Raw genomic sequence first — 72089 nt, 5'->3', positions numbered from 1 at the left:
CCACCCAGGCTGCTTCAGCCTTTCCACAACTGTCTGGGGAAATTAATCCTGCATTACCTGAGGAAACAGCAGTGGCCACCCCTGAGAAAGTTGCCAGGCGAGACAATGCTGATTCTCCTCAGGACCCACCCCCACCACTCTCTTTGCTTCTAGACTTGTAACTAGACTTGAGTCCTAGCAGGTCTCTAGAAGAGAGATAAAGAAAGTGACCCATGAAGAGGTGTGCCACACTCCAAAATAACTACTTGAGTTTTCTAATTTATGTAAGCAGAAATCTGTAGAAAGTTATGGCAATGAATATTAATGGTGGGGATAATGGTGGTAGAAATATAAAGTTGAATCAGGCTGAATTTATTGATATGTGCCCACTAAGCAGAGATTCTGCATTAATGTTGCAGTTTGGGGAGTTATAAAGAAAGGTTCTAATAGTTTATTTGCTTGGTTAGCTGATACGTGGATCAAAAGATAGTTCACTATGAGCAAGCTGAAAATGCCTGATCTCCCTTGGTTTAATGTAGAGGAAGGGTGGCCGGGTGCGGTGGCTCAAGCCTGTAATCCCAGCACTTTGGGAGGCCGAGGCGGGCGGATCACAAGGTCAGGAGATCGAGACCACAGTGAAACCCCGTCTCTACTAAAAATACAAAAAAATTAGCCGGGCGCGGTGGCGGGCGCCTGTAGTCCCAGCTACTCAGGAGGCTGAGGCAGGAGAATGGCGGGAACCCGGGAGGCGGAGCTTGCAGTGAGCCGAGATCGCGCCACTGCACTCCAGCCTGGACAACAGCCTGAGACTCCGTCTCAAAAAAAAAAAAAAAAAAAAAAAAAAAAAAAATGTAGAGGAAGGGACTCAAAGGCTTAGGGAGATTGGAATGCTGGAGTGAATCTGTCACCTTAGACCTACTCATTCTAACTGGGAGGATCCAGAAGACATATCCTTCACCAAAACCTTGTGAAATAGATTTGCGAGGGGAGCACCAGCATCCTTGAAGAGATCTGTGACTGCTCTTCCCTGTACACCAGATCTTACAGTGGGAACCACAGTCATGCAATTGGAAAACTCAAATGGAATGGGAATAATTGGATGCCAAGGTGGCAGGGACCAAGTGGTGGCACTCAATCACAAAAGGCAATTTGGGCATAGTTACCATAAGGGACAGCAGAGGCAAAGGAGCAATTAAAATAATCTGACTCATGTAGAATTCTGGCATTGGCTAATCATGTTGTTCCTAGAAGTGAAATTGTCAAGAAGTCTACTACATATTTACTTGATTTGCATAAGCAGAAAACTTCCAGATCAAGTGGATAAAAGTCTAATCTGAATTATGAAAACAGAGAATCATGGCCCCTCAATCAATTTCCAGATGAGCCAGTTTACAGACCCAGAATTCCTTTAATGAAGGGAAAGCCAGATTCCCTTGAGGAAGGACCCCAGTATACCACCAAAAATATATACTGTTAATCTTTCTGCAATCCTTCTCCAAGGAGACCTCTGGCCTTTTACCAGAGTAACTGTGCATTGGGGAAAGGGAATTATCAGACCTTGGAGAACAACTGGACACTGGCTCTTTTTCATCTTCACTTGCTGGCCATTTACTTCCACTGATCCTGCCCTCGGACATCAGACTTCAGGTTCTTCACCCTTTTAGACTCTGGCTTCCCAGACGCTCTCAGGCCTTCTGGCACAAACTGAAGGCTGCACTGTTGGCTTCCCTGGTTGTGAAGCTTTTGGACTGGGACTGAGCCCACTACTGGCTTCTCTCTTCCTCAGCTTGCAGATGGTCTATCATGGGACTTTGCCTTGTAATCATGTGAGCCAGTTCTCCCTAATAAACTCCCTTTTATATATACATATATCCTATTGGTTCTGTCTCTCTGGAGAACCCTGATTAGCACAGATTTTGGTATGTTATATAATGTGTTTTTGTGATGGTTGGTAATGGTCTTCTGGTTCCATGTTTAGCACATCCTTAGTTACCTCTTGTAAGGTAGGCCTGGTGGTAATGAATTCCCTTAGCATTTGCCTGTCTGAAAAGATTTTTTTTTCTTCTTTGATTATGAAGCTTAGTTTGGCTGGATATGAAATTTTTGGTTGGAAATTTTTTCTTTAAGGATGCTGAATGTAGGCCCTTAATCTCTTCTGGCTTGTAGGATTTCTACTGAAAGGTCCCCTGTTACCCTGATGGAGTACCCTTTGTAAGTTACGTGCCCCTTCTCTCTAGATGCCTAAAATGTTTTTTTTTTTTTCTTTCACTTTGACATTGGAGAGTATCTTGATGGTGTGTCTTGGAGATGGTCATCTCTTAATGTATCTCACAGATGTTGTCTGAATATGTTGAATTTGTACGTTAACCTCTCTAATGAAATTGAGGAATTTTCATGTATAATATCCTCAAAAATGTTTTCCAAGTTGCTTGCTCTCCCTCTCTTTCAGGGACACCAATGAGTCAGAATTGGTCTATTTACATTATCCCATATTTCTCAAAGGTTTTGTTCACTAAAAAAAGTTTTCTTTATTTTATTCTCACCAAATTAGTTTAAATAACCAGTCTTCGAGCACTGAGAGCCTTTCCTCAGCTTGCTCATTTTGCTGTTAGTACTTCCGATTGTGTTATGAAATTATTGTAGTGAGGTTTTCAGTTCTATCAGCTTGGTTTAGTTCTTTCTTAAAATGGCTATTTCATCTTCTATCTCTTGAATAGTTTTGCTGGATATTTTGGAATGGGTTTCAATTTTCCCCTGAATCTCACTGATCTTTGTTGCTATCCAGATTCTGAATTTTATCTCTGTCATTTCAGCCATTTCCTTCCGGTGAAGAACCCCTTGCTGGGGAACTAGTGTGGTCATTTGGAGATAATGAGACACTCTGGTTTTTAGAATTGTCAGAATTCTTGCACTGGTTCTTTCTTATCTGTGTGGAGTGATGTTCCATTAAGTGTGGTGTAATTGGAGTATAATCATTGACTTTGATTGTAGATATTTTCACAGGGCCAAGGCTTTGTCCAAGACCTTTATCTGTGGTTAACTTCTTGTTCTTGGTTTCACAGAAGGTATATTAGCAAACCATTTTTGGTGTTGAAGCTTGGGCTGTGATCTAGTACACAGCACTTGAGCATAATGGCTGGTAGGTAGGTTCTTGTTTAGCTGTGTGGTTCCTCTGTATTTCTTTGCATTTGTAGCCATGCCCCCTCTCAGTATTCTGAGAGTTTGGGCTCCTTTCCCACTTGAGTGCTGGAAGATCTTGGCTTAGGACTTTCTGGCATGAGCTAAGGCTCTTTGATCCCTCCCCAGCTTGGGGCCAGCAGGGACAAGAACCTTGACAGTTATAATAGCAGAGGACCTTTCACTTTTCTCTTGGAACTCCACTTCAGAGAAACACTGAGCTGCTGTTAATTGGAAAGATAAGCCTGAGATGGGGCAATTGTTGTGGGCCCAAGCCTGGGGGCTCCACCTGGTGATAAGCCAAGAGGATGGGGGATTCACAGGGAAGAAAGACCAGCCTTTTCTTTCTAGGGTGGCTGTGGAATGCTGGAGATGTGAGTATAGCACTTAGGGTCTTTGTTGCTTTCCAGGTCTGAGGTCAATAAGTGCAATACCACTGCAGTGACAATTACAGAAGGGCTTTCAGTTGCCTGTGGGAGCACCACACCAGAGAAGTGCAGAGCTGCTGCCAATGTGAATGTTAATCTGGGTGGGGAGTACTGCAGGCCTGAACCAGGGATTCTTTCTGGTGAAGAGCAGGGCCCTAGGGACTCACAGAGAAGAGTGACTGGGGTCCTTTCTGTTTGGCAGCTGCAGCATGCCAGAGGTCCCAGTGAAGCAACGAGGCCCTTCCTTCCCCAGTCTGAAGACTGTAAGGACCGTATTGCTGCAGCTCCAATGGCAGAGGAGCTGTGGGTTGTCTACGGGATTTCCTTCCCAGAGAAATGCATAGCTGCCAGTGACTAAACTAATCTGATGGCGGCAGGGTAGTTGTGCTGGAGGCCCAGGTCAACAGGCCCTGTCCAGTGAGTAGCAACGTCCAGGGTCCCATATGGAAAACAGTCTGGCCACTTTTCCATAAGGCAGCTACAGATATCTTTTTCCACCCCTTTACTTTCAGTCTATATGTGTCTTTTCAGGTAAGGTGAATTTGTTGTAGGCAGTATATAGTGGGATTATATTTTTTTATTCATTCTACCAGTCTGTATCTTTTAAGTGGAGCATTTAATCCATCTACATTCAAGACTAATATTGATATTGAGGTCTTGTTCCTGCCATATTGTTAATTGTTTTCGAGTTATTTCACAAATTCTTTGTTCCTTTCTTTTTCTCTTTTTGTCTTTGTGGTTTGATGAGACTTTGTTGTGTTGCCATTTGATTCCTTTCTCTATGTCCTTTGTGTGATTGTTCTTTATAAGAACTGTGAGTTTATATTTCTCTGTGTTTTCATGGTGGCAAATATCAGCCTTTCTTTTCATGTTGAAGACTCCTTTGAGCATTCTTGTAGAGTCAGTCTGGAGGTGACAAAGTCCCTCAGTGTTTGCTTGTCTGGGAAAGACTTTATTTCTCCTTCATTGATGAAGCTTATTCTGGCAGAATATAAAATTCTTGTCTGACAGCATTTTTTTTTTCTTTTAACATTTTGAAAATCGCATCTCATCCTCTTCGGGCCTGTAAGGTTTCTGCTAAAAAGTCCACTGTTAGTCTGATGGGATTTCCTTTATAGGTGACTAGATCCTTTTCTCTTGCTAATTTTAAATTCTTTTTTTACTTTGACTTTAGACATTCTGAATATAATATGCTGTGGTGGAGTCTTTTTTGCAGTGTATTTATTTTACTGGGAATTGCTGGGTCTCTGTATCTGGATGTCTGACTCTCCTGCTAGTCTTGGGGAAGTTTTCATGAATTATTTTCTTAAATAGGTTTTCTTAACATCGTGATCTCTCTTCATCCCCAGCAATACTGATTATTCATATATTCTGTTGCTTTATGTGATACCAGACATCTGAAAGGCTTTTTAATTCCCTTATCTTATTTTTGTCTGGCTAGATTATATCAAAAGATCTGTTTTCAACTTCTGACATTCTTTTGTCTATTATTGAAGCTTTTGAATGTATTTTGGTTTTCCTTCAATGAACTTTTTTTAATTCCAGAATTTCTGCTTGTTTTTTAAAAATATCTGTTTCCTTGGTAAATTTCTCATTTATTTTCTGAATTGATTTTCTGACTTTCTTGTATTTGTTTTCAGATTTCTCTTTCATCTCATTGGGCTTATTGAAAATCAATATTTTGAATTATTTATCTGGCATTTCAAGGAATTTTTTTGATTGGGATCTATTTCTGGACAATTGTGGTCTTTTGGTGGTGTCATATTTCCCTGCTTTTTTGTGTTTTCTATGTTTTTCTGTTGATATCTGTGCATCAGTTGTAGCAGTCACTTGTTCCAATTTTTTGAAATTGCTTTTGTAGGGGAGAATTTTTCTTGAAAATATATGTGAGTTGGTTGAGTAGAATATTTTGACTTTGATTTGGTTGCTTGCAATAGTGTGATCTTTGTATGACTTCTTTGCTAATACACAGGTCAGTGGTATCTTGGTATCTGTAATTTCCTTGGTGGCTTAGGGTTAGCTGAGATTGTGGTAAGTTTTGCTGGGAACTTGGATGCCAATGGTGCCAACCTTTGGGCCCAATAGTGGAAGCAATGGGATGAATATGCCTGTTTTTAAGCCACAGAGCAGCTTACACTGGCTCCATTTAGTGGATCCTAGAGGGCTTATTCTTGAGTTTCTAGATGGCTTGCTTAGAAGGTAGTACAGGGATTGGTGGGCCAAGTGTGTAGGTAGGTTCTGAGGCTGCTGGACAACTGTTGTGGCAGCAGTAGTGGTGGGGAAACCCATGGGTATCCAAGTGGTACATGTTGGTGTTCCTCATAGCTGCAATGGGTTGGGCAGGCTAGTCCCCTGTTCCAAAGCTGCTCATAGTAGGGTGGTGAGTATTGTCCTAAGTGTGCTTAGGAGTATTTCATGCCCTCTGTCCTTGAACTGGCTAAGTGATGGCTGCAGCTGCATCAGCTTGAACTTGGTCCATGGGTGTGACAGAGCCCAGCATTAAACTCTCAAAATGGTGCCCACTGTGGGCTTGTGACCAGAAGGGGCAGAGCCCCCCTTATATGAGCAGCATGGGCAAGAGGCTGTGGGGATTGTGGTTGCTCAAGACTCACAGCAGCTTGTGGTAGGGCAGTGGGTATTGTCCTAGATATGTAAAGAAGAGCTTGATTTTTCTTTTCCTTCCTTGGCTGGGTGTGGCTATAGCCATATCAATTCAAACGACCTGAAGATGGGGTGAAGCCCAACCTTAAATTCTCAGATTGGCACCTTGGGCCTGTGACCAGGGAGAGCAGTGTCCTTCTCAGCCAGGCAGCATAGGCAAAAAGCTGTGAGTAGTATGGTCTGCTCATTTTTCATTCTCACAGCAGCCTGTGGCAGGGCAGTGGATATTGTCCTAGATATGCATATGATAGCCTAGTTCCATGTTCCCCTTTGGCCAGGCAGCAGCTCCAGCCACATCAGCCCGAATGCAGCCAAAGTGTGGGGTGCAACCCAGTATTAAACTCTCAAAATGGCAGCTTGGGCCTCAAATCAGGGAGAGTGGGGTCTTTGCCAGGCAAGCATGTGAGCAAGAAACTTTGGGGAGTACAGTCCACTAATGTCTTTCTTTCAACAGGAGCCTACAGCAGGGCAGTAGGGACCCTCTCAGGGATACATGGGAGCCCCCAGTCTCCTCTCTACTTTCTTGGAGCAGTGCATCAGCTGCAGCCATGTCTGTAGATCTTCATTATCTAGGCTCTAAAAATGGCATCTTTTGGAGGCTGGTCTAGTCACAGATGCCTGTAAGATTGTGTGTTGATCCCCTTTCTGAATCAATGCTCTGTTCTGTCTTTAGAAAGCTCTGTATAATCTTTTAAAAGCTCTGTATTTCAGGCCCAAGGCCCAGTGGGCCAAAGGTTTCCCCCAAAGCTGAGATCATATAAGCCAACCCTTGGGGGTTTCTCTCTTACTGTTCCTTTGCATCCAGGAGACTCTCTTGGCTCTCAGTACGTCCATGGTTGGGCAGCCTGCCTTGAACTCTTTCCTTCCTTACTTCTAGTGCTCCCTGTCTCTTTTCTGGTAAATCTTAGTGTTCTCTCCTAGATAATCTGTCCAAAATGTGAGTATTTACTATTCTGGTTCCTCTTTATGGAGGAGGCATATGTACCTGTGTCTAGTCAGCCATATCGATCCTCCTGTGTCTCAGAAATATACACCACAATCAAGTGGGATTTATCCTGGGGATGGAAAGATGTTTCAACATATGCAAATCAATAAGCATGATACATAACATCAACAGAAAAAAAGAACAAAAACCATATGATTATCTCAGTAGATGTAGCAAAGCATTTGATAAAATTCAGCATCCCTTCATAATAAAAACTCTTAATAAATTAGTTATAGAAGGAACATACCTCAACACAAAAAGGGCCATACATGACAAACTCACAGCTAACATGCTACTGAATTGAGAAAAGCTGTAAACTTTTCCTCTAAGAACTAGGACAAGACAAGGACATTCACTTTTATCACCATTATTTAACATAGTACTGAAAGGTCTAGCCAGAGCAATTAAGCAAAAGAAAGAAAAGGGCGTCTAAATTGGAGAAAAGAAAGTCAAATTATCCCCTTTGCAGACTAAATGATCTTATGTATAGAAAAACCTAAAGACGCCATCAAAAAACTCTTAAAACTGGTAAACAAAATCAGTAAGTTGCAGGACATAGAATTGACATACAAAAATTAGTGATGTTTCTATACATCAATAATGAAATAGCTAAAAAAGAAATTAAGAAAACAATCCTACTTATAATAGCTACAAAAAATAAAAATATCAAGGAAAAATGTATCTAAGGAGGCAAAAGATCACTTCAATGAAAACTACAAAAGTACTGATGAAAGAAATTGAAGTGGGCCAGGTGCAGCAGCTCATGCCTGTCCCCATGATTCAGTTACCTCCCACTGGTCCCCTCCCATAACACATGGGGACTTTGGGAGCCATAATTCAAGATGAGATTTGGGTGGGATACAGCCAAACCATATCACTCCTCAAAAAACTAAAAACAGAACCACCATATGATCCAGCAATCCCACTACTAGATATTTAGCCAAAGGAAAAGATATAGGTATGTCAAAGAGATATCTGCACACTTGTGTTTATTTCTCCTCTATTCACAGTAGCAGAAATATGGAATCAGCCTAAATGTCCATCAGTGGATGAATGGATAAAAAGAATGTATATATACACAATGGAATACTATTCAGCAATAAAGAGCAATGAATCCCATCATCCCCAACAGTGTGAATGAGCTGGGAGGACATTATGTTAAGTGAAATAAATCAGGCACATAAATTAAATACTGCATGTTCCCATTCATATGTGGAACCTAAAAACATTGAGCTCATTGAAGTGGAGAATAGGATCGTGGTCATTAGAACTGTGAACCCTGAAAATCTGAGACAGGTCTCAGTTAATTTAGAAAGTTTATTTTGCCAAAGTTGAGGCTGTGCACCTGTGACACAGCCTCAGGAGATTCTGACAAAAAGTGCCCAAGGTGGTTAGGGCAGTTTGGTTTTATACATTTTAGGGAGATGAGGTATCAATCAACATATGCAAGATAAACATTGGTTTGGTTTGGAACGGTGGGACAACTCAAAGCCAAGGCCAGAAGACTTCAAGCAGGGAGGGGGCTTCCAGGTTATAGGTAGATAAGAGACAAATGGTTACATTCTTTTGTATTTCTGATTAGCCTCTCCAAAGGAGGCAATCAGATATGCATTTATCTCAGTGTGCAGAGGGGTGAATTTGAATAGAATAGGAGGCAGGTTGGCCCTAAGCAGTTCCCAGCTTGACTTTTCCTTTTAGCTTAGTGATTTGGGGTGCTAATATTTATTTTCCTTTCACATTTCCCCCCTTTTCTTTTAAACTGTCTTTTGGAGAAAGCATTTTAGAAGAAAATGAGTCTCTGGTTTCATCTGATCTCTCATAGCTAGGATGGTTTATTTCTAGATGAGCAGGTCCTGAGTTATTAGGGAAGCTCATTTTTAGCAGGTTGTGAAGTCTTACGTTCTATACAGAGAAAATAGGAGGATGAAGGGAGAAAAACAATAATGAAGAAAAGAACAATTCTGGAAAATCAATGTAGGTCACATTACTCTGAAGTCCATATATCAGTAGGTAGGTATGAAAGTGGCTTATGTATGTAAATAGGTTGCTGTTATGTTTTTCTGAAGTTTAAGTTGGGTAGCTTTAGTTCACAGGATTTTACAAAAGCACAGCTTAGTTTTTGGTGACTCCAAATTAGGAAAAATGAAGGAAAAGAGAAGGGAAAAAATGGAAAACATTATTTTGCAGACTTGTGGCCAAGAAAAATTAGAATTTGGTCCAAAGTGTAGAAAATAATAAAAATTGAAACACATTAGGCAAATCTAGATCTAACATCAGGTGTACTATAGTTTTTGAAACATAATTTTTCTCTCTCCAGCTTCCCATTTTTACTAAAGACAAGTCATGGTAGGACTGATTTGCCTTACTATACTTGGCCTGATTATTTGTATATAGTGCAGCAAGATTAATTTTTTTAACATAGGCTTTAAAATTGACTATGATCCAACTTTTTTCCGTAGAAGGAATCTCACATAAGACTTTGTAAAAGCTGAACTCAGCCACGGATTTGTACCATCAGATACTTATGAAGGGTTAATCCCTCTTCTCTTTAGGTTTCAAGATAAACTTGGGGGTCCTGGGCCTGTCAGAAAGTGACATTCTTTACTTACAACAGGTCAGGAACCCTGTACGTGGACTGTGTAGAAAAGCTATGAGGCCAGTTTTTCCAAGGGGCTTTTATTGGCTCCATAAGTCAAGTTTGATTCCTTAAAGGAAAACAAACCATTCCAGTCAAAGCCATGGTAAAATAACCAGCTTCTCTAGTTGTGTCCTGTTACAAATTAAAACAGATTCTTATTGCACTTATGCAAATAACTGTATTGCTGTAAGTTAAGAATACTCACAAATAGTTTCCAAAATCTGTAGAAATCAGGAAGAAAGAAAAAAATATGCTCCAACTTTTGTTCATAGGAGTATACTAAATTGTTAAAAGCTGTCAATAGCTCAAAAGAAAGGTTTTCTTGACTTTGAAAAACAAAAGATTAGCAACATTTTAAGCAAAAAGTTAAAAAGATTAGTTCAATCATTTATTAGTTCAGTTCATTCAGTTAATTCCCGTTCTGCCTGATATTCATGAACATTTCAGCTCTCCATGAGTCCTGAAAATTTTTTTCTTTGTTCTGATGTCACAGTCTCCAAAGTTATCAGAAACCTCAATTCAAGAGCATCTGTTGGAGTTTTTATAGCTTATTATAAAACCACCTTCTAAAGAGGACAAAAACAAGACAATTGTCAGTGGATGACAAAAGTTTTAGGGCTGCCATAATTAAAGACACAATTGACAAGGAAATTTATTACTCCTGTGGCACACAATAATTTAACATAGCAATAATAATAATCATAATTTTTTTTTTGAGACAGAGTCTCACTCTGTCACCCAGGCTGGAGTACAGTGGTGCTATCTTGGCTCACTGCAAGTTCCGCCTCCTGGGTTCATGCCATTCTCCTGTCTCAGCCTCCTGAGTAGCTGGGACTACAGGTGCCTGCCACCAAGCCCAGCTATTTTTTGTATTTTTAGTAGAGATGGGGCTTCACTGTGTTATCCAGGATGGTCTCAATCTCCTGACCTCATGATCCACCTGCCTAGGGCCTCCCAAAGTGCTGGGATTACAGACATGAGCCACCGTGCTTGGCCAACAATTATAATTATTACTAATAATGTAAACAAAGTCATATCAGAATTACAGAAGTTTCTCATAGTTTTGGAACACACACCAATAACATATTTGCCCAAATACAGCCACCAAAACCAAATACCATTTCATATTTGACAATGCTTCCTATATAATTGTTGTACCAAATAAGCCAAATTATGTTATTTTTGGACTTTAGGGAACCGAACATCTTAAAGGATTAATTAGGTCAGTAAAAGACATAATTTATAATTTGATTTTGAAAAGTCTGTCAAATATCAAAGGTTTTAAACACTTGATATCACAAAATAGGATCACAGATCACTGTAAAATAAGTCATTCATTTAACCAAAGTGATAACTCAAGGATTTCAAAAAGGTGAAAACTTTCATTTTTTGAGAGAGGAGACTTAAAGTTCCAAATGAGAAGCCCTAGTAAGAACAGTGTGAAACTAATTAAATTTATTCTTCAAAATTTTATAAACAATCTATAAAATTTTAATCTTGACCATAAGATATCACTTCCATAAACCTTTTATAACCTTTATGATCTTTATTAAGGGGTCAGTTAATGCTTCATAAAAACCTTGTTAATCTGACATAGGGGCCTGTATGCTGGTCTTGTATCAGTGTGCCTTTGACATTAATGATTAATTTATAGAGAAACTGAATTTATTTTATTTATCAAAAATTAGCCCTTACAATCTCACATGCCCACCTCTTTGGCAATAGTCCCTGGGCCTTGAAGAGTTAATAGCTTTAATTTCTGGCCCCGTGTCTCAGGAATCCAGTTTATTTTGATTTGCACCTTCTACTGGGCCTGCTTGAAGATGAGGCTTTAATTGCTGTCAGTGTTTAAGATTTAGCAAGACTTGGTGTTCTTTTTAGACTCAAGCAGTCAAAGCCCTGTAACTTAATGTCACAAGTACTTTAAAGGCATACACAGAAAGATACATGGTCATAATAATCTTGATTAAATCCCAGCTACTCAGGAGACTGAGGCAGGAGAATTGCTTGAACCTGGGAGGCAGAGGTTGCAGTGAGCCAATATTGCACCACTGCACTGCAGCCTGGGTGACAAAGTGAGACACCCTCTCAAAAATAAAATTAATCTCAGTTTTTCCCTAAGCAAACCAAAACTCAATAATAATGACATAAGAATTGTTTCGATACCCTGTAAAATCTGTTAGGCCACTTACCAAATGCAAAAGAAAAAACCTTCTGCACTACATAGAATATTATGTTGGAAGAAAACATTTCCTGTAGACCTTTAAGAAAACATTGTTAGCATCAGGCCACAACGAACAGAACTTGAGGAAAAAAACTTGTATGAGCTGAAAATGAGTTAAGGGGAGTGTTACTATTTTGCACCTTTGAAAGGGAGAGAGAAAACTGAAAACACTAAGACACAATAACGGTTGAACTTTGTGTTTAAAAAACAAATCTCTTGGTGACTCATACCTGTAATCTCAGCACTTTGGGAGGCTGAGGTGGGCAGATCACTTGAGGTCGGGAGTTTAAGACCAGCCTGACCAACATGGAGAAATCTCGTCTTTACTAAAAACACAAAATTAGCTGGGAATGGTGGTGCATGCCTGTAATCCCAGCTACTCAGGAGGCTGAGGCAGGAGAATTGCTTGAACCCAGGAGGCAGAGGTTGCAGTGAGCCAAGATCACACCATTGCACTCCAGCACGGGCAACAAGAAAAAAACTGCATCCCAAAAAAAAAAAACAAAAAACAAAACAAAAAAACCCCACAGAAAACAAAAAACAAAACAAAACAAAACAAAAACAACTCTTATAATTTATTAAGAGCAAATCAATCCCTTAAGAAAATTTCATTGTTCTATCCAATTATTTAGCATACAAGTTTGTTTTACATCAAACCCAATCTCTAGAAAGATCTATAATTTCCTTTTAGTTATAGACAACTTGTTTCTTGGTTTTTAAAAAAATATATCCACTTATTGTGACTTACACAGACCATTCATGACATGCTTGGACCTTCTGGTTCCTCCTGAACATCTCTCTTTCTTAAAAAGCCAGTCATTTTATTCCAGGACTAAATCTGTACAAGATTATTTCTCATATAAAATTATTTCTCTTTCAGCTTTCTTAGTAAAAACTCTTTATTTTTATAACTTTTTAAACATCTCTCTTATTTTCTGGTTCCTTGTTTAATACATAACCCTTAATTAAGCTTTGAGGCTGGGTGTGGTGGTACACGCCTGTAATCCCAGCACTTTGGGAGGTTGAGGCAGGCAGATCACATGAGGTCAGGAGTTTGAGACCAGCCTGGCCAACATAGTGAAACCCTGTCTTTATTAAAATACAAAAATTAGCCAAGTGTGGTGGCACACACCTATAATTCCAGCTACACAGGAGGCTGAGGCAGGAGAATCACTTGAACCTGGCAGGCAGAGGTTGCAGTGAGCTGATATTGTGCCACTGCACTCAGCCTAGGGGAGAGAGTGAGAATCTTTTCAGAATAAAAAAAGAGCTTTGAATTAGACAAAAATTGCTCACCTGTTTAAAAAAGGACACAACTTGTTTTTAGAAAGTTTTTCTACAAATATATTTTATTGGAAAATACCCAAATAATGAAATAGTATTGTTTAATTTAATATAACTTTAGTTTCTAAATTATGATGAGTTTTTCTGTAAGTATTTATCCCATTACATTTACCTACTTATTTTATTTTAATCATTTACCTAGATTATTTATGAAAACTGCCATAGTCATTATTTAAAGTTATGAAACTGCCATTGCAAAATTATAACTGAGACAGTGAAAAAGATTTGACATAACTGACTCCATCTTGCTTCTAACCTCCAAGCTGTCCTTGTTGATTTCTGGGCAAATTTGGGAGGAACTTAGTTTATAGTTTAGCTTTGAAACAAAGGTGATAACAGTTCCTTCCCAAAATAAACCTTACTGCCTGCAGACTAGACTGTCTAAAGCCACAAGATTAGCAGTTATGGTAATCCTACTAAATTCATAATGTAGCTATTTTTATTAAATTAATATCAATGTCTTATTTATTAAATATTACACAGCAAAGATCATTCTGTCTTGAGCTGTGTTTATAGTTTTGTATCCCTATGCCAAATTTTGACATCTTATAGTATTTAGCAGGGATAAGTATGAAATAGCTTAATTAATAAATGCAAACAAAAATGTATGCTGGCAATTCTTAAGACATTTTTAAATATTATTATACTTTACCAGTAATCTTAAAGCTAGTTTATTTATTAAAGATTTCAGTTAAGTTGCATAAACTTGAAAAAGCATTTGACCAGTCTTTTCTTTTTCCAACATAAAGTATTTAATTAAGGTGCTTTTATTTTCTTAAACCAATTAATTAGAGCTTTTTAAAGTGGTACTGAAACATTGTGTACACAACACATAAATGCATAGACATATTAGGCATGCCGATAGAAGTACATCTTATAGATTCAGCTTTGCAAGTAGCAGGATACATTCTTGGCTGAGTGAAGCAAAAGCTGATATGTCAAGTCTTCTGACACCTGAATGAGGGGTTGTGGATCAGTTTATTTAGAAGTAAATGGCCCTTCAAAAACCACTGCTGGTTGTCAATCGAGCTAGGTAAAAATATGTTAATGCTCCTGCAGCATTAAAGAAAAGTTAAACTGTGCTTTGAATACTCCATTTAAGATGGCAGAGAGATATCAAAATTTTAGAAGGGTTTTACTCACAAACCTGTTAAAAGATAAGTTTCATTTTCTTACAAATTGCTTGTTTGGAATGTTTTATTTTATTTCTGTATTAAATTAAATTTTTTTCTCACTTTTTTTCATCTCAAGTTAAATTATGCTTTTTATTTGCATGAGCATAGACATATTATGTCCCAAATACTAGGATAGATCTGATAAAATGAGTGCTCACTTTTTGGTCAACTGAATATATACTTTAATTTACTTGAAATTTTCAGTTTTTGGTGTTACCAATGCTCAGTAGGTCTGGAGCCCAATGGAGATAAAGCTACACTATTGTATAGTGATTACAGCTCAAGAACTATTCCCAGCCCAGAAGTGAGATTGTTAGGAATGTTTGCCACATAGCTGGCACATGCTGTGCCCATTTCTCACGAGCATATTATGTCATGTATTCAACTACATCAGCTAATATAGCATTTTGTTGAATTAAGTATGAAAATGTTTCATTTTCAAACCAATAGTGTATATAATTCTAATGTGTACTTTTTTAGTGGAATAAAAGAGCTAAGAGCTTGATATATTCAGATGCAAACAAAAATGACAAGTTACAAATGTATTTTATCAAATATTCAGGTTCAATCCCACTAAGAGCCTTGAGATGAACATCTAATTCTACTAGGAATGAAAAGGCAACACAAATATGCCTTTACTTTGTGAGGCAAACATTATTTTCCTTAATTATGAAACTAATATGTATCTTTAAAGATGATGTTGAAAAATTGTCAAAATTAAAAAACTGACTTATAAGGTCATTATTTATAATTATCTCTCTTCCAAAGGTATTATATATTATCTATTTTAAAATTAAACTAGGGTCAACTTACATTAATATGGTTTTATAAACATATTATGTTCAAAGTCCATTGAAAAGACTGTAATGTCCTCATTTATAAAGCTAAAAAATGATAAGAAAAACTGGACAGATAACTTGAATGCTTAGAAAAATAATTGGTGTGTAAACTATGTCCAGGAAACACAACTGACACTTTTGAAAGCTTTAGTAATCCTTGGTAGACTGCAATCCTTTAAGCATTAGGAGGAATTACGAATAATTCATCCTTGTAACACTTTGATTCCCATGTTTGAGGCTTGAGCTATTGGCGTTTTCCTTGTTTCAGTCTGAAGTTCATTTGCTTTCTTTCTCCCTTTGAAAGAAACCATGCAAGTGTCCACTCCAAGGTACTCACCAAGGGCTATCAACATTTTTGGAGACATTATTCTAGAAGAAAAGCAGAGAAAAAAATTATGATCCTTTGAGAGGAGTCAAATAAACTACTTTGCAAAGAGTAACTGCAAATTATACAAAGTTCAAAGTGTCACTTAATGGGAGGATGGAAGAGAAAAGTGCTGTGTCACCCCCAAGTACCATCACCATCCTCAAGGCCAATGGCTCTTGACTCTGGCTACACCTTGGAATCACTAGAGCCTTGAAAAGCCCCATTGCTCAGGCCACAATTTATCCCTGTATCACACCCCTGAGTTCTGTGGAAAGAGTACATATATCCTTATTTACTAGACTAACAAAAGGTAGCAAAAACTAGAAAAATCTGGACCATTTAAGCAGAATGTCTGGAGGGTAGGACCCAGGAATCTGTAGTTTTAAATGTTCCCTGGGTGATTACAATGTGCACCCAAGATGAAGAACCATTATTTTAGTTCCTTGAGGATAGAGGCTGTATCTTCAGCTCAGTTATGCTCAATTCAGCTCGATGTGGCAAATATTTATGGCATGCTAATTACACATTAGGTATTGTCCTAGGCTGCAGCAAGGAGCAGGAAACAATTCAGACAATATTTTCTGTTCTTAGGGATCATGCAAGGTAGCAAGTAACTACGGGTGTGATGAGCGTGCCAAAAACTAGGGACAGATGTGATGGAATGTACAATGTGGGACTTTGACTTAGCTAAGCAATCAGGTCAGCTAAGGATAAATAGGAAATATGTTGAATAGATATAAATAGTAAAGAAAGTACTGTATTTAAGTACTGTGTTTATCAGTAACATAATTTTGTAATAGTGAATCTCTGCTTGTGCTTTCTACTCTGCTACTACTTACAGCAAAGGAGTAGTATTTCTTGAGGGTAAGACCTTAAGCTCTGTAATCAAATTGGAAACTTCAGTTTGAAACTTAGTTGCGCACATATTATTAGTTGTTTAACCCTGCAAAAATTACTGTCTTTAAACCTCAGATTTCCTAAATTGATAAAACTCACGCAAAGCTATCAGCACAGTAGCTAGCATGTAATAGTCACCACATAAATGCTAAATGTGGACCTGGGTGGAATCCATTAACAAATACCTGGAACTCATAGCATGGGCCTTGCATGAAGTTGCCGGAGCTATGTCGCAAAATAAAATGAAGAAATTGTAAAATGCCCTTAATATTTTTCTGGCAACATACTTGTGGTTTGTTGTCCCTTGTTTTCAAAGTAGAGCTCTACACTAATCAAACTAAATAGTTGACCAAAACCAAAAACATAAAAAACAAACAAAAAACCCTAAATAATTTGTTACTTGTTTGTGTTGAAACAAAAAATGTGTGTTTTGCAAGACCTAAATAATTGTTAAATTTAGTCAGTGTCTGAAGCAACCAAGACACAGCAATAATCCGATAAGTTGTTTCTGCACTATTAAGGTTCTTCCTCTTACCATTAAATAAATATATAAAGTAGCTTCATATGCAAAAGAGGTAGCAGTGATTGGACAATTTGTTCACAATAACCAGAATGATAGTGAGATCATTATTAACTTACTGTTTAAGAATCAATGTGATATATATAAATTTGGGCATCATTAAATAAACTTGTTCCTCTAAAATAGCATTTACAATTTTTTTGGCCACATACTCCTGCTCCAGTATTGGTAACAGAAATGGATACCTGGAATAACAATAACAAATAGTGATATTATCAGACAGGTATTTTTTGCTGTTATCATAGGGCATTGATTATGAAATTTCAGATATGGAACTATAACATACAGCTGTAAACAGTCAAACAAAGGCCAGGTGCAGTGGCTCACACCTGTAATCCCAGCACTTTGGGAGGCTGAGGTGGCTGGATCACCTGAGGTCAGGAGTTCTAGACCAGCCTGGCCAACATGGAGAAACGGCATCTCCACTAAAAGTACAAAGATTAGCCGGGTGTGGTGGTGGGCGCCTATAATCCTAGCTACTCTGGAGGCTGAGGCAGGAGAATCTCTTGAACCTGGGAGGCAGAGTTTGCAGTGAGCCGAAATTGTGCTCCTGCACTCCAGCCTGGGCAACAGGGTGAGACTCCATCTAAAAATAATAATAATAATAATAATAATAATAATAATAATAATAATAATAAAACAAAAACAAACAAACAGAAAAACTAGTCAAACAAAATGCAAATCTTAGGAATTGCCTTGTGTTTTCTCTTATGATCAGTAATAGGACTAATGCCAATATATTTAATTTCCTGCGGTAAACTTTCTGCTTTTGTTGATTTTCTGCTGTGTGATGGTCTAAACATGGAAGTGATTGCTTTTAGATTTTTTTTTTTTTTGAAAGGAGTCTCACTCTGTCACCCAGGCTGGAGTGCAGTGGCACAATCTCAGCTCACTGCAATCTCCGCCTCCCGGGTTCACGCCATTCTCCTGCCTCAGCCTCTTGAGTAACTGAGACTATAGGCGCCTGCCACCACGCCTGGCTAATATATTTTTTTTTTTTTTGTATTTTTAGTAGAGACAGGGTTTCACTGTATTATACAGGGTGGTCTCGATCTCCTGACCTCATGATCCGCCTGCCTTAGTCTCCCAAAGCACTGGGATTAGCTTTTAGATTTTTCACTTCTTTCTTCCCTCTCTGTTCCTCCCAAACATCCCATAGGTGTATACTATTAAGAAGCAAAATTACAGCAAGGCGTGGCCCAATTGCTAATCCCAGCACTTGGGAGCGTGAGGCTGAGGCGGATGGATCACCTGAGGTCAGGAGTTCAAGACCAGCCTGGCCAACATGGTGAAACCTCATCTCTACGAAAAATACAAAAATTAACTGGGTGTGGTGGCCCATACCTGTAATCCCAGCTACTTGGAAGGCTGAGGCAGGAGAATCACTTGAACCCAGGAGGTGGAGGTTGCAGTGAGCAGAGATTGCCTTACTGCACTCCAGACTGGGTGACAGAGCAAGACTCCATCTCAAAAAAAAAAAAAAAAAAAAGCAAAATAGCAAATATTATCTTACCAAAAAAAAAAAAAAAAATCTCTTGAACGTGTGTGATGTATCAGTTTAGATAGGTCAGTTACAACATTAAGCAGAAATAGATGTTTGTAAAATCAATAGTTGAAATGGATCAGAATGTAAATAAATATCACGTAAGTTATTACTTTGACATTTTATACTTTTAAATTATTCTGCTTAATTAGTTGAACCACACTCGCCTCAAAAATTCTGTTTATTTCAGCTGATTTTGGGAATCTGATCAATTTTCCACAATTGAATGTTGACAGTTAGTCTTTATATTTTATTCTCCTAAAAGTTTTCCAGAACTATAGCCTAAAGGGCTCTAATGCTTATTTAAAAATAGAATCTACAGATCATTGTTTAATTCTCTACCATTTTAGGATTGTGAATCTTTCTTTTTCTGGAGAGTTCTTTTTTAGTTTGTTTATCTAAGGACAACAATTTTATAAAAGTTATCACTGAATGTCACTGACTTCTCTGGCTACCATGCCCCCTTATCCTGGCTGGTCATCTTTCTGTGATCTTAACACTCTAGCTTTTAATAAGACTTAGTCACATATTAACAATTCTTACTAATATTGTTTTAATAATAATGTTAGAAACAAACTAAATAGCTTAAAAACACATGTAGAGTATACTTACATTAGCTATGACTACATATGTGTATATACATAGGTTTATTATCAATGCTGCTGATATAAAACATGTATAGTACATGACTTACTACTACTAATAAAATATACATTACTTTTTGTTATAAACTCCATATAATCAATCACTTTTCACAGAATGCTTTTGTTAATTTTTGTTGAATTCTTGCATCACATATATTCTATCACACAAATATGACACACTTTGGTTAACCATTCATCAGTTGATGGATATTTGGATTGTTTTTACCTTTTAGCTGTTATGAATAATGCTGCATAAACATTTGTGTACAAGTTTTTTGTGGGGACATGTGTTTTCATTTCTCTTGGACATATACCTAGGAGTGGTATTGCTAGGCCATGTGTTAATTCTGTGTTTAACATTTTGAGGAACTGTCAAAGTATTTTCCAAAACAGTTGCACCAATTTACAGTACCACCAGCAATGTGCAAGGGTTCCAATTTGTCCATATCCTCACAACACTGTTATTGTCTGTCTTTTTTATTGTGCCTTCCAAGTTAATGTGAAGTTATTCATTGTTTTTAAATAACAGCTTTATTGAGAAATAATTCATATACCATAAAATTCACTGTCTTAAAGCATAAAATGTGGTGATTTTTAGTATATTCAGAAAATTGTTCATCACTATCTAATTCTAGAATATTTTCATCACTCCGCCAAAAAACTTCATACACATTAGCAGTCATTTTCTCCTTGTCCTTTCCTTCAGTCCCTGGCAATCAATAGTCTATTTTCTGTCTTTGTAGATTTGCCTATTCTGGCTATTTCATATAAATGGAATCATAAGTATGTGGTTTTTTGTGTCTGGCTTCTTCTACTTAAAATAACATTATCAAGGTACATTTACGTGGTAGCATGTATCAAATTTCGTTGCTTTTTATGGTTGAATAATATTTAGTTGTATCAATATACCACATTTTGTTCATTCATTCATCACTTGATGAACATTTGGGTTGTTTTCACAATTTGGATATTGCTGCTATGAACATTTGTATAAAATATTTCATTTTCATTTCTCTTAGGTATATGGCTAGGAGTTCAAATATGGTAACTTATTGTTTGCCTTTTTGAAGAACTGTCAAACTGTTTTCCAATGTGGCTGAACCATTTTATAATTCCGTTGGCAATGTATGAGGATTCCAGTTTCTCCACATTCTCATCAACACTTGTTATTATCTGTCTATTTGAGTTTAGCCATCTTAGGGTGTTTGAAGTACATTCTCATTGTGCTTTTGATTTGCATTTCCCTGATGATTGATGATGGTGAATATCATTTTATGTACACATTGAACACCGACCACTTATATCTTTTTTTTTTTTTTTTTAATGGATTCTCACTCTGTAGCCCAGACTGGAGTGCAGTGGCACAATCTCCGCTCATTGCAACCTACTCCTCCCAGGTTCAAGTGATTCTCATGCCCCAGCCTCCTGAGTAGCTGGGATTACAGGCATGCACCACCACACCTGGCTGATTTTTTTATTTTTAGTACAGATGGGGTTTCACTATGTTGGCCAGGCTAGTCTCGAACTCCTGACCTCAGGTGATCCACCCACGTAAGCTTCCCAAAGTGGGATTAGAGGCATTAGCCACTGTGCCTGGCCATCTTTTTTTGAAGAAATATCTGTTCAGATCTTTTGCCATTCTTAAAAGTTGGGCTTTTAAAAATTGTTGAGTCATTAAGAATTATTTATATATTCTGGACACAAGTCCCTTGTTAGCTCTAAGATTTGCAAAAATCTTTTCTCATTCTTTGAGTTATATTTTTACTTTATCGATGTTCCTTGAAGCATAAGAGTACTTAATTTTGATGAATCCAGTTTATTTATCTTCTGTTGTTGCTTGTATTTTGATGTCATAGCTAACAAACCATTGCTTAATTCAAGATCATGGAAATTTACATCATTTTTCTTTAAGAGTTTTATGATTTTATCTATTACTCCTAGCTTTTTGATTTATTTTGAGTTAATTTTTGTATATGATGTGGGGGTTGAGGTTCAACTTCATTATTTTGCATATGGCTATCAAGTTGTCCCAGCAGTATTTGTTAAAAAGGGTATTATTTCTCCATTGAATTGTCTTGACACCCTTGTTGAAAAGCAGTTGAGCAAAAATGTAAGAGCTTATTTCTGGACTCTTGGTTCTATTCTATTGATCTATACATGTCTATTCTTAAGAAAGTTTGACATTGTCTTGATTAGTATAGTTTTATAGTAAGTTTTGAAATAGGGAAGTGTGATTCCATCCAATTTTCTTATTCTTTTTCAAGATGGCTTTGGCTTTCTGAGTACCTTGCATTTCCACATAAATTTTAGAATCCACTTGTCAATGCATGCAAGAAAGGCAGCTAGAATTTTGATAGGAATTGCATTCAATCTGTAGATCAGTTTGGGGAATATTGTGTTTTAATAATATTAAGTCTTCCAATCCGTGAACATAGGATTTATTTTTATTTAAGTCGTCTTTAATCTCCGTTGAAGATGTTTTGTAATTTTCATAGGATAAATTTTGTGCTTTTTTCGTTAAATTATTCCTAAGTATTTTATTATTTTTGATGCTATTGTTAAATTGACTTGTTTTACTAATTTCATTTTTGGATTATTCATTTCAAATGTATGGAAATACAAATGAGTTTAGTACGTTGATTTTGAATATTGATCCTTTGCTGAATTCATTTTGTAGATGTAATTGTGTGTGTGTGTGTGTGTGTGTGTGTGTGTTTGCATATGTATTCTTCAGGATTTTCTATATACAAGATCATGTCATCTGAGAATAAAGATAGTTTTGCTCCTTTTTTCCAATCCAAATATCTTTTATTTTATATTTTGTCTAAATGTTCTATTGAACAGTAGTTAAATCGGAGTGGTGAATTTGGATAGCCTTGTCTTGTTCTTGATCTTGGGGGGAAAGCATCCAATCTTTCAGCATTAAACATGATGTTAGCTGTGGCTTTTTCACAGATGCCACTTATCAAGTCATGGAAGTTCCCTTTTATTTCTACTTTCTTAGTGTTTTTATCTTAAAAGTGTGCTAGATTTTATCTAATGCTTTTTCTGTGTGTTTTGACATGATCATGCAGCTTTTGTTCTTTGTTCTACTGATATGATATACTGTATTAAATTCTCTTTAAATATTAACCCAATCTTACATTCCCAGGATAAATCCTATTTAATCATGATGTATTAATGTGATAGGTTGCTGGATTCAATTTACTGGTATTTTTATTGAGGATTTTCGTGTTTATGTTCATAACAGGTCTTGATCTTTGGTTTTATTTTCTTGTGATGTCTCTGTATAGTTTTAGTATCAAGGTCATCCTGCCCTCATAGAGTGAGTTGGGAAGTGGTCAGTCCTTTTGTATTTTTTTGGAGGTTTTTGAAATATTGGTGGCTATTTTTCTTAAAAAGTTTTATAGAATTTCCCATGAAGCCCTCTGGATCTGGGATTTTTCTTGTGGGAATTTTTTTTTTTTAGATTACTAATTTAATATCTTTAAGTCTATTCAGATGTTTTTCCCTTCGTGAGTCAGTTTTGTTAGCTTGTGTCTCTCTAGAAATTATTCCATTTCATCTAAGTTATCTAGTTTCTCGGCACATAATTTTTTTGTAGTATTTCCTTATGGTCCTTTTCCTTTCTGCAATGTTACCAGTAGTAAGGTCTTCGTTTTTATTCCTGATTTTAGTGGTTTGAGACTTCTCTGTTTTTTCTTTCTTGGTCAGTCTAACTAAAGTTTTGTTAATTTTGTTGATCATTAAGGTTGTTGGTTTCATTGATTTTTCTCTAGTTTTCCACTCTCTATTTCATTTATTTCTGCTACAATTATTACTTATGCTTGATTTGAATTTAGTGTGCCCTTTTTTATAGCTTCTTAAGGTGGAAGATTAGTTTGTTTATTTAAGATGTTTTATATTTTAAAATAAAATTTTCCCTAAGCACTGCTTTAGTCATATTATGTAAGTTCTATGTCACATTTCCACGTATTTGTAAATTTCTCAAATTTTCTTCTGTTTTTCATTTCTAATTTCATTTCGTCTGGAGAACATACTTTGTATGATTTCATTCCTTTGAAATTTATTGATGGTTGTTTTATGGCTCAGCATATAGTCTATCCCAGAGAATGTGTTATGTGTGCTTGAGAAGAATGTGCATTCTGCTGTTGTTTGGTGGAGCATTCTATAGATGTCTATTAAGCATACTTAGTTTATAATTCTCTATGCCCTTTGATCACAGGAGCATCCTTTAATAATTCTTTTCTGAGATGGAGTTTCGTTCTGTTGCTCAGGCTGGTGTATAGTGGCACAATCACTGTTCATTGCACCCTGGACCTCCAGGGCTGAAGCCATTCTCTCACTTCAGCCTCCTGAGTAGCTGGGACTACAGGCATGCAGCACCACGCCTAATAAATATGTATTAGAGACAAAGTCTTACCATGTTGCCCAGGCTGGTCTCAACTCCTGGGCTCAAGCAATCCGCTTGCCTCAGTCTCCCAATGTGTTAGGATTGCAGGCATGAGCCATTGTACCCAGCTGATAATTTTTAAAATTACGTTTTTTTTCCTAGGGCATATAATATGCATCTTTACCTGTCAGAACCAATTTCAGATTTATACTATCTTAATTCCAGTGAGATATAGGAACTTTACTCCTATATAGCTGTAATGCCTCTCCCACTTTTGTGCTATTGTTGTTATACATATTATGTCTATATGTGTTATAAACACATTATTGTAGTTATTACTTTGTAAGTTTTACGTTTTAAAGAAGCTGAGAGAATGAAGGAGAACAAGTATATATTTATGGATTTTGTCATATCAACCTCCTTCATTTCTGGTTCTCGTCATCTCTTCCTGTGGATGTGAGTTACCATCTGGTGTCATTTATGTACTTCAATATAATTTTGTCCCCACTCATGTCCTTTGTACTGTTATTGTCAAAAATATTACATTTCTATATGTGGTAGGCCAAATAAAACTATTATGTGCATTTTATTTATACAATTGTATTTATAATCAATGAAGAGAAGAAAGGAAAAGAAATAGGCATTTGAACTGTCTTTTAAAAATTACCTACTTTGTCATCTTTACTGTCACTTTATTTCATGTGTATTCAGATTACTCTCAGGAGTCACTTGTTTTTATTCTGAAGAATTTCCATTAATATTGCTTGTGAGGTGGTATGCTAAGCAATAAATTCTCTGTTTCGGTTTGCCTTCCTTTTGCTTTCATTTTTGAAAGAGACTTTTGCTGGATATAGGATTCTTGGTGCGTAATTTTCCCACCAGTACTTTGAATATGTTATCGCACTGCCTCTTCGCTTTCATTATTTCTGTTGAGGTGTCAGTCATTAATCACATTTGGGTTCCTTTGTATATGATAAAACTTTTTTTTTTCCTTTTGCTAGTTTCAAGATATAGGTTTGCTTGCATCTTTTAACATTTTGACTATGATATGTCTGGGTGTGGAACCCTTTGTGTCTACCCTACTTGGAGTTCACTGAGTTTCTTAAATATGTAAATTAATGTTTTTCATCAACTTTAGGAAGTTTTTAGCCGTTGCTTCTTTGAATATTTTTTCTGCTCCTTTCTCTGTATATTCTTTTTTTTTTTTTCTTTGATAGAGTCTTGCTCTGTTGCCCGGGCTGGAGTGTACTGGCTTGATCTTGGCTCACTGCAATGTCCACCTCCCAGGTTCAAGTGATTCTCCTGCTTCAGCTTCCTAAGTAGCTGGGACTACAGGTGCATGCCATCATGCCAAGCTAATTTTTTTTTTTTTTTGGTATTTTTAGTAGAGATGGGATTTCACCATGTTTGCAAGGCTGGTCTCAAACCCCTGAGCTCAAGTGAGCCTTAGCTTCCCAAAGTGCTGGGATTACAGGAGTGAGCCACCACGCCCAGCATCTCTGTATATTCTTTTAATGTTACTCTCTTCACGTATGTATTTATTTGTTTAACAGTATCCCAGATTTCTCTGAAGCTATTTTTTTCTTCATTTTATTTTCTCTCTTTTCTTCTGATTACATAAGCTGTATCCGTATATCTTCAAGTTTACTCATTCTTTTTTCAGCCAACTCAAATCTACTCTTGAACTGCTCTTGTGAATCTTTCTTTTCAGTTATTTTTCTTTTCTGCTTCTAAATTTACATTTGTTTTTTTCTGTTTACTATCTATTTATTGAAATTTGTTGAGACATTGTCATCATATCTTTTTCACTTCTAAGTTTACATTTGTTTTTCTTTATACTTTCAATCTGTTGAAATTTGATGAGACATTGTCATAATACCTTTTTTCATTTTTCAAACAAAGATCCTTTTAGATCTTTGAATGTATTTATAATAGCTTTCTAAGGTTTCTTTCCTGAGTCCAACATCTGAGCTCCCTTAAAAGCAATTTCTGTTATCTATGTTTTTGCTTCTATGTTACCTATGTTTTTGCTTCTATGTTTATGCTTCTAAGTCATACCTTCCTGTTTCTTTGAATAGCTCATAATTTTTTGTTAAAAAGTAGACATTACAGATAACATACTTTAGAAACTCTGGATAATACTCTCCCATAGGGCTTTTTGTTATGGTTGTTGGCTTGTTTATTTATTTAGTGACTTGGCTGTACTAGTTCAGTGAAGTCTATCTCCCTCTTCTACAGTCAGTGTGTAGTTTTGGTGTCATTCCTCAGAGGATATAATCTTGGGCATGCACACTATCTTCCTGACTGTCAGAGATGACTGTGGTTTTAGCCAGACAATCTTTTACTGCCTCTTTTGTTTGTCTCTTAGTCAAGCTTTGGCTGGTCTGCTTCTACTATCACACCCGCCTCTTAACCTCCACAATTTGCTAGCTGGTTGTCCTGTTCTTTTTGTATTCTGGTTCATGGTCTTACCCAATTGAAGTCAAGCCCTAGAAGCAGAGAGATACCAGTCTTTGAGGAGGGCCTTGACATTCACCTGGCACCTGGTTACTCTGTGCTATGGAGCAGGAGATAAGGGTAATATAAAACTTACTCTTCCATGACTACTTTACCCAATTGTCCTTATCAATCAGGATGTAAGAGTTGGAGGTGGAGATGACCGGAACCATTCTGGCAACCAGCTATTGCCACTATCCTGTATGGATCTTCCACAGTCTGGAGCCTGGGATAATGGGATCTGCTAATACTCATTGCCTGGGAAATCTACCTAAAACAAGTATCCTGCCTTAGGAATCTGGGGAAGATGGAACCTGCTACTTGACTGCTGAGCTTAGTGGAGCAGTTCTGTCACAACAAGGAGCTGTTCTGGGAAGAAGAACTGCCTTCTTCACCAAGAGTCCCTTTCTGGATCTTCCCTTCATAAGATGATCAAGCACTGTCTGGCTGAGGTTATTCACACAATATAGGCCTTCTCCTGCATGGAGCTGTTAAAAATGGGATTTGCCAATGTTCCAATGGCTGTCAAACCACCCAGAATAGCATTTTCACCCCCAGGAAGAGTGAAAGAACTGTTACTTTGTTGTCAAGTCTGCTGAAACCATTATCCCAAAAGGCAAGAGGGATTGTCCCAAGCCCCAGAGCTGTGGTCTTTTAGTGTTCTTACTGAATTTCCATAGATTTTATTCAACAAATGCTTCTCGATTTTTTGCATCCCCTTTGATCAATCTCCAGAGATTTTATTTATATATTTATTTATTTATTTGTTTGTTTATTTTTTGAGAGTCTTGCTCTGTCACTCAGGCTGGAGTGCAGTAGTGTGATCTTGGATCACTGCAACCTCCACCTCCTGGGTTAAAGCGATACTCATGCCTCAGCCCCCCGAATAGCTGGGATTACAGACGTGCGCCACTCCCACACCCAGCTAATTTTTGTATTTTTAGTAGAGACAGGGTTTCACCATGTTGGCTAGGCTGGCCTCTAACTCCTGACCTCAGGTTATCTGCCCACCTTGGCCTCCCAAAGTGCTGGGATTACAGGCATGAACCACTGCGCCCGGCCAATCTCCAGAAATTTTGAATGATTGTCTTTGCTAATTTTGACCAGCTTAATAGATGTCTCTTTGGGGAAAGCTTTCCCCTATACATTCTGTTAACACTTGACCACTTGTTTTGGAACTTTCTATTTAATTTTAAAGCTTCACTAGACTCTAAATAGTTTGATTGCCTCTAAGCCAGGCTTTCTGTTGGCTGTCTCCGTGTCCCACAAATACAGCTGATTCATGTCATTTGGATTGTGTCAGTCTCTTTTTAAATTATTGTAATAACTACGCTTGTCCTCATATTCAGTTTATACTTTCCAGTATACTCACTGACTGGCTCCCTATGTAAAAGTTCTCATATTATATTTGCATCCTAGTTTGGACTGTTCTAGATAAATTTAACCTTCATACCAAAATGTCACTCTGCAATACTTCCCCCCACGTATTAATCAATTTTACCAAATATTTTATTTCTGAGGTTATTTATACCTTTGTATTCTCTTTAGGAAAAAATTATCTTCTCAATACTACAATGCTAAATATTTTCAAAGTTCTCAGTATTAATTTCTCTGTTACATTTTAATATACTGATTAGTACTTTAGTTTTAAAGTTTTACTAAATCATAAACCTCACAACTATATTATTGTCTTTAAATTGAATAAATTTATAAATATACATATTGAAATTTTCTTTTACTAAATTAGTCATTCTCATTGTTTCTTTTGTTTCAAAACTTCAAAATCATCAGACGATGACATAGAGTGGAAGATTATTATAAGAGCAAAGATTACTTTAAGAGTTAACTTACTTGCTTATACAGCCTTCAAACATTCCAGTGTTGATGAAGTGTGGGCACACGATGGTGGTTTTAACTTCAGTTTTCTTTACCATAGTTAATTCGAAAAAGAGAGATTCAGCAAAGCCAAAGGCTGCAAATTTACTTGCAGAATAATCTGAAACAAAGCGAGGAACTATTAGTAATAGAGCTTGACAATTGAAATTATCTTAAAATTTGAATTAACTCTTACATTTAAAAATTGAATCTCCCTGGGCACAGTGGCTCACGCCTGTAATCCCAGCACTATGGAAGGCCGAGGCGGGTGGATCACAAGGTCAGGAGATCGAGACCATCCTGGCTAACACGGTGAAACCCCATCTCTACTAAAAATACAAAAAATTAGCCGAGCGTGGTGGTGGGCGCCTGTAGTCCCAGCTACTCGGGAGGCTGAGGCAGGAGAATGGCGTGAACCTGGGAGGTGGAGCTTGCAGTGAGCCGAGATCACGCCACTGTACTCCAGCCTGGGCGACAGAGCCAAACTCCCTCTCAAAAAAAAAAAAAAAAAAAAGGAATCTCCTTCCCCTTTCTCCGGCTTGTCCTTGGGGACAAAGCATCCTGTCAGAGTCAATTTATGTGGGCAAACACTCCACTCCTACATCTCCACACTCCACTCTTACGTCTCCACATGCTATATCCAACAAAAAATGGAAATCATATCAGCGTTTCCTAACCCAAGAAGACCAAAACCAATAGGCATATTCTGTTTTTTTTTTTTTTTTTTTTTTAAGAGAATATATCTCCTTCTGGAAATAGAAGAGAATGCTGGCATTATGAATAGAGTCAGCTATTTCAGAGATTTCCCCTTGGTGCAGGAAGAGCTTCTATCTCTCTTGGAAGAGTCCTAATTTCTGAGTTCTGTGACACATGGTGAAACAAAGTACTCACCTGATAGTCCATTAATACCAAATACTCCTGCTATACTTGAAATACAAACCAGGTGACCATGGTTAGCTTTAATCATGGCAGGAAGGAAGGCCTTACAAGTCTGGAAGGTATAAATGCATTTTGTTAATATTTCATTCATTACTATATTTGCTTCATAAGTATTTGATGAATTGACTAATTTAACACATATTTATTTAACACCATAATGTGTTAAATTCTGTGGCAGTAGAAAAGTAGGTACCATATAGTCATTGTTTTCAATGAGATTAGAGGTTATTATGTACTAATCTATATTATTTGATTTCTTTTTCTTTTGAGGTAAACTGTACTAATTGAATCAAATGAACATTTTATATTTGTGGTTGGCTAAAAGTCTTAAAACCTAGTTTTCTGGTAAGCTGAACTTTTCCATGTAGTTTTTAGCAATTCATATTAAAATTTAATTGCATTTACCTTCCTGGCTTTACCCTAAACAAGATTTGCCCTTGCCCTGATGGTTTGGCAGAATGGGAGGAATTGTTTAAGGAAAAGTGAATTTCAGTGCAAGCTAAACACACCCAGGTGAGTAAAGCACTACCACATCTTAGATCTATTCTTATTTCAGCACTCCTTTTCTCATTCACTGTGTAAATCCACGTTTCTGATATCATTATCTCACTGGTTGTGTTATTCTACTGGTTCTCTCATCAGTGATTTCAACCTAACCTTTACAATGCTCATGATCTGTTTCTATGAGATTGCAATGTTAACATTGTCAGAATTTGGTATTTATAGTTTTGAAGAGTGCCAAGATGTGCTCACCTACAAGGGACCAGTAGAACAGAGAGCAGACACTGGATCAAAGAGTGACACATTTGTTTTTGAGATATTCTTTATCTCAGTAACTTTGTCCTAGAGCTGCTGAACTAATTGACAAGTTTCTGCTTAGATGTGAACAATTGGCCTCTTATGACATTTCCTATCCAAGTGAGGTGGCAATTTATACATCTCTGTCTTATAGTTGTAACATTTTTGTCTTTCAAAAATTAAATTCTTGTTGCATCAGTCATGACTGAAGACTAGTTAGAAATGACAAGAGCTGGTTATTGTCTTTCAACACAAAGGTGTGAAAGATCTGGCCAGAGGCCCAGAGAACATCTCAGTGACTGTCTGGTAGACCCAGTTAGGTTTAAGGACAGGAAGCCTAGGTATAGAGGCCCAGCAGTGGCAGCACTATTGATATCTAAAAGTTTATGAAACTTTCAAGAAAATGAAACTGAGAAATGGAGTTGAAGGTGAGTGTCAGTGCTACCTTTATAAGAAATCCCATGGCTGGGGACAGTGAAACTCCCCAGAGTAAGGGAGAGAAAGCAGTGGCCTACAATAGTTTGTGATACAACTGAACACTGGTGAAATTAAAAAAAAAAATGATGAGGGTGGGAAGTCACCTGTTCACAGGGATGTAGCCACTTTTAGGAGTTTTGGTTTTTGAGACAGAGTCTCTCTCTGTCACCCAGGCTGAAGTGCAGTGGTGTGATCTCAGCTCACTGCAACCTCTGCCTCCCAGGTTCAAACCATTCTCATGACCCAGCCTTCCCAGTAGCTGGGATTACAGGCACGCACCACCATGCCTGGCTTGTTTTTGTATTTTTTGCAGAAATGGGGTTTCGCCATGTTGGTCAGGCTGGTCTTGAACTCTTGGGCTCAAGTGATCCACTCGCCTCAGCATCCCAAAGTGCGGGGATTACAGGCATGAGCCACGGTACCTGGCCTAGGAATTCAGTTTTGTTTGCGTTTCTCTATCAACTTTTTTTTCTGCAAATGTTTCTGTATGTGTATTTACTTTTGGCTGTGGCTGAATTTGCGGCTAGCTTCTTGTGTGTTCAGTTGAGAAAAGTTCTCCCCCCTAGAGGGGAAAGTAGTAGGTAATGACAAAGGTCTGTTTGAATTTGCAGCCCTATGTACCAGTGGGGCACTTTTTTAGAACATTCTAGAAGATGAATTGCTCATAGGGACTCATAACTAGTGCTCACTAGATGTATATCTATTATTAAAGGAAAGAAAAAGGAGTAAAGTAAGTGTTGAGTCAGCAATTAGTTGCCAAAAATGTATTTTACCTTTTGTAAAATGTTTTTAGTGCCTGAGAAATTAGTAGAAAATTACATATGGATCTAGATTTGTACATTACTCCTAATCAAAGTAAATCTGTGAACAAATCAGATTTGTTTGACAAACAGCTATATGCTGTTTATCAGGATTTTGTTTGATAAACAGCTATATCCTGTTAATTAGGATTTCCTGATTTTATCACATGTGGGATATAATGAAAACAAACATCAGATTTGCTGGATTTCATTTTAATGCATTTATGTAAGACTTTTTTTTTTTCATGGAAAAGCCAAATTAATACCCTTTCTAAATTTTTCAACGCTGGTTTATGGGTCAGACAGATTATCTTTGTTTCCACAAAACATTTCTGGTTATAAAGAATACAGATATGCATACAGTTAAATTGAGCTACAATGAATGATGACTTTACTGTCAAATAAAGATTGATGTTTTTGAACTTTAGTGTTGCAAGTTGCTTTTTCTTAGTTACTGCACTTGCATTGCCTTTTATAAGTTTTCAATGTTGTCCCTTTGACAAGCTTTTAATATCAACAGTGATTGTATTGCTCTGTAGTGTAACTTAAATGGCTTGAATATTTTAGGATAATATTAAGTTGTATAAATTTATGAGAAATTTTTCGTTACCAATGCAATTAAAAAAATTAAAATTCACAGAGAAAGGGTATTGAGTCACTCAGCACCACTTTGACTTGTTTTTTTTTTGTAAAGTTTCAATTGAGATAGTAAATTCAATGTAATATACACCTTAACTTTTAATATGATAAAGTTGTTTATGTTTTAAAGTGATCATTGAAAGCTAAAAATGATATAGGTACATAGTGATACAGTTTTTGTGTGTGTTTAAGCTCATACACACATATAAGAGCATATTAAAATTAATGAACAAAAGAAACAAATATGATAAAGATGATGGACCTGGTAGCTTAAAATCTCTTGGAATATTCCAGTCTGTTATAAACAAGAGGTATTGGAAACTTATTTTTGACCTTTGTGTAGTCTGCCCAGAGAGCACGGATTCTTATCTTGTTAAAATATTCTTACTCTGAGCACTTGAGCCCTAATTAACTTTTTGTTAAATCAAATAGCCAAAAATTTGCCGCATCTGAAAGATCTAAAATCCCTTAATAATTGTACTGTGATGTGCTGTTAGGTATATTTAAAAATCAAAACAAAACTATTGTCACTCTGGCTCTTAAGGCAGCCAATTATAGCTATTCCATAGTTTTTGTTTAGAAAAATAAATCTATAGAGGTGTTTTTGCATTCAGAGTCATCTTTGGTACTTCTTAGGTGACCAAATCACCCATTGTCTGTTCCCTTGGCCTGATTTCATAACACAGCAATTAGCAGCAGGGTCGCTAGAGAAAATGAGGTATATTGGGTATGCTCCACATTTCCTAATTAGCTGAACCCTATTTAGGACCTGCCCTGAGAAAATGTGGGGAAAAATTGTCAACTCCAAAAGGAAACTCAACCTTTTCTTGGATGAATTTTTTTTTTTTTTTTTTTTTTTTTTTTTTTTTTTTTTTTGGAGACGGAGTCTCGCTCTGTCGCCCAGGCTGGAGTGCAGTGGCCGGATCTCAGCTCACTGCAAGCTCCGCCTCCCGGGTTCACGCCATTCTCCGGCCTCAGCCTCCCGAGTAGCTGGGACTACAGGCGCTGCCACCTCGCCCGGCTATTTTTTGTATTTCTTAGTAGAGACGGGGTTTCACCGTGTTAGCCAGGATGGTCTCGATCTCCTGACCTCGTGATCCGCCCATCTCGGCCTCCCAAAGTGCTGGGATTACAGGCTTGAGCCACCGCGCCCGGCCGGATGAATTTATTAATACAAATATATTTACCCAGAGACTGCACACTTGCCAGGACAGTTAGAAAGACCCTGAGGATTTGTCAGTGCTCTTGCTATAATAAGTAACCAAATTCTTATAAAATAATTATGTCTTATATCCCAATAGCAGATTCTGTTTTCTTAATTTGGTATTTTTGGTTATTGAAATGAATTAACTAGAGCCATTCAGTTTTGTCATCAGTAGGTAATTTCTAGTCTTCCTCTTCTTTCCTGGAGGCTTCTAGTACTACAAACTGGAAACTGTGCCTGTTAAGACAGCCCAGAAGGACACACTCAGAGTTGCAGTGTGGCCTGGACAGTGCCAAGAATTGACTCATTGGAATGGGCTTCCCAGTGTAGGCTGACATTGCCACAGTGAGGAGGCCCCTGCAAGGTCACGTCTGGGGCTGAGCCAGGTCCATAGAACCTGTTTAGTCCAGGAGCAGATGACTATGTGAAAGCAGGCCCTGACCAGCATCAGGCAGAACAGAATTAATGGTATATGTATGGGTCACAGCATCAGTGAGGGAAATTTCATGTGGTCAAAGTTCTATTTTCTGATGGGCATGTGAGCAAGCCCCTTTTCTTTCTTGATGTGTTTCCAGTTCTCTCTTCAGGAAGCTAATGCAAAGTGGAACTCAACTTTTTGAATGCTATCTTAATTCAGGGAAAAATATCTTATGGGGATCTTGGTTTAGATTATAAACTAAGTGAAGATTCAAAGGAATGTAAGGATGATAATAATTTTAGTACTTGAAATTCAGACAAATGTTTTCACAATAGGTTAAGCTTAGAAAAATGTGTGGAATGAAATTTAACTTATTCTAATCATTGTACACTCATATGCAATCAAGCTAATTTTACAGATAATATGAAAGCTATTAATTGCCCTAGTGCACAAACCTACTGAAGGCAGTTGGGTAGATTCTATTGCAATGACTTACTGAGATCCTTCATCTTTCATGGTGATTTGCCTATTTGTACCTGTTCAGTAAGACCCAGGCCTTCTTTTTCCAGGATATAATGAATAGCTTGATAATGCAACCAGAGCACAGGTGTGCCCCATTTAAGAATAAGTTTAATTTGATCATGTATGACAAGCCTATTCTTCAGGGATGATGGTTGTTGTTCATATATTGGACCAGCTGTCTCCTCAGGAAATTGAACTGATACCTGCTTTATGGGTCATAGGTCCCCTGCCAGCCTTACAGGTAGTAAGGGAGGTCACTTCTTGGCAAACCAGTAGCCTTGGCAGGTTTGAGAGACCTCAAGATAAAAAAGCAAATCTCTTACTAGAAGAACTGCAGTACAATTTCTCCCCAGAAGTACTGCAGGCAGCACCCGGTGGAGACATATTTCTTGGGTTTGGTTTCACAGCCTTGAAATAGATAAGCTAGTAAGAGCCGTAGAACAAAATTTTAAAAAGTTCTTTAATTCTTGAGATGAATCAAGAGTCTTTCCATCATCTTCAGATGGAAGTTGACTTCCTGGTTTCAGTGGTTGCTCAGTATCATCTGTCTCTAGGCTTGCTGACACACAACCGGAAGGCTTATGTGTGTTTATGAATAGCTCTGAGCACCTGTAGAGCTGATTCAAGGCAAACAACAGAGCACACACACAACATAAAGATACAAGTTCAGAAGCTACATGAAGCCTGAAGAATGAGAAAGGGCTACTACGTGAGTCAGGAGAAAGAATATTCCTGCTGGAGAGAGAACAGCTTGTACAAAAACCCTCAGATGAGAAAGGGCTTGATGTTCTCTGGAGTTTAATCAGGAAACTTGGCATGTAGAAAGTTAGCAGAAAGTAGAGAGAATGAGAGGTGAGGGACAGATAAGGGAGGCCATGACAGGCAACTGTATGTTATTCTAAGTGCATTTGGAAGTCTCAATATTTTTCAGCTGTGGAGTGAGATGATTATTTGATTAACCTGTTGAAAAGATCACCTTGCCCCCAGATAAAAATGGGTTAGAAGGCAAAAGTGTTGAGGGTGGAAGGCCCTGAGGAGAGCTGTTGGTGAGAGATGAGGATGGTTTGATCTAGGGGCTGGCGGCAGAAGGGAGAGACATGCACTTGGGCATGTCGTGCAGGGACAGCCAAGGATGTGGGGTGAGGGAAGGGGAGGAATCAGGATGATTTCTAGATTTGTGATGTGATTGGAATGAATGCACCCTAGCTCCATTTAGTAAGATGACATTTCCCCTTTCTGAAGGAAATGTTTGGGGTAGGGTAGTACAGGGAAGGAAATCAATGGTTTTCACAGATGTTTCTGGGAAGTATATTATATGGCAAGCACTGTGGTAAGTGCTCAAGGAATATTGGTTAAAATAGGTTAGTGGGGGTTCCCATTAGCTTTTCGGTGACCAAGGAAGAAGACCAAGGATATAGTTCTGAGTTCCATGGAGAGTGGTATAAAAGAGTAGCATGGAAAGAGGGAGGAATCAGGTGACATGTAAAGAAAGCCCATTCCAAGGTCCTATTTTTGGAGACACAGAGGACTGGGGCCATACCTGTCCCCACTTCCCCATGTCTCCCAAGACCCTGGTTTCAGCACCTGTTCCTCCCACAGGCCCCATTTGCCACTGATCCCTGTTCATCCCCTGGCAGCATCAAGTATGAACCCTCTTAGTGGAAACATCTCTGGTAACTCCTCTCTCCTTTAGCCTCTACCCACTTTCTAGAGTTGCACTGACCAAGGAAGTAGCCTCTAGGCATGTGTGGCTATTTAAATATGCATTTAAGGCTGGGTGTGGTGGCTCACAGCTGTAATCCCAGCACTTAGGGAGGCCAAGGCAGGCGGATCACCTGAGGTCAGGAGTTCGAGACCAGCCTGGTCAACATGGTGAAACCCCATCTCTTCTAAAAATACAAAAATTAGCTGGACGATGGTGGGCACCTGTAGTCCTAGCTACTCAGGAGGCTGAGGCAGGAGAATCACTTGAACCCAGGAGATAGAAGTTGCAGTGAGCTGAGATTGTGCCACTGCACTCCAGCCTGGGCAAAAGAGCGAGACTCTGTCTCAATAAATAAATAAACATGTATTTAAATAGATTATATGATACAAAGTTAAAAGTTTAGTGCCTCAATCCCATTAACCACATTTCCAGTGCTCAGTAGCCACAGATGACTAGAGGCTGTCATATTAGGAAGCACAGATGAAGGGCATTTCCCCCATCAAAGACAGCCCTACTGGGCAACATTGTGTAAACCACTCCAGGCCTCAGGAAAGACACTCCTGAGTCATGAATTCACTCATTCTCTTTCTGTAATTTTTCCCTCCTCCACACTTCTTCCTTCTGTAAGCATGGGCCACCATTTACCGGTTGCCTGACCTTGGGGAATTCATTTAAATACTTTGGGCCTCAGTTTCCTTATTTGTAAAATGAGAATGAAAAAGGCATCATGGCTGCAAGTACTCAATAAATGGTGGTGATTGTGATCCATCCCAATCTTAATTCCTGTATTAGAATGCCCAGTCCTGCATGCCCATAAACCACCACACTAAAAATAGCCCCTGTCTCTGCACAAGCTCCTTTTGCACTCATGGCCAAATTAAATCTCTCTTGTATAATTGCTGCCACTCTCAGTTTGTATTTAGGTGGGAAGATTTCTGAATCAAGCCTAATAAGTCTTGAGAACGAACTGCAGAGGGTAGAGGGAAGGAAATTACTCTGACAATTTGGAATAAAACAAGATCAGGAAAAGCACAGCAGATAAACCCTGCAAGGATTGAGACCCCACATCTTTCAATGGAAAATCCCCAAATGGTATGTTTATAGAGAAATGCACGAACAAGTGTTTATAGGACTGCATGGAATTTTCGTACTCACCAACGAAAGAAAATGGTAAAGAAAGAGATTTACCCAGAAATGAGAGATGGCGTTTACAAGAAAGGATTTTTCCACCATGTGATCTGGAATATCGAGTAAGAACTTTCCTGTGACTATACCAGCGTTGTTAATGAGGATGGTCACGTCACCAACTTCTTTCCTGACCTGGCCAGAGGGAGGCAAGCATTAGTTCAACTGAGGCGTTGCATTTTCACATTTATTTTCCCAAGTTGCAATTTTTTTTTCTCATTTTTTTCATGTAGTTTCTCTGAAGCTAGATATTTTTATCTTGCATGTAGAAATTCCTCAGCTTTAAAGTAACTTTATGACAAATTATCTTAAAAAAAGAACCAGATTTAGCCAGATTCTGGATTTTTTTGTGTGAAGACGGCCTGCAGCATATTTTCCTCACCTCCCATTTCTGTTACACGACTGCCCGTTCCTGGGTCACTAATGGCAGTGGAGTCTGAGTGACACTGCCTCCCTGCATGTCTCAGGACCGTTCCCTTCAGATGGCTTACAGGTTTTTCCGTAGTACGTCAGCGGGTGTCTGATGCCTGCTTCTGTGGGCATCATCTCCCCTACTCCTCTCTGAGGAGGAAGGCAAGACATATCTCATTCCCTCAAGCCAGATCAGTTTTCGGCATGAACACATCCTAAACATGGATGCCTTTCATCGGCTGCCGATGGACTTCCATGTTTCTGTGCTCTTCTATCCAACAGACCCTGTCGAATCGAATTACTCTCTGTGACTGATGTTGCCTTGAGTCCCTCAGCTGTGCCGCTCTTACGCCTCTTAAGTCCTCATTCATTTTCCTTCACTCTTCCCTCCTAAGTTGCCCACCTCATCTGCCTGCATAAACCCCAGTATACCACAAGCGCTGCTCAGAGAAGAGTATGCTTCAGGAAACACCTTAGGGACTGGTTTCCTCTCTTCACCTTTTTGACTCACATTATTATGACTTTGTAGGTGACATTGAGAAAGCTGACCCAATGGCAAACCATGAAGTATGTTTAAACAGCAATTAAGACTTTCCTCCCCTGAACTGGATCTCTCAGCTTATACAACCATCTGTTTCTTTGTTTCTAAACAAGGAGCACCGCCTGCCCTGACTTTGTTTTCTAATTCCTGGTTCATGCACTGCTAGCTGAGCCTGCCAGATAACACGATTTGGAGAATAAGGTAAATATTGCTGCTGATGTAGTAGATTGGAATGAGCTAGGAAAGGAATAGTTAATACTGCTGAGCTGATGCTGGGCTGAGGAATTAGACTCCTCTGTTAGGGAGAGAGGCAGGGCAGAGGCAAACATCCACAGGAGACTAACTTTTAAAGAAAGGCATCCCATTGGTTTGGTGAAGCAATCAGTGTGAGCAAGTGCTCATCAAGACCAATGAGGTGGAAACAGAGACCCAAGAAAGAGGTGGAATCTTCAGCTTAATATGTTCCTGAACACTTAAGAAAAGCCCAGTGGCTGCTGTCTGCAGTTTAAGAAGCCCTGAGCCTTAGGGACAACAGGGCCAAGATAAATTTTATCTAGATCATGGGATTTAATTTTCACTGTAACTCCAAGAGGCAGTCTAGGGAGCCATCATTATCCTAGTATACAGATGGGGAAACAGGCTCTGAGAAATTAAGATCTTGCCAAAAGACCCATAGCTTTTGAGAAGAGCAACAGTGATTCATACCCAATTTAAATTCACACAAAAAGCTGTTTTCCCCCAAATTTACTGCTCTTTCTAGTCAAAATGATTATTGCTGTAACAGGCAAGTCTCATGTGTGTGCACATGCACACATACGCACACGTACAAATAAATATTAATGATTGATTGGATCTGGACATTTGAAAATAAATTGTGAACCTGCTTATTTTAACAAAAGCAATTTATTAATATATTGGTTTTCTATGTTGGAGATGAGAATGTTACCTCAATCTAATTTTGGGAAGTTAATGACTATGCACTTTCAGAATGCTGTTATTGCCATTCACCTTTCCACAAATTTCAAGGAATCCGGTAAAGCCTGTGGTTTGTTGAAAGTCTTGAAGTACAACCCTAGTATTTAGGTTTCTTGGAAGTTGCTACATAATTGAAATTATACAAAAAAAGCATATAAAGTAGTTGGCTGAGAAAAATTCTATTTATAGGAGTGCAGAAAAGAATATTTTAATGTGAAAAGATAATTTTAGGTTAAAGTTTTTAGTCTGGTTTCTACTAAGTAGCAAGAAAATGTTGACCAAGAAGGAAAGATTTGTTAGGGGTTGGCAATGGGGCAAAAGGGCAGGAGATTACAATACTTTTGATCAAAGAAAGAGGATTATGAGGGGGTCTTTCCATTATGCACATATTGTTGATGTCCCTTTGGGGATGCAGCATGGGGTCCGTCCTAGGTGATGGGGTCCCTCACTTGTCTGCTCTAAGGCCTGGGTAAGTTCCTTAAGCTCTCTCTGCCTCTGCTCCATCACTAGTAAAATGGAGAAAATGATAGTACCTGCTTCCTTGTGAAGATTATATGGGATGATACTTTGGAAGAAAAAACTTTCTCCAGGGTCCTGATCTGGCTAGTTAGTGGTACTGGGACTGGAGCTCTGTTAGACTGCTTCCCAAGCTCATCCCGGATATATTCGTCTATGAACTTTTCCAGCCACGTGTCTTTCCCTTTACAAATGAGGACTAACTTTGATTCCACTTGCTTTGTACTAAAATATGCCTAAAGATCTACAATACAATACTTGCATTAGCTCATGATGAATTATAAAGAAAAAATCCTGTGGGACCACCAAATAAAGAAGAAGGCAATAGAAAATGATGGATAAGGGTGAAGAGGGTGCTTCAGAAGGTTAAGTGTCACAGAGTAGGATTCAATCAATGTTTTTTGAATGGATCAATAAGTGAATTTCATATGTAGAGCTTAGATTGATTGCCGAAGGGATGGAAAATCCCTTGGATATTCTGTTATCAAAGTGTTTGCACCCCTTTGGGCCATAGCATAGTGGATAAGAGAACACACTTTGGCTTCAACCTGCCTGGGTTTTGGCTAATCATTAGTTTTATGATCTTGGGCAAATTACATATTCATTTTGTTCCTCAGTTTTCTCATTTGTTAGTGGGGATGACGATAATGATGTATACCTAAGAAGGTGGTATTGTGTTGATTAAATGAGTGGTGATGTGTGTAATGTGCTTAGAATAGTAACTATTTGTGATATAGTGGGCTTTTGTTTTTTTCCTAGTGTGTCTTGACCAATTTGAGGCAATGGCTAGAGGCTGATCAGTTCCCCTTCCTGAGCAACCAGTTAAGTCCACATATCCAAACACTTCCCTTATTGAGTCCTCACACTCTAGGCTGCTCTATGCCCACCCTAGTCACACCAGGGCCAGGTACCAGACAACCAGGGGCAGCCTCTATGCCCTAGAGCCCCCTGAAGTTATTACAATTAACCAGGGCTGAACATGCTTACCCTGCCTTGCCCATTCCTTTCTGAGGAAAACACATAAAGGCCCCCACCACTGGCCCAAACTCCCTGCTTCATGAGTGACCCCAGTGCTCCCCTTCATGGTCCTGCAGGCTGTGCTGTGTTCTCCCCCAGGGATAGTGAGCAAAACAAAATGGAAATGCTCGATTCTGTTTCTTTCTCTCCATCTGCATCCAGCCTCACCACACCGTACTTGAGGTAACATGGCCGAAATGCTACTCAAAAGCTGACCCATTGTTGTTAGGGTACCTGCTAGCTACATAGCAGATGGTAGCTGCAATTTAGAGTATTTGTCAATATTTAATGTGGAGTTAGAACAAATATCAACAGGCTAAGTCTAAGAGGAAATTTGGTCTAAAATATGCTAAATGCATATTTATATTTTTTTGTTTTGTTTTTACTGTATATTTCATATATAGCCTCAGTACATGATGATAATGGATATGATGCATTAGAATCACAAACCATCGGCCTGGTGTGCTGGTGCACGCCTGTAATCCCAGCACTTTGGGAAGTCAAGGTGGGCGGATCACTTGAGCTCAGGAGTTCAAGACCAGCCTGGCCAACATGGTGAAAACCAGTCTCTACTAAAAACAGTATATAAAAATTAGCTGGGCATGGTGGTGTGGGCCTGTAATCCCAGCTACTGAGGCAGGAGAATTGTGTGAACTGGGGAGATGGAGGCTTCAGCGAGCTGAGATGGGCACCACTGCACTCCAACCTGGGCAACAGAGCAAGACTATGTCTCAAAAACAAACAACAAAAAAAAGAGGAATCACAAATCACAAAACATAGAAAGTTAAGTCAAAGCTGGATATCATCTTAAAGATCATTTGGCTCAATCCTTTCGTTTTACAGTTGAAGAAACAGGGACCTAGAAAGGGCCAGTAACTTGTTAAACATTGTACAACCAATGAGCTGCAAAGCCAGGAGGAGGCCTCTTTTCCACCACCTCCGGCCGGTGAATGAGACCCCCGAAAACGCAGCTGGGCAGCTCTGGGCTCAGTCTTCTCAGATTCCCACTTGCCTTGTTTACACTGTTCTCCCTTTTGGAGGTTACACAGTCTGATTTCTGACATGCAGAGTCAAGCAGGAAACACATAGAGAGCTCGAGGGAAATTTATGGCAAACTTCTATCTGTAAAAGTGCATATGAGATGCAGTATTTTCCTTGGGAATAGAAGCAGAGAACACCAGTCAGCTTACCTGATCAGCAACTCTGTAGACCTCTTGTCTGTTGCTACAGTCACACGTATAGGGAAACACTTTCTCACCCCCGTTTTCTTTGGCCAGTCTACACGTTTCCGTGTTGCCTTCTTGATTAATATCCCATAGAACTAAAATGGCTCCAAGTCTGGCAAAACGTATGGCCAATTGCCTCCCAAGTCCACTTCCAGCTCCTGTTATAAGTACAATCTCTCCAGCAACATTCTTTTTCGTCTTGGGAATTATCTTGTAAACCAAAGATTCCAAAAAGTAATATAGAAATTTTCCCAAAACTACGGAGATATCTACAATCACATCCATGTTGATTGACTGCAGAAAGGAATGTCCGAATAAGGAAAAAGGTAACTGATAAATCCATGATACTCCGGCAACAATTACAGTACACAGAGAGCATTTTGCACAAGGAAATTTACCTTTGAGATTTACCTTTCATTCTTCAAAACATACAAATTAACAACAACTGACACAATTGTCAAATTTAAAATTTATATAAATAATGATTATGGAAATATTTTTTGTTAACAAGTACCTTTCCCTACAGGGCACTTTCTTACACTAATCTCATTTAACCCATAGGTAGGTCGGTAGGTCACAGATTACTAGGGCAGTTTTACAGCTAAAGACATAAAATCTTTGAGCCTTGACTTGCCCGGTATTATTTGACTAGTAAACTAAGATGTTGGAAGTACATTAAGTGCTCTCAGGGTTGCAGAACAGTTAAGTGGTGCCACTACAATCCCACAAAGGACTTGGACCCAGGGTTGTGTGACAGGGAGTCTGATTTTCAGTGGGATAGTGAAGACATTGCGAAAAATGGGCAGGGAGGATTGCATTTGAGTTTTAGCTAGAAGGCTGCCTCCAAGACAGAACAAGGAGAAAGGGTATTACAGCTGCCCCTTGTTAACTTATTGAGAATATTAACTATATTCTGAAAGGTATTATCCTTGAAAAATTTGGGGGACTTAAAGTGTTCATTCAGAGATTTCAAGCTTGCAGCCATCAAAAAGATTAAGCTATGAAAAATTCATTGTCTTCTCTAAGCTTATATAGACTTTTCTATTTCAAGCACAACCCTAGAAACATATAGTATATTACAATGATGAAATGAAGCTGTGTTTTATCACCTATTAAAAAATACAGGTATTATGGAGAAGGCACTCTGGGCCACAGGATTTTTGAGTGGAGAAGAAGAGAGAATTGAGACTTCCCTCGTAACTTTTCTGTACAAGAAAGTTTGTTTTCCAGGTAGGTGATTTATCTTGGAAGAAATTCAAGTAGCTTGCTATGAAAATCACTAAATTTCAGCAACATATTGTTATGCTTTGGGACCACTTTGAGGACAAGACTTTTGACATTTTTTTCAATCCTGAACTAATAGACCACACCCTTAGACCACTGAAAGCTTTCAATTTTGGAATAAAAGAAAAAAGTACAAATGAGCCTTGATAGAGAGAGTGCCAACCAGAAAAGACAATTGTTCCTATGTAGGTCCTGGGGCAGTTGTGGCAACCAGGCAGTTAGAAAAAAAAATTTGTGAAGCGTTCCCATTAGCAAACACTTAAGTGCTAAAATGGAACCATGTGCTTATTTCATTCTCAGAATAGCCTTGTGGGGTAAATGTGAGGCTTAGATGGTGACATAACTCGCTGAGGGTTGCACCATTTGTAGGTAGCAGTGGGATTTGAGCCCAGATTCTATGATTCCAGAACTCTTATTCTTTTGACTACTACACTTGTAACTCCCCAAATGACTTCAGTTAACTGGATCTTGAATCACAAGGATCTTCTTTCATTTTTCAGGCATGTACTGATTGCTTCACGTTGAAGAATAGGCCATGAGAATGGAGGAAGTATTAGTACCATGTTCACCCACATTGTGCAGGGTGGAATGAGTAGGATTCACTCTGCAGACATGGATTCAACTGCTGGCCCTGCCATCGACTAGTTGAGGGCTTTGGGCAAGGTTTGCCTTTGTGAGCCTCTGTGTATTTGTCTGTGAAGTGGGCATGATATTTAACTCCCAGAAATGCTATACATTTTCAAATATCAAATGTAACAAAGCATTTTATAAATTGTAAAATGCCATGCAAATATTAGCTTCTGTCACTTGCACAGGAGCCTCTTTGAGTATGGCACTGAGTTTGCAGCCAGCTGGCCATAAAGATGCCAAACATGCAGGCATGGGAAGCTTTTCTCTACTGTTTAGCGTTGTGCCTCAACTATGAAATTGCTGAGGAGGGGCATGGGAGACAAGTTTGTTGATAGGTGTAGGACCCCAGTGAGGGGCCAGGACAGGAATTCAGGCACATCTGTGTGGCACACACAAGCACGTTCCCTCCAATCTCTCTTGGCTTTCTCTCGTGTCCTTAACCACCTCTTCTCCTCAATTTGCCAAAAGCCATGCAAGCAAACAACAATTAGCAAAGAGGAATAAAGAGACATTGGAGATGATCACAGAATGACTTCATACCCCTATTTAGAAATTGCACTAAATCATGCTCAGAGAAACTCATTCTCAGCTGTAGACACTTAGAATGTTCTCCCGAGTGGCTAAATAAACTAATCTTACCTGCAGAAATACTGCACTCGGGTAGCACGGGCGTCCTCACAGGGGCTGAAGCAAACAGCACTCGTGTCAGTAGCTAGAAGCTCGCTCTTAAATAACTTTGGGTTTACTATTTTTCAACTGAAATTACTATTTCACAACTTCTGAGATCTCTCTATGTGCAAGATAAAGGCGTGTCAACCGTGAGAATTTCCCTGGGCTTCACCTGTGTTTTCATTAGTGCAATATATGGTATACGGCCTGCACTTTCAACTCCCACAGTGGCCTGTAGTAGAGGTATGTCCTGTGACATAATTTATAGGCATAACACTGCCATTATGTCAGGCTTCCCGTGGGTATCCTGAAATCTTTATTTCTACATTCAGGATACAAACACTTCCTTAGTTCTGTTAGGAAAATGTGAAACACAGTTGCAGTGTCATCTAAACAATTTGATTGTCAGGATACATATTTTCTCCCAATTTGTATTATGAAAACTTACCAATACAGAAAACTTTGGGAAATGGCACATAAATGTTCTAAGAACCCAGACTTGAACCAAGCAGTCAAGCCAAACATTTTACCTTCTTTTTTTTTTCAGATGGAATCTCGCTCTGTCACCAGGCTGGAGTGTAGTGGCACGATCTTGGCTCACTGCAACCTCCACCACCCGGGTTCAAGCGATTCTCCTGCCTCAGCCTCCTGAGTAGTTGGGACTGTATGCACACGCCACCACACCCAGCTAATTTTTTGTATTTTTAGTAGAGACAGAGTTTCACCATGTTGGCCAGGATGGTCTCAATCTCCTGACTTCATGATCTGTCCACCTTGGCCTCCCAAAGTGCTGGGATTACAGGTGTTAGCCACTGTGCCTGACTGCTTTCTTGTTTTTTTTTTTTGTTGTTGTTTGTTTGTTTTTTTCAGACAGAGCTTCACTCTGTCACCAAGGCTGGAGTGCAGGGGCCCAATCTCTGCTCACTGCAACCTCCACCTCCTGGGTTCAAGTGATTCTCCTGCCTCAGCTTCCCAAGTAGCTGGGACTACAGGTGCATACCACCACACCTAGCTAATTTTTGCATTTTTATTAGAGATGAGGTTTCACCATGTTGGTCAGGCTGGTCTTGAACTCCTGACCTCAGGAGATCTGCCTGCCTCAGCCTCCCAAAGTTCTGGGATTACAGGCATGAGCCACCATGCCCGGACACCATATTTGCTTTCTATCTCCACCTCTCTATCTCTGGCAACTTATTGAAAATAAGTTGCAGATATCATATTATACTGCAAATACTCAGCCCTCATCTCCTAAGAAGGACTTATTCTATATAACTCCAATAAAATGATGAGACCTGATATGATTAACAATAATTTCATACTATCATCTAATCCATATTCAAATTTCCCCATTTGTCTCAAAGATCCAATTAAGAGTCATGCATTGCATTTGGTTGTGATATCTTTTGTCTGGAACAGCTCTGCTTCATCTTTCTAAAAAATTTATTGATTTATCTATTCACTGACTTTTTGAGGAGTCCAGGCCAAATGTCATGTAGAGTGCCCCATATTCTGTTTGTCTTCCTTTTCTCATGGTGTCATTTAACTGGACTTCTATTCCCTATATCTTCTTCAAACTTTAAGTTAGAATTGGAGAGTTGATTATACTCAGATTAAATATTTTTATCAAGAAAATGTCATCCATGATGTGGAACACTTTATTGCAACACATGAAAATGTCTAGTGTCAGGCTGTTCTGTTATTATGATGGTAAATTCAGTCACTAGGGGAAGGCAGCAACCACAAGCTTTATCCATTGTTCGGGCATGTTTCCCACTTTATAATTGCTAGAAGTCTACGGAATGGTACTTGGTCACCATGTTGACTCTTGCTCCCCGTAATCTTTCGCCTAATGGTTCTTTAAACTATAGTCTTTATTTTTCAGAGCAGTTTTAGGTTCACAGGAAATTGAAAGCACAGGGTTCCCATATAATCCCCACCTGCCCCAGTCCTCCCAACATCAACATCCCCCACCAGAGTGGTCCATTTGTTACAACTGATGAACCTACATTGACACATTATTATCACTCAAAGTCCATAGTTTACATTAGGGCTCACTCTTGGTGTTTTATGTTCTATGGATTTTGGGATTTTGACAAGCATGTAATGACAAATATCCATGATTACAGTATCATACAGAGTAGTTTTATTGCCCTAAAAATACTCTGTGCTCTGCCTGTTTATCCCCTTCCTCCTAACCCTGGGGAACCACAGACCTTTTTACTGTCTCCATAGTTTTGCATTTCCTAGAATGTCATATAGTTAGAATCACGTAGTACATAGCCTTTTCAGATTAGTTTCTTTCACTTAGTAATATGCATTTAAGATTCCTCTGTGTCTTTTCATGGCTTGATAGCTTATTTCTTTATGGCACAAAATAATATTACATGATCTGGATGTACCACCGTTTATTTATCCATTCACCTACTTAAATACATCTTTGTTGCTTCTGAATATTAACAATTACAAATAAAGCTTCTATAAACATCTATGTGCAGGTTTTTGTGTCAGCATAACTTTTCATTTCCTTTGGATAAATACCAAGGAGCACAACTGCTGGATCATGTGGTAAGAGTATGTTTAGTTTAGTAAGAAGCTTCCAAACTGTCTTCCAAAGTGGCTATAACCATTTTGCTTTCCTCCAGCGATGAATAGGAGTTCCTATTGCTCTGCATCTCCATCAGCATTTGGTATTGTCAGTGCTTTGAATTTTAGCCATTCTAATAAATGTGCAATGCACCTCAAGATTTTAACATCTGTTAATGACCCTTGCCTAAATCAGTGATTACACTTGGGAATGAAAATGCTGATTTTCTGGTTTAGCATTCTTTCTACATTTACTAACTGGCCTTCCTCTAAAACAGGTATCATTTTGCTGTATTTTTAAAAAAATTCTTTCTTGCAATGGAGGATTCTAAAGAAAAGAATGACTCTCACCATGTGGATTTGTCATGCTTTGTGACTCTTAGGGACTCACAGAAAGCTACATGTAGCTGACTGTTACTCCATCATTTTGTATGCCTCATAAAACCTAGCCAATGTTTTGCATATGACAAGCACTCAGTAATTATTTGTTGAATTTAATTTAATTTAATTTAAGAATGAGTCTCAAATGCTATTATGGATGTGGTCAATGAACTCTCAGTGTACTTACAAGTTCCTGGAAAACAAAAATGATATGAATCAAATATATTATGGCAGAAGAGAAGTGTTTTGAAATACTTTTAAGATTAACTTCCCATAATTACTGCTTTCCATGTCGCTCTCTTCCACTAGACAATGAATTTCTCAAGGGGAAGGACTGGACAAATTAACTTCGTATTCCTAGTACCCAGTGAGGGGCATAACTCACAATCGGTTCTTCATAAATATTTGCTGAATCCATGAAATAAAGTTGTAAGATTGGTTCATTGTTGGACTATATTTTTTCTTCTGTCATTCTAGCATGTCTTTTTAAGCCTGTGGCTTCCTTTCTCAGGTTCACCATGTGGCTGCTAGTGTTCAACAATCACATTTAAGTTCCAACCAGGAAGAAGGGGAAGGCAAAAAGCAAAAAGACCATTTTCCCCAAAGCCTGCTTCTGGTACTTCTGCTTTTAGCTTCATGACCACTGCCATCTTCAGAGGAAACTGAGAAATGTCATCTCTTAGCTGGGCATATTGCTCCTCCAATAACATTAGCATTCTGTTACTAGGTAAGCAGGGGTAGTATTCTGGCACAATCAGTTTGGGGCAAAATTTCCTATTTTTCTATTTTGAAATCCTTAGTAGATTTGTCTTCCCTCTAGTTGAATTCATCCTTCCACTTTGTCTTCTGAGGAAATAATGCTTTGATACACACATCTATATATACATATATGTACATATTTACGCATACATAGACATGTACACGAATGCATATATGTATACATTTATATTATATATGCATATAGAAATATATGTTTCTATACATATGAACATAAAGCATATATGTTTGTATTTATATCCACCATCCCTGTATGCAGTCACATATACATACACACATATACACACACATGCACACACACACACCCCTTTTTGTCATAGCTCTCTGGGAGTTCTCTGGGGTTGACTGGGATTGATGTTGAGGAGAAGGTGTGAAAGACCAGAACCAACAAGTGCAGGAGTATAGAATTAGACAGGACTGTCTTCTACAATGTCCAGGGGCAGTTTTGATTAGTACAGTACTAGGCATTCTTACTCAGGTGTTTTCTTGTTTATTCAGTAATGAACAAGTAATAAAAAAGCTTATGAATTTACACTATAAGCATGTATTCCAAATAATAATTTTGTTTTCTCTTGTAATCATTGATGTCAGGTGCCAAGTGTCTGCCCTGCAATAGTTGGCTGACATTTGGGGAGCCAACTGTCCAGCTGCAGAGGAGACCTGAGCTTAGCTAGGCATCTGGACACTGCTGATCAGAAGAGTGAGAGCACAGGTGGATGGGTTATCTATGCGCCTTTGTCTATCTTCATACGTTTGGCAATGGGAGGTTTGTCCTCAAAACCCTGTTCCTGCCAAAACCCTTTGTATTTGCTACTGACAGTGTAATCATCAATTCATCATAGCACACCCACATCCCACACAGCCATGAGGAACACAAGACCCAGGCGAAGAAACAGCACTTTATTTCTCTAGAGCTGAATTGTCTTAGCTCTCAAAGCTCCATTTTTACTTACGGCAGATGATTAATCTTACCATTTCCAAGTTATTCCCTATGTCTTCTAGGTTAAAGCCTAGTCTTTTTTTGGATAGATAAGTCAAAATCCTACTCTCTGCCTCATTCCATTGGGTGGCATTAAGGCATTGCAGGAAGGCATAGGTCTTCTTGGTTGAGTTTCTCTGTGGCTTTTGATGTTGATGTCACACTCCTTTTCACTCTTTGTGGACTTCTACCTCGCAGCGTCTCCTGCTGGGATTTCCACCCTGTTCTGCTTTCCAGGGGCCAGATCACGCATATCACTCTGCCTGCTCCGCCCATCAGCAATTTCTTTGCTATCCTTTCTGAGTTCCTGACAGCCCTTTCCCTAAAAATGTGGTGGTTGGCTAATGATGCCCTGTCCGTGTAGTGGCCCATTGCACTTGCAGATTCTGCCTTCCTTCCTTTCCTTGGCTGAGTCTTCTAGGCTGTACATTAAGAAGCTCATAAAATATTTATCTTTCAAGTCTGTATCTTCCAAAGGTTTGTTTTGCAACTTAAATCCCTGTTTTTGACCCTTTGCTCTGGTTGAGTAATTTTTTAAATCATATTTGTGCTTAGTCAATACATCTCAGACACAGGACATCCCACTAGGAGCACTACATTGGGTAATGTTTCACAGGACCTTTCTGTGTAATCCCTTGAGAGTAGGTGGGTCATTTCTGGTCACCTGAGCGGGCATGCAGAGACTGATGGCTGGCTTGACTATGCCTCTCAGATTTTACTATAATCTTTCAATTGTTAACTGTGAGGTAACATTTTACATGAAGAAAAACTCAGGAGCAACACTATGAAAGCCTCATTATGCTGATCTCTGCCCTAGCCCTGGAATAGGAATGCGAAAGATTAAACATCAGAGGGAGAAACGTTCAATGAAAGGAAGAATCCAAACCCAGATGAGATTGTCTCCTGTCCAAAGAGGAGCCAGCATCCTCAGCAAATCTTTTAGTTCCAGAGAATATAGAGCTTTTGACCTAGACACAGACGCATTTCAGTGGCTGAGTTAGGGGTCTAGCAACCTTGGTGAGGGTTTGGGGTTTGCTGTAAGCAGCTAGAGCTGTGCTGCTTAATAAAACAGCCAGTAGCCATCTGCTATGGTCTGAATATTCCCCAATATTTTTATACTGGAACTTAATTGCCAATGTGATAGTATTGAGGTGGAGGCTTTAAGAGGTAATCAGATCATGAGGGCTCCACCCTCATGAATGGATTAGAGCCCTTATAAAAGGGCTCTAGAAAACTAGCTAGCTTGCTTTTGTGGGTTTTTTTTTTTTTTTTTTTTTTTTTTTTTTGCCCTTTCTGTCTTTTCTGCCATGCGAGGACACAGCATTGATTTCCTCCAGAAGATACAGAACAAGGCACTATCTTGAAAGCTGAGGGTGGCAGCCCTCACTAGACACTGAATCTGCTGGTGCCTTGTTCTTGGGCTTCCCAGCATCCATACCTGCGAGAAAAACATTTCTATTATTTATCAATTACTCTGTCTAGGATTTGTTATAGAAGCACAAGTGGACTAAGAGAAATTGGTACCACAAACTGGGATATTGTTAATAACAAATACTTGAAAATGTGAAAGTGGTTTTGGAACTTGGTAATGGATAGAGGCTGGAACTGTTTGAAAGTGCGTGCTAGGCCAGGCACGGTGGCTCACACTTGTAATCCCAGCACTTTGGGAGGCTGAGGCAGGTGGATCACGAGGTCAGGAGTTGAAGACAAGCCTGGTCAAGATGGTGAAGCCCCATCTCTACAAAATACAAAAATTAGCCCGGCATGGTGGTGGGTGCCTGTTATGCCAGCTACTTGGGAGGCTGAGGCAGAGAATTGCTTGAACCCAGGAGGCAAAGGTTGCAGTGAGCTGAGATAGCGTCACTGCACTCCAGCCTGGGTGACAGGGTGAGACTCTGTCTCAAAAAAAAAAAAAAAAAAAGAAAGAAAGAAAAAATGCATGCTAGAACAAGTCTAGATTGCTGTGAGTAGAGTGGTAAGTGTGATTTTGGTGAGAGCTCAGAAGAAGAGGAAGAGGTCTTCTTAGAGATTGTCTAAGTGGTTGTGATCAGAATGTTGGTAGAAATATGGACAGGAAAGGCCATTCTGATAAGGTTTTAGATGAAAATTAAGAATATATTATTGGAAACTAGACAAAAGGTCATTTTTGTTACAAAATGGCAAGGAATTTGGCTGAGTTGTGTCTGTGGTTTGTGGAAAGCAGAACTTGCTAGCAACGAACTGGGCTATTTGGCAGAGGTAATCTCCAAGTTAAGTGTTCAGGGTGCTACATGGTTTCTCTTGATGGCTTATGATAAAATGCAAGAAGAGAAGACAAATTAAATATGGAATTTATAATCCTAAAATACAGAGACATTAAAGAGTTGGAAATATCTCAGCCTAGCTATGTAGTGGAAAAAAAAAAAAGGCTTTTTGGGGGAGAATACTAATGGTGGCTGGCAAACTACAATACTATTCATCAAGACAGTGGGAGAATGACCCCAAAGGCATTTCAGAGATATTTGAGGCTGCTGCTCCCATCACAGGCCCAGAATACCAAGATTTTGAGGCCACAGTAGTTTCAAGGGAGGGGCCCAGGGCACCAGTGGGACCTTACTGCTCTCTGTCCAGGCCTGCCTCTAGTCTCTGCTTGATACGTTCTGGTGCAGCACTCCCCGGCTGCCCCAGCTGTGCCTCAAGCAGGCTCAAATGTGGCTGGGGTTGCCACTACAGATGGCTCAAGCAGTAAGCCTTGGCAGCATCTGTGCAGTGCCAAATCTTTAGGTGGACAGAGTATACGAGCTGTGGAGGCATGGCTACCTCCACCTTGAAATAAATCTCTGTTGCTTGTAAATTACCCAGTCTCAGATAATTTGTTATAGCAGCACTGATAGACTAAGACACAAAGATCATGGAATTTCTTTAGCTAAGTTTTAGAAAAAATGTGACACACAATTGGAAACATTCAAGCATCAAGACAGGAAGCAACAGTGCATGATATGAGTTCAAGATGATGACAACTCTTACTGTGCTGTGCAAATAGCCACAGGATTTGAAGTGAATGTAAATAGAGCAATAGAAGAAATAGCTTGCTGGGAATGGGAACACTGCTATTATTGGAGAGACTCCAGCTATGTGTTTAGGGGAACTCAGCAAAGGGTTACTTACCAACATAAGTGAGGAAAGGGGTTGTGACAAAAAGGATAAATATGTCCCAGAGGAAATGATGCCATCAGAAAACCTCACATACAGAATTCTCAGAGGTAATTTTATTATGTTGAAAGCACAATGCATAAAATATTAAAAGCTGATCTGAACTTAAAAAGGTGTGGGAAAATTCAAGAAAGCACAGGAAAGATGCTTTTCCCATATGGTAAATTACATGATGAGAAGAAGGCAAGCATGGGTTGAACTTTAATACATGCTTTACAAAGAAATAAAACACTTTAATTCTCAGTGTTTCAAGAGTTTTGAATTGCACTGTACAAAGTAAATGCTAGTTTTACTAGTTTTAAGTTTCCTCATACATGTATAACCAATGATAATAGAGCTTTTAATGCTTTGGCAAAAATTTTTAATGGTTATGGCATAATTGTAATATTTCCCATTTACTGTTGTGATTGTTTTATATGCTTACAACTTGCACTGATATTTTTTGGGTCATTTTTATGGTCTTGCACTACTTTTGCTATGCTTTCAGTGTTTGTTGCCTCCCAAAATCATGTTAAAATGTAATTGCCATTGTAATAGTATTGAGAGGTGAGATCTTTAAGAGACAATTAGGCCGCGAGGGGCTCTGCCCTCATGAGTGCATCGATGCCATTATCACGGGAGTGGAATCCTTATAAAAAGATGAATCTGCCCCCTGCTTGCCTCTCTCTTTCACTCTCTCTTTGCCCTTCTGCCATGTCAGGAAGCAGTAAGAGGGCCTTTGCCAGATGATGACGGCTCAACCCTGGACTTCCCAGCCTCCAGAACTGTGAGCCAGTACATTTCTGTTTATTGTAAATTACCCACTCTGTGGTATTCTGTTACAGCAGCACAAAATGAACTAAGGCAAATGGGCAAAATGAGGAATTTCTTTTTTTTTATTTTTTTATTTCTTTTTACTGTGATTTTTTTTTTTTATACTTTATGTTCTAGGGTACATGTGCACAACGTGCAGGTTTGTTACATATGTATACATGTGCCATGTTGGTGTGCTGCACCCATTAACTCGTCATTTACATTAGGTATATCTCCTAAGGCTATTCTTCCCCCCTCCCCCCACCCCACAACAGGCCCCAGTGTTTGATGTTCCCCTTCCTGTGTCCAAGTGATCTCATTGTTCAATTCCCACCTACGAGTGAGAACATGCGGTGTTTGGTTTTCTGTTCTTGTGATAGTTTGCTGAGAATGATGGTTTCCAGCTGCATCCATGCCCCTACAAAGGACACAAACTCATCCTTTTTTATGGCTGCATAGTATTCCATGTTATATATGTGCCACATTTTCTTAATCCAGTCTGTCACTGATGGACATTTGGGTTGATTCCAAGTCTCTGCTATTGTGAATTTCATTATGTAATAATATCTCAATGTATGTTTCCATTTTTTTTTAAGAGATGGCATCTCACTGTAGTGTCCAGACTGGACATGAACTCCTGGATTCAAACAATCCTCCCACCTCAGCCTCCCAAGTAGTTGGGACTACAAGTGCATACCACTGTGCCCAGTGTGTTTTTTAAATTTTGAAATAATTTAAAACTTATAGAAAATTTGTGAAAATGTTACAGAGAACTCCCCTATCTCTTTACCCTAAATTCTTCCTCTATATATGTACATATATAATAACACACATATATATTTTTCATCCATCATTTTTTTTTCTGCATGATGTCTCGTTGCATTATTGCCCCTTAATCTTCCACTGTGTGTTTCCACAAAACAAGGACACTCCTGCAAAACTACAATACGACCATTTAAATCAGAAGTTGAATATGTAACTCACAGTCTCCATTCAAATTTCTCCAAACACTCCAATGTTGTCTCTTTTTCCCTTTTGGTCCAGAACCTAATCCAATAATCCTGGATTAGGTTCTGGACCAAAAGGGAAAAAGAGATTACTATTGTTTGAAAATATCGACTGGGCACAGTGGCTTATGTCTGTAATCCCAGCACTTTTCGAGGCTGAGATGGGCAGATCACCTGAGGTCAGGAGTTTGTGACCAGCCTGGCCAACGTGGTGAAACCCTGTCTCCACTAAAAATACAAAAATTAGCCTGGCATGGTGGTGGATGCCTGTAATCCCAGCTACTTGGGAGGCTAAGGCAGGAGAATCTCTTGAACCCGGGAGGTAGAGATTGTGGTGAGCTGAGACCACACCATTGCACTCCAGCCTGGCCAACAAGAGTGAAACTCTGTCTCAAAAAAAAAAAAAAAAAAAAAAAAAAGAAAGAAAGAAAGAAAAAGAAAATATCAATAATATTTATATTGATATTATTTGAAAATATCAATGTCAAGATATTTAAAAAATATATACTACCTGGCTCTGCCACCTAAAAGCCTAGAATTCATTACTGCCCCAGTAGTAACAAATTGGATTACCGTTGCTTGTAGTTGACATTCTTTTCAATCTCCCTTAATCTGAAACTATTCCTCAGTCTTTTCTGGGTTTCCACGGAAACCTGGGAAAATTTTGGTTTTCCAAAATTCCAAGACCTTGGCAATTTTACAAAGTGCAGTCCGTTTACTCTGTAGGAAGACCCTCAGCATCCAATATGTCCTCATGTCCATCCAATGTGTCCTCATGTCCAGATATAGGTCATCGTGCATTTTTGAAAGGAATGCACAGAACTGACAATCTTTCCTCCTCCTTAATCCTGACATTACCATCAACTTCTCATCTCACCTCACTCCTGGCACCTTTGAGGGGAGGGAGAGGAAGAACAAGAAGAAAAAGAAAGAGGAGAAGGAGGAGAGAGAAGTAGGAGGAGGAGGAGAAGAAGGAAGAGGAGGAGGAGGAGGAAAGCCTTGTGAGCTTTGGAAATGACTTTGCTTTCTGGCACAATAAGGTACCTCAGGCCCACCTTAAACTTCTACATCAGAACTTGAATTAGCCATTTCTGTAAGAATTTTCATTCCTGGGTTGGGCGTGGTGGCTCACGCCTGTAATCCCAGCACTTTGGGAGGCCAAGGCGGGCAGATCACCTGAGGCCAGGAGTTCAAGACCAGCCTGGTCAACATGACAAAATCCCGTCTTTACTAAAAATACAAAAAAAAAAAAAAAGAAAGAAATTAACCGGGAGTAGTGGCAGGCACCTGTAATACCAGCTACACAGGAGGCTGAGGCAGCAGAATCGCTTGAACCCAGGAGGTCTCCACCTCCTGGTGGAGGTGAGCAGAGATCGCACCATTGCACTCCAGCCTGGGCAAGGAGAGTGAAACTCTGTCTCAAAAAAATAAAAAATAAAAAAGAATTATTCCTTCCAGTGGAATATCAGACACCAAAATCTAGGATCTTGGGTTGCTCATTACTACTGGGGCAGTAATAAATTCTAAGCTTTCTTTCTTTCTTTCTTTCTTTTTTTTTTTTTAAGTGGCAGAGCCAGATCATATATATTTTAAAATATCTTGACATTGACATTTTCAAATCAACTTCAACATTGAATCATTTTAACTTGTTTTTTATTCTATATACATCTTTTTCCTCTTACATTGAAAATCTTCCTTCCCATAGCTCTTCATTTTCTTTCAACATAAGGAGAATAATTACAAAACACATAAATATTACTACAAACAACAAAACTGCTGAGGAAGTTCAAAATTCCCCTGAGTTTCTTTTTATTTCTAGAATGTCTTCCACTATAAGCATACGGTTAAAGTACTATGTTCTAAAGGAAATTGAGATACAGGTTCCTGTGTTATTAACTTGATATACACACAGGTACATTTGTTTCAGGTTGTTTAAAATCAAAAACGTTCTTTTAAGATTTAGTTTTAGTTATTGTTTGGAATAGGTAATTCATATTAATTATTCAAGGGACAAAATTATACAGCCAGGTACGCATGGTGGATCTTCTTCTATTCCAGCCATAACTACCCCATCCCATTTTCTGTGCTTTCTCTTTCTCTACGTATATATATACATATACACACAGATGTATATACATATATATACACACACACATCCATATGAATTTATACACACACACACACACACACACACACATGATTTTGATGTGCCTAAGTTTATCTTTTAACCCTACTGAACTCTGACATGGCCTGGAATCCTTGTCAACCCCTCCTAGGGATTAATCACACTTGGAAACTGGGGTGAAACCTATTGCCATCTCATACCCAAACAAAGCTCTGCTTGATGTTGACTTTCCCAGTTACATGAGCTATTCAAATCCTTGTTGATTCAGCTGCATTCAGCACAAGACAGGGCAGAGACTACTCAGTGGTCTATTGCAAGTTTTCCAGGTGCCAGGAAATGAAGTATCTGCCTTGTTTACAATTGCATTTCTGGCACATATTATGTACTTAATAAATATTTTCTGAATATGTGAAATAACAGTCACTATGAAGAGAAGTCTAGTGGCCTGAAAACTTAGCTTCTAATGTATTTGGGTTCTGCTCAACATATCCCATCAGATGTGGACACCAAGAAGCTCTCTACAAAGACTAGTGTGGGTCCTTGATGGTCAGTGGTGTTGAGGTGCTCCAAGTTAAAAGTCAACTGACTTCTCTGGCAGTAAGTTCAGTGGGCTGCGTAGTTTCTACTCAGGTGAAGGGAGGGAAAAGATAGTGGCTCTCAAATTGTGGTCTCAGCAGTGAGGTCTCAGCAGCAGCAGCATCCCCTCGGAACTTGCTGGAAATACAAACTACTGGGCCTCACCCCAGACCTATGGAATCAGAAACTCTGGGGTACAGCCCAGCAATTTGAATTTGAACAAGGCCTCCAGGTGATACTGATGCACACCACATTTGAGACCCACTGGGCCATAATCTACAGAGGACTGAGGATCTGTGCCAGGTGCAGAGAAAGGTGTCTGGCCAGCATCAGAGCATAGGAATGCAGGTGAGAGGGCTCACATCCTCAGACTGAAGTGTGGAGGGATTCCAAGCCTGTAGAAGGCGGGAGCGATCAAAGCATGTCTTGAACCTCTGCGTGAGCTTGGCATACTGTGTAGCAACAGGGGTTCAGGTGGAAGGTTAGGAGATAAACAAGATCCTGGATTATGTTACAGAGTCTTGTTTACAAATACAAAAAAAAAAAATAACCACAGAAAACAAAAAAAAAAACAAGTAATGACCCAACTTTTGGAAGTGTAACATCATAATGGATTAGCTAAGAGTTTGATTTATTTTTATTTTACCTGAACCACCTGTCATGGGTTCATTAGTTTACCCATGAAGGTGTGGTAGGCGGAAGTCTAAGAGGGCCCCAAGGTTCCTGCCTGTGGTGTGCACACATCTTTTCCAGGTTATTCAATCCAACAAGAATCGAGGCATTGCTGTGAGGGGATTTTGCAGATGTTATTAAGGTCCCAAGTTAGTTGACTTAAGAAAAGGGAGATTATCCTCCTTGGATCACATCTAACCAGGTAAACCCATTAGAGGAGACTGGGATGACCAAGTTCTTTCTGACAGAAGAGACTAGAAGGGTCAGGGGATTCAGCGTGAGGGAGATTCTCCATGCTGATTTGAAGATGGAGGGAATCATGTGACAAGGAATGACTGTGAGTGGCTTCTGACAGCCAGCAAAGAAATAGGATTTCAGACCTGCAACCACAGGAACGGATCCCTGCCACTCCACATGAGCTCGAATGAGAAACGTAAGCTCCAGATGTCCTTGTCAGCACTTGGAGCAGAGGACCCAGCCGTGCTGTGCTCAGGCTTCTGCCCTGTAGACTGTGTGAAATAAATAAAGTTGTTTTAAATGGCTGAGTTTGTGTTACTGTGTAGTATCAAACATAGGAGATCAAGAATCCTAAATTAAAGGGAGAAGAGGACTGCCTGGCGGTTATCACACATCCTGCTAGTCTCGTCCTTGCCTCCATCAGCACAGTGAAGCCTTCCTGATAGGGACTGGTGACCTGGAGGTTGCACCCTCAACAGAACTGGGGACCCACCTGAGCAGGCCAAACAGGCAGCTTTGAAAATGGAAAGGAGGGGCAGGTGTCAGAGGCACTGTAGAAAGAAGTGATTGTGTGACCACTGTAACTGAGGGATCCAATGGTGGACATAGTCTAAATGCCTTTGCCTGTCATTTAACGTCTTTGTAATTTGATTCTAACTAGTTTTTCTGGATTTTTTTTTCTGTCACATAAGTTCTGTGCCACCTAGCTTACCCACAGTCCAAGGAGCAAACTGTTTATATTCCCAGCTCTGACACTTCCTAGCACTTTTCCCAGCTTGGAATGCGCTCTCTTCTCTTCTTCCACAATTGACAATTGACAGTCCCAACTGATGTTTAGAGACAGAGAGGCAGTGGCCCTTCCATGTGTTGTCTTCTCTAAATACTGAAAAAAGAAGTGCCAAATAAGAGTCACCCCAACTATGGCTTTAAAAATTGATTAAATTACATTTTTAACCCAGAAAATACACTGTTGTATAATTTTGATAACGACACAACTACAGGATTTATTTTTTAAAAAAGCATTAATTCATGATGCTTGCTATATATTCTATAATGAGCATAATCTTCTTCCAGAACTTTGAGTGGTCTCTATGACAATGTATGTAAGATTTAGTAATGTGAGGCCCAGGCCTGATTCCCACCTCCCAGAACCCTCCTGGCCCCATCCTGCCTGAACACCACATTCTTAGATGAGTGGGTCCTCCATCCCATCACAACTCTGATTCCATTTTCTCCATTGCAGTGCACAGTGACAGCACTTTTCTTGAGTTATTGTCTGATCTGTTTATTTTTGCCTTCCACTGATAATCACTCTTAAGTACATATGCCATTTGTGTGCTATTCATTCAGCTGATTTCTAAGGCATTCATTTATTTAACCAAACCTGTGCCATGGTGGTCAGCTGAGCAAATCATCCCATCACCTAGGTATTAAGCCCAGCATGCATTAGCCATTCTTTCTCCCACTCCCGACCCTCTGGCAGGCCCTAATGTGTGTTGTTCCTTCTCCCTATGTCCATCACGTGTTCTCATTATTCAGCTCTCATGTATAAGTGAGAACATGCAGTACTTGTTTTCTGTTCCTGCATTAGTTTGCTATGGATAACAGCTTTCAGCTCCATCCATGTCCCTGCAAAGGACATGATATCTTTCCTTTTTATGGTTGTGTAGTATTCCGTGGTATATATGTACCACACTTTCTTTACCCAGTCGATTATAGATGGGCATTTAGCTTGATTCCATGTCTTTGCCACTGCGGATAGTGCTGCAGTGAACATATACGTGCATGTATCTTTATAATAGAATGATTTATATTCCTTATGGTGTATACCCAGTAATGGGATTGCTGGGTCGAATGGTATTTCTGGTTCTAGATCTTTGAGCAATTGCTACACTGTCCTCCATATGGTTGAACTAATTTACACTCCTGCCAATAATGTAAAAGCATTCCTTTTTCTCCACAACCTCACCAGTATCTGTTGCTTTTTGACTTCTTAATGATAGTCATTCTGACTGGTGTGAGATGTGGTTATCTCACTCATTGTGGTTTTGATTTGCTTTTCTCTAACGATCAGTAATGTTAAGCTTTTTTTCATTGTTTAAGAAACATTTTTCAAATACCTGTTTTGTTGAAAGTTGTCTACTAGGCTCCAGGGATTATAGCTATGACAAAGCACCAAGGATTATTTTTTTTCTTAGTAAGTCTCATGGGAGAGAGATAGAAAACAACTAATTGAGCAAAAATATTTAATTCTAGTTATACATGATGGAGGAAAAATGCATTGTTCTCAGAGAATCCAAAACAGATCCTACCTAGAGAGATTGATGTGCTTTGTTACCCCATAGAATTTCACGTTATAGGGATACAGTATCTATTAATTAGTTGCTTAATTAGCAAACCAGGATTTCTGCCATTCATAAAGTACATAAAACCTAACTCTTGACATGAAATAGATGCAAAAAGTCACACTAGATTTAAAGATAAACACATTGATAGTTTTTTATACTTCAAGTTTATTGTGAATAGATACCTGGTTTCCTTTTACCTTTTGGAACTTACTGAAATATGTCCATGGTTCTGAAATAGAATTGTAGGGTAATGGATCTTTTGAAGTTATTTGGCCTATTGCCAGAATTTTGACATCAAAGTAAAGTTCAACAGTCAGCCAAACACTAAGAAACCACACTGGCTAATAAAATGGCCTAGAAGACTTGATAGAACACTTACCATTTGGGGCTGTTGTGAAGTTTTCTTAATTGTACAAGCCATCATTGAAATTTTTACAACATAATAGTACAAGGTTAATTGTAACAGACATAGTTTGCCCAGATGATTTGGACTAGATTAAAAGTGATAGCAAAAAATTAATAAAAGTGATTTTGAAGAAATATTTTTAGTTGAATATAGAAATGCAAATCGGTTCCACTATCATAAAATTTACAAAGGTGTTTCTCCCTTATTAGATACTAGGTTTTGTTTTTACGTAACATCATATTTTATGCAGAGCACAACATGCAGCCAGTCTAGGCCTGCAGAGCTCGTGAAACTAAAATAAAGACGTCCATTTCAATAATGTCCCAAACGAGACTGATGGCTATCATCCCTTCTTAACTGATCAGTAAGGAATCCAGAGCTTGGGGAGGTCATGTGTAAGTCTCACAAGTGACCCAAAGCTAGACCCTAGTACTCTTTCCACAGCATCACATCTGAAAAATTTACACAATTAAATACATATAAAATTAAAAACATGCGCATAAGTAAAACCGACTCTAACAGAACAAAATCCATTTAAGAGAAGTAGGAGTTGCAGAACACAGCTTTCTTTATCGATTCTGTCAAACTCCAGGGACTTAGGGGCGCTAGAGAGTTACACTTTATTAAAATAATCCATGAAAATTACTGTGTGTGTGTTTTCATTCATAAAATATCATCTCTTTCCTGAAGTTGAGTCCTCCTTCCTGTAAGCAGATTTGAATGTTGTTATAATATATTTTGATGCACTCTAAGAAGGGAGGAAAGGACACGGAGTGGAAATGGTCACAATTCTGGTCATCTGAGGAATGCGAAATCCCTCTGACCCTGCAGTGATTTCACCAGTCCCATTTTTCTACTTGTGGTTCTGCAAATGGCCAACCATACTGAACAGCCTGGTCTGACTTCAGGTGCCAACCTCCACCCACATGGAGCTGCTTCTGAGAACTTTTTTCTTCTGCAGTCTCAGGGATTTTTATCTGCTCATTACTACATGCTAGGTCTCAGCAGCAACACAGTTAGGGTCCCAGTAGGAAACACCCAAATTAGGATAATTCAAGTTGAGTTTAATCAAGAGACTATTTAGAGAGATGTAGACAGGGCATGAGGAAACTGCATGGGAGAATGAAGTGTCCAGCGGCTGGTGACAGAAGGTTGCCCTGGGTCTGAAGGAGCAGAGACAGGGAGCATTACCAGAACTGAAGGCAGAGAGGCAAGATGGAGATGAATCTGAGACCTTTAGTCCGGGGGCCCAACTAGCCAGTGACAACTCTGCAGGGAAGAAGCTGGAGGTATAAATAATTCATCATTTACTCTCTAATCTGCTGGTATTTTCACTCACTCAAACCCAACAGGAAGCCAGAGAGCAATGCAGCCCATCCATGTAATCTATTTAGGTAGCTTCTGGGGGGTGTGGAGCCAAGTAGAGGCTGTTCGTCAGACAGTTGCTCACAAGTCTGTAATGCAACCTGGTCACTATAAGAAAACCAAAGTGTGGCCATCAGTTCAGGCAAAGCTTGACTTTGTTTCAAGTCAATGGGTTTTGAGCTCTTAGTAGAATTTGCTTTATTTCTGTCTCCAACTTCAGTAGTTCCATAGCCCTCCCTCCCTCAATATCTGCTGAGCGAGCTTGATGTTGGTTTTGTAACCTAGAACTTACACTTTGAATACCTTTTCAGGTGGACACAACCTAGAAGAATGTCTAATAACTATTTGTTAGAGAAACGAATAGGCATAACTTGCTTGACCCCGTCTCAACTAATCCTCTTTGTTGAACTTGTCTCTGGTTTGGTCAGTATGTTTGTTTTCTCATAACCCAAGTGCTCTATTTGATTGACAGCCCTCACTGCCTTTCAAGGCTAGATCCTATCCCTATCCTGTTTGGATGGGAGAAGAGGGACCGTCTCGGCAAGGTGCACTTGAGAATACCAAAGTCTGGAAGTATTGACTTTTCCACCGTCTTTCCTATTCTTTTAAGAATTTTTACCTTCTCCCCTAGATTTCTACTTTTGGAACATAGTTTCAATGTAGCCAAATTTCTCTCACAACAAACATAATTTAGGTAATATTATCATGCCATTTAGCACACTAAAGATTAGGTAACTTGCCTAAGATTACACAGTTAGTTGTTGGAATGCCAACATTGTAACCTAGGCAGTCCAGTTCCAGAGCCTGTAGTTACTTTTATCTATTGCAAAAGAGAGGAAAGATAGCATCTAAGGGTTGAAAGGTAATTCTGCTTTGAGTTCTTTGAGTTCTTTGAAAAATCGCAAAACTACTTTTCACAATGGCTGAACTAATTTATGTTCCCACCAGCAGTATATCAGCATTCCCTTTTCTTTGCAACCTTGTTGGCATCTGTTATTTTTTGACTTTTAATAATAGTCATTCTGACTGGTGTGAGATGGTAACTCATTGTGGTTTTGATTTGCATTTCTCTAATGACTAGTTATGTTGAACATGTTTTCATATGCTTGTTGGCTTCACGTATGTCTTCTTTTGAGAAGTATCTGTTCATGCTCTTTGTCCACATTTTAATGAGGCTGTTTTTTGCTTGCTGATTTGTTTAAGTTCCTTACAGATTCTGGACACTAAGCCTTTGCTGGATGCAAAGTTTGCAAATATTTTCTCCCATTCTGCTGGTTTACTCTCTTGACAGTTACTTTTGTCATATGCATAGTTTGCAAATATGTTCTCCCATTCTGTAGGCTGTCTGTTTATGGCTGTGCAAAACCTCTTTAATTAGGTCCCATTTGTCAATTTGTTGTTGTTGCAATTGCTTTTAGTGTCTTCCTCATAAAATCTTTGCCAGATCCTATGTCCAGAATGGTGTTTCTTAGATTATCTTCCAAAGTTTTCATAATTTTAGGTTTTATCTTTAAGGCTTTAATCCATCTGGAGTTGATTTTTGCATATGGTTAATGAAGATGTCCAGTTTCAATTTTCTGCATGTGACTAGCCAGTCATCTCAGCACCACTTATTGAATAGGGAGTCCTTTCCTCACTGCTTGTTTTTGTTGACTTTGTGGAAGATCAGATGGCTGTAGATGGGCAGAATTATTTCTGGGATTTCTATTCTGTTCCATTGGTCTATGCATCTGTTTTTGTACCACGATCATGCTGTTTTGGTTACTGTGCCTTTCAGTATAGTTTGAAGTTGAGTAATGCAATGCCTACAGCTTTGTTCTTTTTGCTTAGTATTGCCTTGGCTAGTAAGGCTCTTTTTGGTTCCATACGAATTTTAAAATACTTTTTTCTAATTTTATTAAGACTGTTGTTGGTAGTTTGATAGAAATAGCACTAAATCTGTAAATTGCTTTGGGTACCATGGCCATTTTAACAATATTGATTCTTCCTATCCATGAGCATGGAATTTTTTTTTCATTTGTTTGTGTCCTCTCTGATTTCTTTCAGCAGTGTTTTGTAATTCTCATTGTAGACACCTTTTACCTGCCTAGTTAGCTGTATTATTTGGTATTTTATTGTTTTTGTGGATATTATGAATGGGATGGCATTCTTGATTTGGCTCTCAGTTTGGATGTTGTTGATGTATAGGAATGCCACTGATTTTTTGTTTGTTTGTTTGTTTGTTTGTTTGAGACAGAGTCTCACTGTGTCACCCAGGCTGGAGTACAGTGGCACGATCTTGGCTCACTGCAACCTCTGCCTCCTGGGTTCAAGAGATTCTCCTGCTTCAGCCTCCTGAGTAGCTGGGATTACAGGCATGTGCCACCATGCCCAGCTAATTTTTTTATTTTTAGTAGAGACAGGGTTTCACCATGTTGGTCAGGCTGATCTGAAACTGCTGACCTCGTGATCTGCCTGCCTCAGCCTCCCAAAGTGCTGGGATTACAGCCCTGAGCCACCACGCCTGGCACCACTGATTTTTGTACATTGATTTTGCATCCTGAAACTTTGCTGAAGTTGTTTATCAGATCAAGGAGCTTTTGGGCAAAGACTATGGGCTTTTCTAGGTATAGAGTCATATTGCCTGCAAACAGGGATAGTTTGACTTCGTTTTTAAAAATTTCAATGCCTTTTATTTCTTTCTCTTGCCTGATTGCTCTGGCTAGGACTTCCAGTAGTATGTTGAACAGGAGTGGTAAGGGAAGACGTCCTTGTCTTGTTCTGGTTTTCAGGCAGGGAACATTTCCAGCTTTTGCTTACTCAGTATGATGCTGGCTGTGGATTTGTCATAAATAGCTCTTATTATTTTGAAGTATGTTTCTTCAATGCCTAGTTTGTGGAGGGTTTTTAACATAAAGGTGATCCAGCAATTCTACTTTTAAAAGTTAATCCTATGGAATATTTGCAATATGTATTACTACTACTACCATTACTACACACACACACAGGTGCCTTTTACATAGAATGGGATATATAGTGCATATGTATTTATAAGGATGTTTACTGAAGCACTGTTTGTAACATGAAAAAATTAATTACTAGTGGAGTTGTTAAAAACAAACCCAAAGCATATATATGACACAATTCCATGCAGTAGTTAAAGAGCATCAGGTAGACTCACAAGTTGATGTGGAAATGTTGCCAACATATACGAAGTGGAAAAAAAAGGTGGCAGAATAAAGTGTACAGAATTATTTTATTTGTGTTAAAAACAAAAATAAAACTCTGTGTGTGTGTGTGTTCGTGAATGCATGTGTGTGTATTCATTAATAAAAACAATATATTTAGATTAAGCACCAAACTGTTAACAGTGGTTACTTCTGTGGGGGTTACAGAAGGTGAAAGAGGAATTTCATCAATAACACTGTATAAATCTGCATTTAAGCATTGTTATGAAGAACAATTATGGCACTTAGAACTACCCAAAATCACCTTGTTTACTTGTTGTTCATTGTCTCACTCTACCCATAGAATGTAAATTTTGAGAAAGCAGATAATCGGGTGGACTTTTATTTTCAGTAGCTTCTGAGCTGAGGATAGTGCATGGCCTATAGTAGTGGTCCCCAACCTTTTTGGCATCAAGGGCCAGTTTTGTGGAAGACAATTTTTCCATGGACTGGGGTGGGGTGGTTTCCGGATGACACTGTTCCACCTCAGATCATCAGGCATTAGTTACATTCTCATAAGGAGTGTGCAACCTAGATCTCTCACATACACAGTTCACAGTAGGGTTGGTTTGCACTCCTATGAGAATCAGATGCTGCTGCTGACCTGACAGGAGGCGGAGCTCAAGCTGTAATGCTTACTAGCCTGTCATTCGCCTCTTGTTTTGCAGCTGGGTTCCTACCAGGCCATGGACCAGTACTGGTCTGTGGCCCGGGGACTGGGAACCCCTAGCCTATAGTATATGCTCCATAATTATTTATTCAGTTAGTAATTTGCGTAACGAAAAGGAAATAATGACTTTCTGAGCAAATTCTCTATTGCTAGTTCCAAATTCACCTAAGTCTCCATCCTGCCAGACAATTCTTTAACAAGAGTGGCCTCTCCTATCACCTCACTGTTGATTTCAAATTGTGTGCCTTCTTCATGGCCGATCCTCTACTCAGTCCTTTCTGGATACTTTGAAGATCTAGTATTCTACTTGATTGATAAATTGAAAGAGGAATTTTAGAAATTTAGCTCTTTCATGTCTACAACTCCCTCTCCCTTCCGATTTCTTTCTAGATCAATATCAAAATGAGACTAAGCAAGGTGGTGGCCAGCAAAGGGTCTGCCTGAGGTCCTCCAGAGTTCTCTAGGGAAGAGAGCAACAAGAAACCCCAGGGGCGAGGCGAGAGACTAAAGCCTAGTGGCTGAGGGAAGGGGGTGCCTCACTGTGGGCCTGGGATGGAGTGGCTTCTTGAAATGACTCAGTTGTCAAAACCTGTGAATCCCTTAGAAGTGGGATGTGCTCCTCACCTTGCTGGGGAAGGTCCTGGGAGGACCTGCCCAGTTCTCCTAATCCCAAGGAGTCTGCAAGGAGACTGGCAGAATGGTAAGGCTGACTATGGGAGAGGGCTGTTCTAACCCCAACACTCCACTCAGGACTTCTAAACACAAAAGCTGGAAGGAAAAACAGAAAGCGTATCCAGTATTTTACTAGGCAGTAAATGACAAATTAGCATTGTCATGGAGTCAGTCTATAGTCAGGGTGATGGATAGGCTTGTGTGGATTGTAACAAGGTGATGAAAAATGATTCTTGAAGGCAATTTATAGCTTAAAGAACTCATGCATTTGATGGGTCTAAGGCAATTCACTGCAGAACAGAAAATCATTCAGATATGTACCCTGAAAAACACATTTGAAAAACAAAACAGTAAGGATATCCAAATGATCAATTAACATACGAAATGATGCTTGATCTCACTAGTAATTAGGGAAATGTAAATGAAAACAGAATGGCCTACTTTAAAAAGACTGACAATATGAAGTACTGGTGGGCTACACGGCAAGTAGAAGTCCAAAATAGTACAAATTATTATTATTTTTTTTTCCGAGACCGAGTTTCGCTCTTGTTGCTCAAGCTGGAGTGCAAAGGCACAATCTTGGCTCACTGCAACCTCCACCTCCTGGGTTCAAGTGATTCTCCTACCTCAGCCTCCTGAGTAGCTGGGATTACAGGTGCACACCACTACGCCCAGCTAATACTTTGTATTTTTAGTAGAAACTGGGTTTCACCATATTGGCCAGGCTGGTCTCGAACTCCCAACCTCAGGTGATCCACCTACCTTGGCCTCCCAAAATGCTGGGATTGCAGGTGAGAGCCACTGCACCCAGCCTAGTACAAACTCTTTAAAGCTTTCAGGCACTATAAACGACAGTTGGATATATGTATACCCTATGATCTGGCAAGTCTGCTCTCAGTTAAGTACCCAGGAGAAATGTGTCATGTATGCTAAGAGACAGAGTGGAGGATGTTTACTGAAGCACTGTTTGTAATGTGAAAAATACTAATTGCTAGTGGAGTTATTAAGAATAAACCCAAAGCATATACATGGCACAATTCCATGCAGTAGTTAAAGTGCATCAGGTAGACTCACATGTGGATGTGGAAATATTGCCAAGATACATGAAGTGAAAAAAACGTGGCAGAATAAAGTGCATACAATTACAACAGCATTATTTGCAATAACCAAAACCTGGAAACCATCCAGGCATCCACAAGCAATGAAATGGAACTGTTGTATTTTCATAAAATTGGAATACTCTGTAGCAATAAAAATAATGAACCACATCGATATGCAACACCATGGATGAATCTCACAAATCCAATATGGAGCCAAATAGATGGGAGTCGGGGGGAAGTGTGTTTCCATGTCTATAAAATTTAAAAACAGGTGAACTAATCCATGATTTTCAAAGTCCTGAGGGTGGTCACCTTGGGCAGAAGGGAAGAATGGTTATCTGGAGGGGCCACGAGTGGGGTTTTTGAGGTGCTGGTGATACTCTCTTTCTCGCCCTGGAGGGTGGTTCATGGGAATGTTTCCTTCGCAGCAATTCAGTGAGAAGTGCCCTCATGATGTGTGGAACTCTTTGTGTTTATGTTATACCTGATAAAAAGGTAAGAGAAGAAGGATAAGCATGAGACATGGATGGGTGTGTTTAGGCTATTGCTAACCTCCCCTGCAGATGTGAGTTTTGCACTCCCTGCAGAGACAAACGTGCCTGGCCAATAATATAATTGCATGTTTTGTTTTGTTTGTATTTTTCATTCTCAAAGCTATTGGCGAGCCCTGTGAGTTCTGATTTTTAGCATAGGCATTGATAAAGAAAATGTATTCATTGCATTTTTATTAGAAAACACTGAAAGTTTTATAGAATTTTTTTTCCAGGTAAACCCAGATGTTTTGACGGATGCAGAATGATGGCAGATAAGTAGTATATTCTTCTCTCAGGAGAATGAGGAGAGATAAAATTTGTTCTTTGTGGGAGACAGTGAGGTTTAAATATGTCAGTATATCCTGCCACTCTCCTGCTCTCAGCCTTGAATAATTTTCTATCATAATGAGAATAAAACCCTAAGCCCTTGTCCAAGGCTTCACAAATCCTGCTGCTTCTCCACTAATCCACCATGTCTCCATTTTGAGGCATTGCACTGGCTCTTCCTTCCATTCGGAGCCTCTTCCATCAAATATTCATTGGTTGAATGAATGAATTGATCTACACGGGGGTGCTTCTGTACATTTCAGGAAAAGAAGGAAAACAAACGCATAAATAAAAATGGCCAAAGCTTTACACCCCTCCCCTATCTTCTCCTAAGAAATCGTTTTAGCTCAAGGCTCAGAGTCTTCATGCGTTTTATTTTTGGACTCTCTCTCCTGTCTCTCAGACCAGTTTTAGGTTCACAGCAGAATTGAGTGGCAGGTACAGAGATTTCATCTATGCTCCCTGTCCCGGCACATGCACAGCCTCCCACATGATCAATAGGCCCCCGCCAGAGAGGTCCAGTTGTTAGGGTTGATGAACCTGCACTGACACATCATTATTACCGAGTGGCCATAGTCTACATTAGGGTTCGCTCTTGGTGTTGGACCTTCTGTGGTTTGGATAAATGCAGAATGACACGTGGATAACTCTTTGATTACACGAGTTTTCCAGGTTTGTAATAGGAAACCAAAAAAGTGAAGATGAGTGTGAGGTGGCTTTGCAAGCAGTTTCTGCCTCATGGGATACAACTGTCAGGAAAGGAGCCCCCTGCCTGGTGACCAGGATGGAGGCTCATGGATGGTATCTAATATATGAAAGACCCAGGGGTGAAGTGGGTGTGTGCGGGGGGCGGGGCGGGGGAGCCCAAGATCCACGTGGAAGAGCAATCATGGCTGCTAACCCTGTAAGTGCTGCTGTGCGCTGGCCCTGGCTTAAGGACTCTACACCCTAACACATTTTACTTATCACAACAACTGAATGAGGCACAGAGGAGAAACCAAGGCAGGGAGAGCTGCAGTTCACACAGCTAGCTGGGATTTCGATGCAGGCCGCCTGGCCCCAGAGCTCACAAATGAACTCTCAGAGGGAGCCCAGAGGCGGGCGCAGGCTTGGTGGTAGCAGTGGGAGGCCTGAGTGGTTGGGAACGAGCCCCAGCTCCGGGAGAGCGCGGAATGGAGCAGCAGCGCCCTCTGCAGGTTGTAGGTCTTCCTTCTTCTCGTTCCACGTGGTTTTCTCTGAGACCCTCTCAAGTCAGCGGCGGCTTTGGGTTCATCTCACCCTAAGTCCTAGTCCTAGGTTAGTCCCCACCTTAGCCTGTCTCGTGTTTTCAGAACTCAGACATTTGCGCTGAGTATGCACTGAGTGCCACAGTCAAGAGTCCGGCTAGCGGCCCTTAGAATAGCAACCCAGGGGGCCTGGGCCCCTCAGAATTTAAATAGGAAATTCTTAAAAGCATCAAAGCCCTTAAAAGTTGGAAAGCAAACTTCTAATGCTGGAATTTCAAATTTAAGGCCAGACAGGTCAGGAGAAATTTGGAGAGTAAGGCCTCCGCAGCCCCCTCGAGTCAAGATTTGTGGACGACCGCCGGTACTTACTGCTGAGGACGTCTGGAGGAGGGAGTCCTGCGTCCTGTAATGCCCGGGGCGGGCGCACAGCCTTGGTTGGCATCGCTCCGCCGCCTGGAGAGGAGTCATCTCCGATTGCCCCTTCCGCCTTTCCTCGTGTCCCAACCCCTCTCCTCTGTTCCTTCCTCCCCTGGGCAATTTTGAAGCATCCTCTAGGTTCCCGATTCTACGCCAGACATGAGAGAGATGAGGAACTGCAAGTGTGTGAGGCTGTCCCACCCCCAGCATCGTGCAGCCCTTGGCGGAGGCGACGGGCGTGTGGGGGAGGGAGGGGCGTTGGGGGACGGGGGGTGAAATGGAGCCGCAAGCAACGGTCTGTTAACTACCATGAGTGCCTTAGCCCAGTCTACACCTCTTCCGCAAAAGAGAAGAAAGCCTCCTAGATAAAAAACTGTACTTGGCCAGGCGTGGTGGCTCACGCCTGTAATTCCAGCATTTTGGGAAGCTGAAGCGGGAGGATCGCTTGGGGCTGGGAAGTCGAGGCTGCAGTGCGCTAGCCATTGCACTCCAGCCTGGGCAACCAAGTGAGCCCCCATCTCTTAAAAAAAAAAAAAAAAAAGGAAAAAAAAGAAAGAACTGTGCTTGCTTTAAAAGATGTATTTGTCTGATGGTGAACTTGTGTTATTTTCTCGCACATATTGTATGAGATATGTAGGTATACATATTGTACCATTGTGAGATAATGGTATTATCTTATCAATAATAATTGCATTATCTTTTTTCCTCCGGGGCTTTGCCAAGGATCAGGAAGGTTGATGGAGTTGGGGCTCTGTGAGTGTGGGGCCCTGTGATTCCTTGCACTAATTCTGGGAGATGGGTCTCCCAACAGCATGATCATGCGAATGTCCTGCGAGCCCTCGTGGGGCTGTACATAGAGAACAAACTGCCAAGCACAGTGCAGCTGCCTTATCAGATGGGGCACACAGGCTTGCACAGTGAGCATCTGGGCAGCAACCTTGGTGGACTGCAGACCAGAGGCTCATCCCCCACTTTCCTGAGTTGCTAAATTGCAATGTTTTGAAAAACACAAAAGAAAGGGTTGGTGGGGGTCCTGGAAAAATGATTTAGTGAATAGGGGTTGAGCTGTATGTTGTTTCAGTTAGTAAAATGAAGAAAAGTTACATTTCTTATATCTGAGTGTTGTCTCATTAATATGAAGTAGTCATAAGCACCTTGTGTTTTGGGGATTTACCTTACAAACACTCACAATCTCTCTCCTCATTATCTGGTCACCAAATTCATTCATTCATCACACATATATCCATTCATCCAATATTGGAGAATCTGCTACAGTCATAGTGTAGAGGTGTACAATGGTGACTAAGATGTAGTTCCACGTTCTTACAATTCTTACTAGTGACCTGGATAGGAGATAAGGAACTGCAGTGAAAAGGATACTGACTGGGCACAAAAAGTTTGGGGTTTTAATCCTGTTTTTATCCTTCAACTGCTGGGAAACTTTGGGCCAACTACACAACCTTTCTTGGCTTCCCTTTCTTCATTTGTAAAATTGGATTAAATTATCTTTAATTTCTTACTAGCTTCTAAAATACTTTACTGAAGAAGACATACACATCTGATGTAAATGCAAGTGTGTGTGTGTGTGTGTGTGTGTGTGTGTGTGTGTGTGTGTGTGTAATGAGGGCATAGCTGGCTCCTTTATTAGGCTTTGGGTTTTCTTCATGTATCTGATTTCCAGAAATGAGAGTGAAAATACATTTTATTTTGCTCCCGTGTGTTTACTCATCTAAGATTTCATATATGAGGAATTAAATAAAAAATGTTTTTGCGACCTTGGCTGAAAGAGAAGGACCATGATTATTACGTCAAAAGCAGATGGTTCTACTGTTCCTGAGTCTAGGATTGATGTGGAAAACCAAAGGTAAATGACAGCCTTGGAGAAAAAGGGACTTACAAGGATATTATGCACTTGGGGTAATAGGTTTATTATCTCTATATACAAGTAAGCATTTATTGATGTTTGTCAAAAATAAGAGACGAGATAACAAAAACTATTTTAGCATGAAAAAGAGATAGCTGCAACAGACCAATACTGAGCTTAAGGACTCCAAAAAGAGCACAGAACCTGAAATGACAGTTTTCAGGTTGTACAGTTATCAAGACAATGAAGTCAACTATACAAGGCAAGCAACAAACACATGACAATAAAACACCATCAACAGTTTCTCACTGGAGGATGGAGGGAGGCTTGCTGGGGCCTGGGGCCACTGGTGGGAAAGGGTATTAAAATCTCATAAATCCTCCATATCTTTTTTCCATTTCGGGAACTTCTTTGGAGTAACTTTCCCCTTCTT

General features: G+C 39.5%; 2 protein-coding genes across 4 annotated transcripts in view; both read right to left on the bottom strand.

Annotated features, from left to right (window-relative positions):
* Positions 1-15466: 15466 nt before the first annotated feature.
* On the bottom strand, positions 15467-41904 carry LOC105482312 (short-chain dehydrogenase/reductase family 16C member 6-like). 2 transcript variants are annotated; one of them, XM_011742332.2, is made up of 6 exons: positions 41583-41904; positions 36936-37067; positions 29137-29236; positions 28222-28366; positions 17354-17479; positions 15467-15819 (listed from the first exon to the last, which is right to left on the bottom strand). In XM_011742332.2, the coding sequence occupies exons 1-6, from the start codon at positions 41901-41903 to the stop codon at positions 15654-15656; spliced, it is 990 nt and encodes a 329-aa protein (XP_011740634.2). In that variant the 5' UTR covers position 41904; the 3' UTR covers positions 15467-15653. The 2 variants fall into 2 exon arrangements, 1 of the variants encoding a protein (XP_011740634.2); XR_011607019.1 differs by lacking the exons at positions 15467-15819; positions 17354-17479; positions 28222-28366; positions 36936-37067 and having other exon boundaries at positions 29154-29236; positions 41583-41640.
* A 29792-nt stretch (positions 41905-71696) lies between these two features.
* Positions 71697-72089, bottom strand: part of LOC105482267 (proenkephalin) — a 5813-nt gene continuing 5420 nt past the window's right edge. For both annotated transcript variants that reach the window (XM_011742284.2, XM_011742285.3), the window contains one exon: positions 71697-72089. This exon is cut by the window's right edge and continues 595 nt beyond it. In XM_011742284.2, coding sequence (XP_011740586.2) covers positions 72019-72089 — 71 coding nt within the window. In that variant the 3' untranslated portion in view covers positions 71697-72018.

This window comes from Macaca nemestrina, chromosome 8 (assembly GCF_043159975.1).
Source record: "Macaca nemestrina isolate mMacNem1 chromosome 8, mMacNem.hap1, whole genome shotgun sequence".
NCBI lineage: Eukaryota > Metazoa > Chordata > Mammalia > Primates > Cercopithecidae > Macaca > Macaca nemestrina.
This window is presented reverse-complemented; position numbering and strand designations above follow the sequence as displayed.

Coding starts and splice junctions, on each gene's coding strand:
- LOC105482312 (XM_011742332.2), bottom strand. CDS start 41,903: ATGGATGTGATTGTAGATATCTCCGTAGTTTTGGGAAAATTTCTATAT. Junction 37,068..41,582: donor TCTACAGAGTTGCTGATCAG/GTAAGCTGACTG, acceptor CCCTCTGGCCAG/GTCAGGAAAGAAGTTGGTGA. Junction 17,480..28,221: donor TTTGAAGGCTGTATAAGCAA/GTAAGTTAACTC, acceptor TTGTTATTCCAG/GTATCCATTTCTGTTACCAA.